The following is a 69964-nucleotide window of genomic DNA, read 5'->3' on the forward strand; positions in this document are numbered from 1 at the left end:
GTATTATTACAATAATAATTATAACTATAATTATGACTATAATTATTATTAAGTATATTTCAATGATATTAAAAAATAAATTAATTATTAATTTATAACATTAAAATAATAATATTAATATTGATTAATAATATAAAGAATGAGGAGAATGAGAGAATATATTATAATATCACTTTTGGTACTAGTTTTGTGTATGTCCAAATATCCTCTATGACACAAATGGGAAAATGTATTTATTTAGAGGGCATTTTAGGGTAAAAATTGCCTTAAGTACCAAAATTGTGATTTATATGTATAAAAAACGATATAAAATAAAGATCATGTATCGAGTATATTCGAAAATAAAAGATCCGGTATTATTTGTGTAGTTCACTATTTAAAATATTGCTTCAAAGTCATAATGATGTAAAAATGGCTAAGGCCATCCACAACGCTGTCTCTATACCGTCTCTTAACTACTATTTGAGCACTATTTGAGGGCCCCACTGTCCTTTTTTCCTCCATCTCTTAACTAAGAGACGGAACCTGCAACGCTCCGTCTCTTAACCGTCTCTATACCGTCTCTTAATTACTATTCATTCAATTTAATTTATAATTTTTTTTAAAACCCAATTCAATTTAAACAAACACACTTTATTAAAATTAAAACAATATTACAACTTAACATTAAAAAAACGAAGACATAATTAAAATTCTAAAAAAATAAAAATGACATAATTTAATCTTCTCCGCCAAAGTTTTCCCAAATGTGCTCAATTAGATCCTCTTAGAGTTGGGTGTGGGCGCTAGAGTCGCGTGTCCTTGCCCGAATAGCCAACCGTTCTTGTATAGATGGATGCGCTCCACTTCGCGGCGGACTACTTGCGGTTGAGCTTCCGGGGGATTCGGGGTCGAACCAATTTCCGGCATCGGGTCCTTCGTCTCGGACAATCATGTTGTGCAAGATTATGCACGTATACATGATGTCGACCATGCTCTCCATGAACCACGAACGAGCCGGGGCTTTGATGATGTTGAAGCGCGCTTGGAGAACCCCGAACGCCCTCTCCACATCCTTGCGCGCAGCCTCCTGCTTCTGCGCAAAAAGAGCCTGCTTTGGGTTCGCTGGCCTGCCGCACGTCTTCACGAAGGTCGGCCACTTCGGGTAGATGCCGTCGGCGAGATAGTACCCCATTTTATACCGCCGGTTGTTGGCGACGAAGTTGATGGCCGGCGCTTTACCATCCAAAACTTCGGTAAAGAGGTCGGACTGTTGGAGCACGTTTACGTCGTTGTTCGAGCCAGGGACCCCGAAGTACGCGTACCAGATCCAAAGTCGGTAGTCGGCAACGGCCTCGAGTACAACGGTTGGGTGGGTGCCTTTGTGGCCGCTCGTGTAGGAACCCCTCCAAGCCACCGGGCAATTCTTCCATTGCCAGTGCATGCAATCGACACTGCCAAGCATCCCGGGGAATCCGTGCACTTGTTCGTGCAGGTTGAGGAGGAACTGACAATCCTCCGTGGTTGGCCTCCGGAGAAATTCGTCACTAAAGGCTGCCCGGACGCCTCTGCAGAAGTTGAGCAAGCACAAGCGCCCAGTGCTGTCTCCGATGTGCAGGTATTCGTCGAATATGTCGGCCGTTTGTCCAGTCGCAAGCTGCCGGATGGCTGCAGTACATTTCTGCAGCGTCGTGTGGCTGGGACGACCGACCGCGTCGAACCCTTCTCGGAAGAACTCCTCCCTGGCCGCCAAAGTATTCGCTATGTGGAGAAATAGCGGTTTCCGCATGCGGAAACGGCGACGGAAATAGGTATCTCCCCAAATCGGGTTATCGCAGAAGTAGTCGCGTACTAACCGTGCGGCGGCTTCCTCCCGGTTCCGATTGATGTACTTCCGGGAGCGTCGTGGGGGTGGTGCGGCTTCCTCCGCCTCTCGTCGTCGATCTTCTTCGAGTGATTGTTCCATTAATTGGCGCATTTGCTCAAAAGGATCCATTTGTTTGAGTTGATTGAAGATGGAAATTGGAGTGATAGAGAGGATTTGAGAGGAATAGATGTGTGTTTGTGTTTGAAATGAGTATGGAATAGAATTATTTATAGAGTAAAAAAATTAAAAATTTAAAAAATGAAAATAAATATTTAACGGTAATATTACCGTTTGAAAAAAAAAAATTTTTTTTTATTAAAAATCGATTTTTTTTAAAAAAAAATGAATTATTGCGTCATCAGTGACGACGCCCACTCGCGGGCCAGCGAGTGGGCGTCACGCACGCATGGGGACGTGCCACGTGTCCCTGGCGCGTGGCGAGACAGCTCGTCTCCGAGACGAGCTACGCGACGAGACGGTCGCGAGCTGGAGACGAGATGGGCGCTGCAATGCGTCTCGCGGGGGTCTCGTCTCTCCGAGACGAGACGCGAGCCCGGCGCGAGACGCGTTGTGGATGGTCTAAGGGGGATCAGGATAAAAGTCGCACTACCAAATTAAAAGCGTTACTCACCGACCGACTATGCTAGTGGCATCACTTATTTGCATCTTATTGGCCAGCGCCACTCGAGCTTGCATCCTATTGGTCCGTGTCCCACACTCGAGACTCGTGCGCGTGTTAACAATCTCCACGCGATACAGGCAAAGTTTTGGCTCTTATATCCAAGGCGGAGAAGAAGAATCAAACAACGAAAGCAGAGAGAGAAAATTACCATCGTCTGTTTGTTCTTTGTTTCGCACCTATACACCCCACACAACCTGTATTTCTATACATACACACAAGCAGATATGCATTAGACATGTATAATTGAATTTCGGATTCAAAATTTAGGGTGTTGATCAATCCCTTTCGTTTTAATCGGACTGCTTATCTGGTTTTTAACATTCTCCCGGAATTTATATCCCTCCAATTTGGCCGGGGTAGATCGGGCTAGGGTTTATTGTTCTGCTTTTTGGTTGGTTAATTGCGAAGATATAAAGAATGGCGCAAGCAGTGGAAGAGTGGTACAAGCAGATGCCGATCATTACGCGTTCGTACCTCACAGCTGCCATCGTCACCACCATCGGTTGCTCTCTCGATGTAATACTTAATTCTTTCCCCTCTATTGAATTATTGTGTGGCGGATTAATTTGTATCGAGGGCGTGATTTATTGATGAGAGCGAGCATGAGGTTTATGCGGTGAAGTGTATAACTGTCATTGTTCTCTGATTTTCTGTACTGGGGTTGTCGGGATTACTGAATCAAATTTTTTCTTGCTAATTGCCAATTGTGCAAAGCCAATGCAAAATTTTTGGGTTATTTCGGTTTTAAACTCGAACCTGAGACCTTACCTCTCTACCACTTGACCAGTAGTTCTTCTTATTTGAGGTTGGGTTTCTGGTGATTTGCAGATAATATCACCATATGATCTTTATTTGAACCCGAAGCTTGTGGTGAAGCAATACCAAATCTGGCGCGTCATTACCAATTTCCTGTATTTCCGTAAGATGGGTAATTCTCTATCTGTCCTCTAAAAGTTAGGGCTTACTTTGACTGATTGGTGAATGGATTAAGAGTTGCTCTGTTGATGAATTGATACTGAAGGCACGGTTACAATTTATTGTCAAATTTCCACTGCAGAACCCCCCCCCCCCCGCCCCAATATATACACATAAGAGAAAAATATGAGTTTGCATGTTTCAGGGAACCTTTTCTTATAAGTGGCTACATGTTTTTGATGCAACCCTATGTTGCTTGATTGTGCACACACATGGAACTTGGAAGTATGTACATGATCCATGTGTTATTTGTTTGATGATATAACAGAGTTAATTGGTAAAGCATCGTCATTATAATTTAACTTATCAAGGAGTTCTCTGTGTACTGCTTATGTGACTGAAAATTCAGGTTTTGGACATGATATTTTGATTGGTAACTCTAGATGGAAAACTTTCAAGCCGGAGATGATGTTTTTTTTTTCTGTGCAGATCATTTCTCCTATATAACACAATCTAACCTCTTTCTATAATCTCTACAGATCTGGACTTCTTGTTTCACATGTTCTTTCTAGCTCGATACTGCAAGCTTCTTGAAGAGAACTCCTTTCGGGGGAGGACTGCTGATTTCTTCTACATGTTGTTGTTTGGTGCGACTGTTTTAACTGGGATAGTACTTCTTGGAGGAATGATCCCTTATGTCTCAGCATCATTTGCTAAGATAATATTCCTTAGCAATTCCTTAACCTTTATGATGGTTAGTTGCTTGTCTTTAGGACTTGGGCGTTTTAAGTTATAACTTAACAATTTGTCATGGCTTCCCTATGATATTGTATACCCTGTTATTATAGGTATACGTTTGGAGCAAGCAGAACCCATTCATTCATATGAGCTTTCTTGGCCTTTTTACTTTCACAGCTGCCTATCTGCCATGGGTAAGTGGCTTTACATTCATTGGCCATTGTTTGTGGTGCTACCCAATACAATACTCAAGTCCACATATCATGTTCCTGTAATGAAATGTCCATGTCTTATGCTCCACTTAATTAATAATGTGGGCAGAAATTCGACTGCTGTCTCGGTTTGTATATGTTGGTATTTTGAGTGGGTCAAGTTATGTGTTTACTGTTGTGATGCTTCAGTTCCTGTTCCTAGTTTTCTAATCACTATTGATTGTGTCGAGACTTTGGCTGTAATTTCATCTCATCTGCTATACACCTTAGATGAGCTGCATTATATGCAAAAGGACATACTCCAATATCTGACCATTGCATGCTTTAACATTGTCTGATTATTTATGTATTCTTTTACTTGTATACATTTTGTAGTGATGTGTGACTTCTGATGTTGACCTCAACAGGTGCTTCTTGGATTTTCTGTCCTTGTTGGTGCTAGTGCTTGGGTGGATCTTCTGGTACGTCTTACTATTGCGATTGAGTTTCCTTCACATGATTGCTTGGCATTTGGGGGAATGTTTTTTTATGGCAATATTAATATGGACCACATACCATCAACTGAGCGTTTATCAACTAGGTTCTGCATATTTCATCTGGGGCTAAAAGCGCATTTCTTCGGATTTATCTGATATTTCCTTTCACACTGTAGATAAGTGTCTCGAGTCTTGCCTAGGTTTTCAGGAAATAATTTATTTAGTGATGCATGTCAGAGAATGTGCTGGTTGCAAGGTATACTCGTGTCATTTACGGAGGTTTCTTTGCCTCAGGGAATGATAGCAGGCCATGCTTACTACTTTCTTGAAGATGTATACCCAAGAATGACAGGCCGACGACCCCTGAGAACTCCTGCAATTATACGTTCGTTATTTGCTGATGAACCTGTGGTAGCGGTCAGGCCTGCAGCTGTGAGATTTGCTGCTCCAGCAATGGAAGAAGCTCCACCTCGATGAAATTCTGGCGTTATGGGATGTCTAATGTTGATCAATGTATCAACCTTGCTCGAGGATCAATTTCGGATTCCTTGTCAATAGTGTTAAGGACAATTGGTTCTCTCACAGTTTGCGTGTTAATTACATTGGTGACCCTTCTCAGTTAGCAAACTAGCCCTGGCTGTATAAAGATGTTTGAGTTTTTAAGGATACTCTGTTATCAAAACAATCGAGTTTTCGGGAATTACTATAATTTATGAATTTACTTGCATTTTGTGCGTATATAATGGTATTGGAACATCTCCAATCATTTACGTTTAAGTATCAGTGTATCACATCAAATAATGATTTGATTTTATTAGTAGTGTTTATTTACGAAACATTAGTGGATAGTAGAGTCCATAAAATATTAAATTGTTAATTCTAATATTATGAGTACTATGTTGTAAATAAAATAATAAAATTTTCTAATTTATAATTGTCTAATTTGAAGGGACAGAGGGAGTATGTTTGAGAAACTGAAACTAACACATTTTTATGACATTTTAACTTAAGCATAGAATTCTAAATCTTGACAATTATTTATAACCATAAAAGCAACTACAAACTATGCTGACAGAATGGCCAAATTCTGCACAATACAAAGCAGACTGAGATGAATAAAATGGCTAACTTCTAAACACCAGAATTTAATAGATCGGCATCGTTGACATCGGACTCCCACAAAATACACGCAAAATGAAATCTCATGACCAGAGCCAACCCAGAGTGATAATAAATCTGGTTGGTTGCAGGTTCCAATTTCAGTCTTGCCAAGAATGCCAACAAATTTATGTATATATGGCCTTTTTCATGCATTCGCTACCGTATAGGGTGATACTGTGCTGATGGTACTCTTTTTGGAGGCAGCTTGCGCAAGATGTACAGAACAAGAGCTGAAGGAAGAATCTCAACCAGCTGTTTTTGCAAGACGGCAACGCATATCAGAAATATGAACTATTTTACATAAATTTAGCCCAACCCTTAAGAGAGGATGTCCATACCATATAGTAGATTACATTCAAAACTGGATGGTCCAATACATCAAGTGATGCATCTGAATCAAAGGCTGAGAGCATAACCTATATGGAAAGCAAATAATAGGGATCAACAAAGAAAGATAAGAAGCTCAAATAAAAAAGTAACAAAGCATCGCAACATTGAGGTAAGTTGAGCAACAGGTGAAGTAAAATCCATATCATTTAAGGCCCATTTGAACTTGGGTATTTAGGCAACATCAAATTTCCAAACCTGTACTAATGCTGGATTCTCACTCAGGACTGTTCACACAGACTCACTTTGGACAATTGAAATCTGGAATATTCAAGAACTTGGACTTCAAAGATATTTTATTTGGGTGGGTGGGGATAAGATGAATAATGTTTCACTAATTCATATTGCTAAATGCTTCTTCCCTTTGTGGATGATGAGGTTTTTCCATCTTGAAAGCAGAATCTCACAACTATAGATTTTTCTCATAGACTGAATTCAATTACTTTTGTGTTCAAGAATAAAGGGTACATAGCGGTTGCCTAAATGACAAGTACCGAAATCCAAGCAAAACTAATTATATAAATTTAATTTTGAAATAACAAGGAGAAGGACATTGAAAGTTTGAAACCTTACCACGAAGCACCTTATAAGGAAACAAGTGAAGCATATAGCAGTTACAGATCCAACCTGTAAAATGGATACTAATAGTAAGTACACATAACTCAACTAACAACAAAAGAAGATGATATCAAAAGCACAGATAGATGCTCAAAGTACATCCCATAGTAATCAAATCAATATTTCAAATTGTCACATCAAAAACCTTCAATTGCATGATTGTCGGGATTGGACAGAGACTTTCAACAGTTAAATAAATGATGCACAGAAGGATTTTGATTTAAGCAATAAATAACAAAAGGTGGTTATTAGAAGAAACTTTGATAGCTTCACTTAAAAACTCATTAACCAATTCAATTAGCCACTGTCATGAATATAAATTGATTTAAGGTTCACATTATCAATGAAACTTCATGGCTAGAAAATGGAGAGCAGCTTAGCTGGTGATACACTTCCCTTAAACCAATAGGTTGGGGGTTAGAATCACATTAAAGGTAAACAGGGAGCATTAATGATCCTTTTTAGAAGAAAAAAACTCGGTGTAAGTAGAGATGCTACTGTGAACCCTGAAATCTTTTTCTGATATAAAAATACAATTTCCAGTTAATTCCATCTAACAGTATTTCCAGTCAACAGATATATAGACACAAACCTCATAAAGTTTCTTTCTCCTCCCTTTAGATTCAATAGGGAAGCGTCTTAGCATGATGAACAACCTGCACAAGACAAACGACAAGTATGACACAGAAAAGTGTAAAGAAATAAAACTTAAGGTCTGAAGAAAGCAAAGGAGTAAAAAAAATTCCTTTTGAAAGAAAAACTGCCTCTTGACATTCACCTTCCTCCATACAGCAAAAATCCTAATGCAGCTGCAAATGACACCACTGCAGAGACCAAAATATTGAAGGAAGGTCAGACTGCTGGCATATGGATATCACAGGCGAACTAAGAAAGGCAAAGGCTTTAACTTTTGCATATATTGAAATGAGAAAAATAGGACTAGGAATGTATACCTGCAACAAATATCTTTCCAATAAATTCTGCAGTGCTGTTGTCATCTATCCAAAGGTACACCCAGATACAAGCCTGAAGAGAGAAGCCAGATTACAAGTATCACCAAACTGATTTGCAAAAAAGCTGATGTATAGTAAATGAGTTGAATAAAAAAAGGCCCATGGATATAGTGGAGAATAATAGGCCAATCATTATGTGGATTCAAGAGATACATATCTATAACTAATCTCTGCAAGATATAATATAGTATATTGTTCCACAAATAGGCAACAACGTGATTCAAGAAATAATAGCAGTAAACCAAGAGTGCTGCAATGCACCTGCACAAAATATACTCCACTGTTGATGGCGAAGTAACAGATTCTTAGTTTATCTGATGGCAGACATCTGGCCTGAAAAATGATAGGGATAGAAATGTTAGTGTCTCCTTATGTGACAACTGTATTTACATGTCATAAGCAATAAAATACCAGCAGGGGTCTAATCAGGGTCTAGGTGTTTGGGATATTGTTACACTAAGATTTCAATCTTTAATTATAAGAATTTGACCTGAAAAATAACTTATACCTGATGATATATCTCTGCCCAAAAAAGAACTAGAAGAGTATATGTGGAGAAGAAGAGCAAGCCAGGAGACTCCAGCAAAACCAAAGAGAGAGCCTGAAATGGGGAAATTAAGTTTACAATGGAGGTATAATAATGAAGCACAGATCATGTTAGCTAGAGTCACCAAAACACTTCATTGCTAAAGGGCTATGCTGTACGTCCATAAAATATGATTTCAATGGAGAATCCAGTAAAAAGGAGACCCTAAAACAAATTTCTGACATCTAGAAGCAGACATCTTTTAACTGAATCAAACACTCAGTAAGATAACGGTAAAAAACATGTTATGACAAGGAGTTCCTCCCAACCCCAACTACACTCATTGCTGTTTGTCGGCTCAATTTATCTAGTGATAGGCTGATGCATATCAAAACGGAGACTGTATAGTACAAATTCATCATGAACGTTATTAGCTATATCAATGGATTTTGTTGGTCTAGCCCAGTTCCTTTAGTGATCTAGATAGGCGTTGTAATGCTGTTCAAAATTCTTACTTCCACATAGCGCAGAATCTAATAGGGCAGTAACTCAAAGCATGGATGACACAGGGAAGATCACATCAAACAAAACAGTAAACAGTACTTTAGGATCTTACCTTAGGATGTAGAAGAAAAACATTCTTATGAAATCCAAATACGATAGCACGCACTGCAATGAATAATTAAATGATTAGACAAACAGGTAGAACTATGTCTGACATAAAACTATAATTTTATACCTCCATTTACTATGAAGTTCATGAGGTGGAACACTTTTTGCGTGGTCCAACCATATTCGGGCACCCTAAGTTCAATTCTTATCAATTGAATCTGCATAAAGTAAATCCATACCATTTTAGGAATAACATTTTCTTGCAATGAAGTCCTCACAAATCAGACATACAATCATGCTCGTATTACATAATCAACAATTCTATAAAGCTGAAAAAAATTTAACTGAGAAACCCACATGAAGAAACACTAAATAAACACAAGAAATATCATACAATATTAAATTACAAGAATCATATGACAAAACTTGAAGGAATGGAAAATGACTTCTTATAACTGTTGATAATAAAAAACACCATTTGGAAAAGGTGGAGAGAGTGGTTCCAAATCATAAACTACAAAAAAACGTGATCCGAATAATAAAAATATATATGTATCATTACGATCATAGCAAAAGTGGGTATATGATAGTATATTCTATTTACACTTGTTTGCAAATCAAACTGATAAAGGTGAAGATAACAAAATTAATTTATCTCAAAATCAACTATAAACTTATATTGCATTCGTCAATCGCGACAGCTATAATAACTTAGAGGTGGTCGTGTAGATAAGAAAAAGCTTGTCCCCATATACAGAGGACAGGTAACTGAGTAAGTTCTCTTTTCACTCTGAAATATTTAAACTATGACCATAAGATATGCCAATTGCCAAATCCCAACATGATCTCTACCAGAGAGTCAACAGTTCAACAGTTATATCTGAAGCAATAACCGTATGTAATTGAGATTAGAAACCTACGGGGTGTGATACGTTGCTAACTTTTCTTAAATTGCTAACTTGCTAACTCATCAACGTAGTGTATTAAAAATGTCAACACGATCATGTTAAAATGTCAACACATATTTGTGTTGATATTTTAATAAACTATGTTGACGTTTAAATATTAATGTCAACACAAAGTATTAAAATATCAACTTAAGTTTATGTTGACATTTCAGTATCATCGTATTGAAATTTTTAATACACTACGTTGATGAGTTAGCAAGTTAGCAATTTAAGAAAAGTTAGCATTATAACGCACACCAGAAACCTACAGTGTTTTTAGACACTAAACTCTGCAACTAGCAACTATCACAAACTTATAATGTCCCAATGGAATTAAGAACTTAGATTATCAAGAAAATTTAACTATCCAGTTAACCACATTAGTCTTAAGAACATTCAAAAATTTCCAGGACATGGATCTAATTCGACAAGATTCCAAAAGAGTTGACCAAGAGGAAACACTATACTAATTCCCCTTGGGGAAGAGATCCATCCAGGGGCGGAGGCTGAGAATTAGTGTGATTGGGGGCTAAACTAATTAAAAGTAGGTATGTTAATCGAAAAATCAAATTAGAATAAAGAAACACGTGAAAAGAGTTCCCTATAATATCAACAACTAAACCCTCTTGGACTCCCCTCTCAATAGTGACCTTACCATGGATCAGAAGAGAAGACATAGGGCAATAAATTTGTGAGAAAACAGTATGCCATGTATCAATTAAGTAGTGATTAAATACATCGAAATTAACGCAGCTAAATTAGCCCCAAAACCATCAGTTCATACGCCCCGATATTCGGAGAGGAATAAACGCGAATTCAACGGGATAAGAAAACTAGCTACGACAACAAAATTGCATCAAAAGCTATTTAGCTCAGATTAAGAAGCTCATATATTCCTAAGCTGGCGTAAGACAGGTTTGGCAAAGCAAAATCACTAACTAGAATCCCAACACAAGTAAATACTCCAACAAAATCTATATGGTAGATATGAAATAATATTGTAGACTAACAAGTGCAACGGAGGAAACAAGGGCATAGGCAGCGCAGAGAGAGTAAAATATTCCGTCTTGCCATACAACGGACTCGTTGATCTCATCCCACCAGTTGGCCACGGCGTCGATGGCCGGAGAGCTCATTAGCATTCTGGTCATTGTGCTCTCTTCTCTCTCCTCTCTCTACTTGAGAAGAGTAGGTCAAAATTGATTAGCTGTTGCTACTTGAATAATATTATTTCCAATAAGAGGAAGAAGAGATCAAATCATAATAAGAAGCTAAAACTCGAAAAAGATAGGAATCAAACGTGCAGTAGGATTTTTATAACAAAAAAACTAAAATAGTTGCTTCGGTGTTTTTAAAGATTCACTTAATACTTACTTATCATCACAAAATCATGGTTAAATTTGAACAAAATTTGTAGAATATATTAGATTGTTTTAATATATGAGTAAACTACATAAATTTTATATGATCTTTCACTTTTGTATATATATGATATATGGTAATTGATCTTTAATTTATATCATTTTTTTACCCCATAACAAAAATAACCCTATGTATCAAATATGTGATTTTTTTTTATTATGGAGGATATTTTTGGAAATTTCAATTAAATAGAATCAAATATGTGACTTTTTTTCTTCCTTTCTTATTTCTTTTTTTTCTTTAGTTTATTCTTCTTTCTTTTTTCTTCATTTTCTTCTTTCATTTTAGTATTTTATCTTCCTTTCGTCCTTCTTTTTTCTCCTTAGTTTATGTTTCCTCTTTTTTCTTTTTCTCTTCTTATTCTTCTTTCTTTTTTGTGTTTTATACATACATCTAATTGCATTCATAATATAAATCAATAACAAAACACCTAATTAAATTAATTATTTAAAGTAATTAAATCAATTGAATATTTTTAATTAAATTATTTATACTCATTTTAGGGTTGAAACACCTAACTAAAAATATTCAACTTTTTATCATTATGAATACAATGCACAATTTTAAAATTTGATTAAGACTATATTAATTAGTTAGTAATTTAATATAAAATAATAACTATTATTTATTAATTACTACTAGTTTTTACTATTATAAAAATAATAATATTATTACAATTAAATATAATTATAACTATAATTATGATTAAGTATATTTAAATGATATTAAAAAATAAATTAATTATTAATTTATAACATAAACATAATAATATTAATATTGATTAATAATAATAGTATAAAGAGTGAGGAGAATGAGAGAAGATATTATAATATCACTTCTGGTACTAGTTTTGTCAATGCCCAAAATACCTTTTATGACACAATTGGAAAAATGAATTTGTTTAGAGGGTATTTTTGGGTGAAAATTGCACCAGGTACCAAAAATGTGATTTATATGTACCAAAAATGATATAAAATAAAGATCATGTACCATTTATGTGCGAAAGTGAAAGATCAGGTACCATTTATGTGCGAAAGTGAAAGATCAGGTACTATTTATGTAGTTCACTCTTAATATATTGTGCAGTTTAGAAAATTATATATATTGGGCAGTCTGGTTTACAAAATTATATAATTTATTTATATTTGACTTAATATTATATGGATAATTAGTCATAATCATTTCAACTAAAATAGATTTTTAATTGGTCTTTATAATCGAACGTCACCATTAAATATTGATAATTGGTCTTTATAATCGAACGTCACCATTAAATATTGATTTTTGGACTAAGTCAATATAATTTTTTTCTTAATTATAACTTGTCTATATAATTAAGACTTAGTTGTTCTTTTGAAAAGAATACGATACAAAATAATAGTAGTACTAGTTAATGAGAAAATTATGAGAATTAAATATAGAGTATTTGCAGCATTTATACTTTAAGAATATGTATAATTTTGTAATTTTTGTGGATAGCAATTTATAGTAAATTAACTTGATTCGTAAGGCTATCCCCTTCAAATATTGTACTAGTAGTACATGATAGTATCATTTTTTTTCAAAATAACCTTATATTTACTTTTCTTATTTTTTGTTAATTTCCTTTCAGCGATGAAAATTAAGTAAAAGTGCAGGCAATGGTGTTTCGAGATTTTATTTTGAAAATGGAACATATGAAATTAATGAGAACTAGATTTAACAATACCGTGAAAATAAAAGAAGAGAAGAATACAATATTCTACTACTAGTATCTCTATTCTTAGAATACATTTTGGCATTCAATTTATCTTTGAAAATTGGCGTTAAGTAGATTAATTCGTCTTTCATCCCAATGTATTTATAAATAAGTTTAGATGGTACAATCAAAATTAGATTTCCCATCCCGAGTAGGATTATAGATCATATTACCTCCGTCCAAGATTAGTAGTTTCATTTATTCTAACCATGAATATGAGTCTTAATTCATTTTTAGTATAATTGATAATAGGGCCTAACATTCCACTAACTCATTTCATTCACATTTTATTTAAAACTAATACTATATATAAGTGAGACTTATATTTTACTAACTTTTTCACCTACTTTTTTTTAACAATGCTTAAAACTTGTGTCGAAAAGAAATGAAAAACATTGCTTAAATTTTGTGTCGAAAAAAAATGAAACTCCTAATAGTGGATCGAGGGGGAGGGAGTATCTTATAGTAATAGGGAATGGCTCTAGTGAGAATTTTTTTTTAAGAGTCAACTGCATCAAATGACCCTAACTTTTGCACTAGTTGCACCAGTGACCCCTAACAAAAAAAATAGCACCAGAGGGGCCCAACGTTAAATATAATCACGAATGAAGTTTTTCGGACCAAAACACCCTCAGGCCCTAAAAGGGCATTTTTGTCACTCCATTATATTGCTGACATGTGATTTATGCCACATTTTTGTCAGCAACTTCTTATGTAAGTTTTTGTAGTTAATACGTAATTAAAATGTTATCATTATTTACACTTTCTAATTTTTTTATAATAACATATTTATCATTATCTGCATTAATTAATATGAACATAATAAAATGAGGCCATTTCTTCCTTATAAAACTCATTTTCTGGTATTTTTCCGTGTTTTATTTCCCGTAATTTATTTTATTTACATTGATTTATGGATCAATTTTATTTATTATGAAAACATCCTAATTTTGCAGTATTAATTTATAAATTTACATTGTCTTATTTCAAATACTATTATTAATAAAAAAATCTTGAAGGATTAAATAGCTAATATCACGTACTTGAATTTTTTCAAAATATTACTCACGTTTCAATTTTATCATGAATGACAAGAAACTATGCAAATTTATATCTAAAGATTGAATGTTCATATGATGTTAAAAATTTCAGTTTGAGCTAAATTAAAATTACATCAATAAAATATCAATCATAAAAATCATCTTAAAGTTAGGCTTAGAGTAACAAATTATTTCGATGATATATAATGAAATAATATTTTAAATGTCAATGTTTTCAATAAAATAATGATTGTATCATTTAATTAAATGTGAAATATTTTTTATTCTGTGTATTATTGATTGGGATTTTATTGCATAAATAGCTTCACTTTTTCATATTTTTGTCTCTCAATGAATTTCCTACATGATATAACTAGAGGGACATAAGAATTTTTTTGTATAAATATTGACAAAACTTTAATCACGTATGAAGTATTAGAACTTATTAGGAAATCACTTAAGAAGCTGCTGACAGAAATGTGACATAATTCATATGTCAGCAAATTTAGAGATTACCAAAAATGCCCTTCAAGCTATTTGGGCATTTTCGTCCGAAAAGTGGCTAAAAAAACTCCATTCGTGATTATATTTAACGTTAGGCCCCTCTGGTGCTATTTTTTTTTGTTAGGGGTCACTGGTGTAACAAGTGCAAAAGTTATGGTCATTTGGTGCAGTTCACTCTTTTTTTAAAATGAGAACTGAAAATCATAGTAGTTTTCTGATACATTAATATGAGTTGGTATCACAAAACATATCAACAACTGATATTTAGTCACAAACATATTTAGAGTAACAAACTGATATTCATAAAATAACAAACTCATATGAAGTTAATAGTTGATAGTATGATCTATAATATTAACTGATATTAATAGATTTATGAATTGATATAGTATAATTCTGTGTGGGGTGTGATCATTTGCTAACTCTTCTTAAGTGTTAACTTGCTAATTTATCAACACAGTGAATTAAAAATGTCAATACGATGATACTGAAATATTTCAAAAATATTTTAGAATTCTTTAATTGTAAAATATTGAAGAATGAACTTTTCTTGCATGTCACAAAATTAAGTGATAATATTGAAGGTCAAATTATATTTAGAAAATTCGTCAAAAATATATAGTAAAGATATTTATAAAAAAATATGAGTATGTGATAAGTTTATTAAAAATATGTATCTTTCAAGGTATTGATGGTATTTTCGTCCAGAAAAACTTGAAAATAATAAAAAAAGAGTAATTCAATTGATAGTAACTCATAGTTGACGGAACTCAAATTTATTTTCAAAGTTTACGGACCTAAAATGATAGTTTGACAGAGTTCGTGGAATAAAAAAAGACGTTCCCTCTTCTTTAAAACATTTGGACTAATTCGACACAAGTTTAAAGAGAATTGCATTCCAGAGTCTCATTATATACACACATAAGACAAGTAATATTAGTTGAAATAGGATAAAATAAGATAAGAAATGCGTATTGATGTTTAATATAAGTAAATAAGTAAAAATTTGATGGTGAATTAACACCGAGGATCCGTGGCGCAATGGTAGCGCGTCTGACTCCAGATCAGAAGGTTGCGTGTTCGATTCACGTCGGGTTCAAATTCCCCGATCTTAAAAGGTTCCAAAATTTTGGTATTTTTAATTCGTGAAACCTAAATCAAAGATTGCAGCTATGAATCCAATGTAAGACCAGATTGAAGGCTAGTGTGAACACACTATATTTTTCGACATGGGTTTCTATCTTGTCTTTGAACTAAACATGATTTGAAACTTAAAAATATGACTGATAGTATATAATTGATGAACATATCCTTGCTACTTACTCTAGATATAAGCCAAACATTACACATCATATCTCTGAGAATCAACTTTAAGGTTCAGATAACCAAAACCAGGAATATCATTCAGACGGTCTCCGTGAACAACTTCAACGACGGAGCAGATCCCATTGCTCCTCCTCCTCCTCTTCTTCCTTTTCCAATTCGACATTGAAAATCTGAAGCCAACCCATCTAGAAGGCCTCTCTTGAGAGCTGGTCTCAGCAAGCTCCAATTCGACTTTTCTGAAGTAGTCGATCTCCCTCTTCACAAGTGATCCCATGGTGCCTCGCGTGCCCACCTCCAATGGCACTCTCCCACCGCTCATGATCAAAGATCAAGTGTGTACGATTGAGCTTGAGCCCTTGGTTTTTGGTCTTGTCGATCTCCTCGTCTTCCTGCCTTCAAATCTACTTAAATCGGAGAGCATGAGACTTCTGCTGGACACAGAAGCATCTACATCATCTGCCGTTTTACAGCAAGGATGGAATGATAATGCTGCTACTGCAAGGGGTTATATCAGCACAACACACCACCTCTCACCCCTCTTTAAGTTTAGAATCAGGCCATAATTACGCATGCATTGCCACTTACCTGGTCCACCTAAAAAAGATGCAAAATCGAAAGAGCATAAATTTACATGCCCTTATCTCACTTGAGAGGTAGTGCTCAAAATGATGATATCTCAAGAGTGCAATTGAAGGGAATGACTTTAGTTAAAGTAGTGGATAATTTAATAATCTGAAACCAGATAACTATGGCCTAGTTTAATTTGTAATCATTAAACAGCATCATATCTTCCCCTTGCAGTGCATAACATAATACTATTAGACATGGAGCGGTTAAAACTTTGCTCATTTTGCACACAGGTAACCTACAACATTAGCTAAACAAATTGTTTGTTTAAGAGAGAGTTCAATTCACTGAGCAGATTACAAGTTGAGTCTGGTGTGAGCTGAGGCAAATATTGCCTTCAAATCTTCGTTTACTCTCCCACTTGCGAAAATGAAGTCTACGGCTTTTTGCGCAAGCTGAAACATCTCCCTCTTTCCAAGACCTTGATACCAGAAAAACGAGAAGAAAACAGAAAAAATATTCATGATGCTAAATCAGGGCGTAGAATCAAATTCACATACCCAAAATACAAAATAGTAGACCTACCAAAGGCAGATGAGGCAAGGGCATACTCAGCAGATAGACTGGTGGAGAAGACCCCAGTATCATCAGTGCACAAAATCAGAGGATGGTTTGGTTTGTATAGATCAGCTGCAAGAAACATTAAGCTCTTACAAACTCCGTATTTAGCAATTTTTTCTTTTCTTTTCATCAATGTGGAAATTAGTATAGCACATTTGAGATTATCAACATTCAAAACATACTAGCATGGAATCTCTAAACCATATTAAGAGAGGGTTGTGGAATCTAACCAAAGTGGTGAACATCCGCAGAAGCAATAGTTTCAGTTTTAATGTTGGAGGTCAAACAAATCTCCACCTGTTAGTTGGAATGAACAGTTAATCAGGAGCATAAATATTAAATAAGCGAAAACATGACACATGATGCAACAGGCAATGGCGATCTATGTTTATATTCAAAGACTATTTTTGCAATATTGTTAAAACATGGTTGGGGTATTTTGTAATGAGCATAACCATGTAATCTATGTTCATTTTTTTTAAACAATTTAGGAATACATACAAAAAAATGAGTGGGGTGATTGTAACGAGCATAAATCGTGTACAGTAATAGTATTAAGCATGCCTTCCACAACAAAAAAATTGCTGCCACAAGTCACCAAATTAGAAGAAGATGATGGAGAAAGAAAAAAAAAGAGAAGCACAGAAGAAAAGAAAACTTTACTGGAATTTCAAGTCTTTTCAAAAGCTTCCAGTCTTCATCTTCAAGGCAACAGGCATGCCCGATTCTCTTGGGAAGAAAATCTAGCATTGCACGAATTTCAACCGGATTGGGTACCTATAAACACTAGGTTGTAGAAAAAATGCTTAGAATAACAACAATTTTGGCACCATGAGAAATGAAATTATAGAAGGGATAGATCAAATACACCTCTCCACAATGTAGGGTAATTGGAAGGCCTTGCTTTTTAGCAAATTCTAATGCTGGTAAAAACGTCAGCCTATACAAAGAAGAATCAGATATTCATCATCTCCACGCAAACAGAGTGTTGGTATATCATGTATGACAAGTAGTGTAAGCTACCATTGACCAACATTAGGGTTGCCACAAAGATCTATGCCCACTACCCCAAAATCTTTCAGTTCCACCGCAAGCTCCACCTTCAAAAATAGGTAACATACCATAAGGTCTCTAGATCCAAACAATTTAAAACCTGGAGCTTCTTCTGGTCATAGACTAACTTACAGTTTCCATAGCAGCTTCAGTTGTCTCACGACGGTCAATACTTAGAAGTAGCCTCACATATATCTTCTTGCTTCCAATGCCATTGCGTAAACCATCCACGGAATGAGAATGCGCAAAAGCATCTGTCTTTAGTTCACCAGAAAGATCTACCTCAACTGAATTGACAGATCTTATCCCCTCTAGAACTGCTTCCACATATGAGCGCTTGCTCATAGCTTTAGAATCATTCCTCTGCATTTCAAAAGTGTCAGAATTATAAATTTAAAATAATACACTGGCAAAAACAATTAGACTCTCCGGACGGTCGGGGGTCGGCCGCCCCCACATGCCCCCTAAATCGGCCACTGCATAATAACAAGACTATCTTACTCAGGAATGTATCAAGAAGTCTTCAAGCAATATAAGATATACCTTCGGAGTCGTTCTTAATTCCAGATAGACGACATTGTCTGCAGCAAAATCCTCAATAACCTGTCCACATGAAGTTGAAATAAGAGGGTGAAAAGCGTGGGATACAGAACAATAGCCACCTGAAAAGTTTGTGCACTCCCACCTCTTTTGTTATCCTAGCAACAGTTTTGTGGTCTGTTGTAATAATATGAATCAAATCAAACATCTTGAATACTTCATTCAGAGCTCGATCGCCTGGAAACACACAACGTTCAATTCACTTCTAGGTCAACATCAAAATTTTATGTTCATCTTGCCTTAATCCATCAATGCCAAACAAAAGGAGGTCTTAATCTAAACTTGCAACTATTGGGATTAAAACTAAACGAGAATTTACTTGATGATTTTAAAAAAAGTCGAGTAATATGAAACTGAACATGATTATAACAGAAGAGGATTGCCAGACTTTTCAGAATAACATGCTCGACATCTGAGAAAACGATAGAACCCTTCTCCCCTAGTTCCCTAGCAAGCTCCCTGCACATGATGATTTTCCGTTTAAAAAGAAAAAACAGGTCAAAGATTATTTAAATACCAGGAGAATGTAGATTCAGTAGTATTAGCAGAAAATGAGTGAAATGAAACAGCGAGATTTGAGAGTTCGGCGTACAGCAATGTGGAGTCTCTTATTGAGCCATTGAGATGCGCGTGAAGTTCAATTTTAGGCATTGACACACACCACTCCATGTCTCTCCACTTGCAACACAACCTATAACACAATATTAATGACATTGTACATGAAATTCGATCTCAATTCCACAACTTGAACTGAGAGCTAAGTCAAGCAAACAAAATCAACTTATGATCTTAATCACACCGCACTAATTATGTCAAAGCAGAAGAACAACTTGTAAGGCAGTAGCTACCTAAACTAGGAATATTTAAATCGCAAAGACTCTCATGCTGCATGCATGCGTACAATGAATCTCTGTACACAGACCCAAGTCACCCAACCAGCTCACAAATTGATGAAACCAATAGCTAACAAAAAGTTTCAGCTTCTACTTTGTGTGCATAATTTCATTTTTTAAGTTTCATTTGAAATCTCATATATCCAATTAATATTAATCCTGCTTTGTAAGTGTAATTTCATTTATTTTTTTAACGTCTCATTCATTCTCAAGAAAATCTCATTTATATTAAGGTGGCAGAGGGGCTGAAGTCAGGTTTGGCACCGAAGTTCCATCCACACTCATTGCAGATGTATGCACCATAGAACCCTTTTAACTTAATTGGAGTTAAAAGAATTAATTTACTTAAACATCTAGCGTCATTCTTGATTCATCAAACACTTCCTATCATAAGGTAAACTTCTAAGAATGTAACAGAATTTTTGAAAACATAAAGAAATTCTTATTCATTTTCTTCATTCTGGTCCAGGTGATCTTTTTATTCTTTTATTTACTAAGACGCAACAGCGAAACGCTTTTCAAATTAAATCAACTCCAAAATTTGGGCCGAACTGTAATCAACACTTCCAGCTCAATATTGCTCACCAAGAAAGTCCCAACTCTCCCAACTCTGCAGATTGTGTCTCCCTCCCCATTAACAAAACTGAAAATTCTTCCTCTCAAACTTCTTCTTCTCTGATAGATTGCCCAGGAAATTTTCTGTTCAACCACCACCTCCGCCGAACACCATTACAACGGAAAAAGCACATCTACTTCCTTGAAAATTCCAGTGAAACAACATACAACCGCTGCCCTCTTCTCGGACACAACCAGCCACAGCGCCACCCCTCTCGCCTCTAACTTGGACAACAGCCTATAATTCCCCCCCAAAGCCAGCTCTCCTGGCGCCATTCCTCCCCAAATCCCCAGGGTCCAAATTCAGTCAACAACAAAGAGGATAAAAAAATCCCTACCTTTTTTCTCTCTCTCAAATCTAATTCTTTTCAATCTATATATCATATGTTATTATTGTTTAAAATTTTCTTTTCTATACATAAAACTAGTGTAGGCAGATCATGGAAATATAAGTGAAATGGTTTTGGTGAATGTGATTATGCCAAAACAACTAGATGGAATTTTATCTGAGTGAAATTGCACATCAAAATTGATTGAGAATATAGGTTGCTGTGGTTATTGATTTACTGCAAGATAATATGATTTTTGAGTGATGAGGTTCTTGTTCATGACAAAATTAAAGGAGATGAATAGCAGAATTTCCAGAGTGTAAATAGGCTTAAAACTTGAGTTGAGAAATTACCGACTGAAACTTGTAGGAAAACTTCCAGCAGAAACTTGCTATGATAAACTTGGCGTAGTTGTTTGAGTTGAAAATTTGGGGAAGCTACAGAGTGTGGTTTCTGGTGAAGTAGTACGAGTACTATGTAAACCGCAAAATAACAGAATTTCTGGATTTGGGCTTCATAAGATACAGCTAATATCCAGCAAAAAAAACCATCTTTAAATTAAATTTATAAAACTAAAGCCCAGCAGTTTAACTTGGTCCAGAGACTAATTCAAGTTTTCTGAATACTGAGAATTTGCACATGATATGTATTAATGACATCAATATATTTTTTAATGTAGTCAACTATTTCTTAATCACTAAGAGAATGGAGCCTCTTAGATAAGAGTATGGATGTAATTCCAGACTCACATTTATTCATTTTTTACTCTCTCCTCTTTTACAAGAGCACAACACCAACATTTATATTCTTCCACAAGAGAATATTCAAGGATCTCATCATTCTATTATTTAATTTAAACAAAAACATTTCCACAATATAAAAATGCATTAAAAATACCCGAACTACTATTACAAATTACAAAAAAAATAAAAATTACATAATTAAAATCCTAAAAATTAAAAATCACACGCTTAAAATCCTAAAAATTAAAAATTACATAATTAAAATCCTACAAATTAAAAATTATATAATTAAATCCTAAAAAATACATTCGTGGAAATTTAAAGAAGATTAGTCCGATGGCGGTATCCCCAACTGTTTTCGGAGAGCTCGTATCATTGCATGATGCGCATCAAATTGCTCGGGAGTCATCCGAGACGCATCGGCTTTAGTGGCTTGATACAAAATGACCTGCAAACTGTTATTGGGGGTGGAGGCGGCACAAAGGGAGTGGGAGCCTGCGGTTCGGCTGGGTCGCGGCTCGACGGCGGCTGGCCATCGGTTGTTTCCTTCCTCGCGGCCGGCGTCGGCTTGCCACCTCGTCCTCGCCGGCGTGGGATAGGGATAACGTCCTCGACCGTTTGCTGGATGAGCTGGAGGAGGATCAGACGTCTCCCTTATACTTCGGATGAAGACGCACCTCCTGCCAAGTGTTGAGATGCTTGAATGGTTTGTAATGCATTGATTGGTAGGTCGACATGGCGGCCGTGATGATGTCGACCTCGCTCGTGCCGCTCCCTGCAGGACCATTCGTGGTTCCATCCGCGAGAGTTGGAGGGGTGATCGCCGGAGCCGGACATTTTTGCAAGCGAGAAAGAGTGAGAATTTAGAGAGAAGTATATTGATGAGAGAATTGTTTGGTGTACTGTGGTGTAATTTTATGTGTTAAAATAGGGGTATTTATAGATGAAAATGTGAATTTTGGGGTAAAAATACTGAAAAATAAATTAAAAATGAAAAAACGGATATATTTTATTGAAAGTTGGAATATATATATATATATATATATATATATATATATATATATATATAATTTAAATCTGATTTTTATATATTTTTCAAAAAAAATGAAAAAAGAAAATATCCAACGGTATTGCCGTTGGCGAATTAGAGCCCGCCACGTCAACCTGCTCTTCGGTACGGTGGTGCTCGATGCTAAGAGCAGGGCCGTGCCGTCGGCAAGAGCACAACGGCAAGCAGGGTACTCGTCGCACCGTCGGTACGGGCCTGCTCTTAGCATCGAGCACCAATGTGGATGCTTTAAATATATTAGGTTGTCCACGAGCCCAAGACCCGTAATATTTTATACTTTCAATTATACTTGAAGGAACAATTATTTCATGAATCATAATTTTATTCAAGAAAGAAAAATTAAGACCAAACATATTATGCGGTGTATATTAGTGTGTATAAATATGGTTAGATCGGTGATATTTACGGTTTGGACCGGATAGAAAAAGCTAATTAACCACACAATCCACACACTTTAAGAGTGGATCTGGTTGATTTAATCAAAACTGATTCAACATTATTAGTAGGAATTGATAATACATCAAATGATCCAAATAAGAAAAATAATATCAATAATTAGGCCTAGCAAAACGGATAGCGAGAATGGGGTATTTCCCGACCCAATAGCCGATAGTTGACAGGTATCGGGTACTCGCTAGTTGACAAAATCGGAAACGGGGCGGGTATGGGGTAGTGCCTTTTGGTGATGGTCAGATATCGTTTGTACTCGAAAGACACAATTAATTACAAAATGAGTTGACAAATAAATAGATTAAGGTTTTGTAATTTCAATTTCACCTCACTTTTTAATTTTACACAAATGAGTTGGCAAACCCTATTGTTTCATCCGCATTCACTCATCACCACCGGACGACAACCTCTCTTTGCTCAACGCCAAGCATTGAAGGTCGACCTCTCCCATTGCGCTCACTCGTAGACGGCTCGCTGTCACCGCCTCCCGCTCGACGCCACACCCCTCACCAACCGCAGCCTATTTGACGACTGACACACAATCAGATTCCAACTACATGTTTTTTTTGACAGATTGAAGATGTTTTTTAATCAATTTTATTGAACTACAATTGGGTGAGGATACCACAAGCATTGGGTGCTGGGATTAATATCCAACATAGGCATCAGGCATACCCGATTTGTTCATGGGAAAAGTATCAAGTGAGATAATGAGGCCATGAGGGCGAGGTTGGGTGTGGGTATCCGCTTGTACCCGTTTTGCCCGGGCTGGCTATAATCAATATTACTCCATCCGTACATCTGTAATAAAGAAGTTTCTTTTTTTGCATGAGATTTTAAAAATTGTGTTAAAAAGTGAGTTAAGTAAAGAGAGAATAAAGTAGAAAAAGAAAAATGTAGAGAGATGGAGAGAAATCAAAGTAATAGCAGAGAAATATATTCTTTTGGCCAAAGTAAAAATGGCTCAGCCACAGTGAGACAATCTAAAAAGAATTACTCCATCCGCCTCCGAATAAGAGTCGCTAATTTCCATTTTGGGTTGTCCCCCATTAGGAGTCACTCTTCATTTTTACCATAAATGGTAGTAGGTCTCACATTCCACTAACTCACTCCACTCATATTTTATTATAAAACCAATATAAAAATGTGGGTCTCACATTCCACTAACTTTTTCAACCAACTTTTCTCTACATTTTTTAAAACTCGTGCCCGGTCAAAGAGCGACTCCTATTAGGGGACGGAGGGAGTACAATGTAGCTATAGAGGAACAGAGGGAGTACCTTTGTAGATAATGCATTGATTGTAATTTCAACATCTTGCCCATGCTGACTATTAGCATTCACAATAAGGGACGTCAGCACGGACTAGCCATAGGCTAGCGGGAAGGGTGTGGCGGACATTCGCTATTGCGTTTGACTAACACGACAGACGTCTGGAAGACGGGCGAGCGGTCATCCACAGACAATAGGCGTTAGTCGATTGCTAGCCCATCGCTGGCCGCGTAGGCTATCCGATTTTTAATTTTTTTAAAATTTTTTTATTTATATTTTATATTTACAACTCATTGCACTTCATTTTTTTTGATATTTGATAAACACCAACAATTAAAATGAATTAATCATATTTGTCAATTTATTTGCTAGACAATGGCGTTGATTAGCCTATTGCTGGGTTGTTGTTTGGTTTGCATATGACTAATGTGGGAAGTCCATAGTGATATTATAGGAAGAGTTTTTGGCTAGCCTTTTACTTGCGCATGGCTAGTCCGTGGCCCACTGTTGACTAGCGTTTCTCGAGTCTCGACTGACAATTTTGAATCACGATTTTTCGACCGGCAATTTTTGAATAGCTATTTTAGTACAACAGCGAAAAACGAAGTAGAAGCAAAAGAAGGAAGACGACTATGAATAATTTAATCTGAAATACTAATGATTAAAACCCACACGCAATCTCAGACTGGCATACAACCTGCCCTCCCATCTGCGCCACTCTTCCCATAATTCAAACCGCGTTTCTTTCCCTGTAAGTTCTTTTATCTCTCTCTAGATTTTAATTTGTTGGATTTCGTTCTTTGTTATGGCTCTTCCGGTGTAACCTACGTTCTGAGATGAATTTGATCTGTTTATATTTTAATTAGTCTTGTGGAAGAGTATTATGTCGCTTCTGGGCGATGATTTGTTTTTTCCTCGATCCTAGATGAATCCGGGGCTATGAAGCTCCATCCTTGCAATGAATATAGGGTTTCGGAATTTACTGACCTCTTTAATACTATAGGTTTTGAGTGCACAGTATTTTTTTCATTGATCTGATATAAATTGTAACGAATTTTAAATTTGTAGAAACCTGCCCCTGTTTTATTCGTTTATTTTTAAGTTGCCACCTGCAAATTGGGGATTTCTTCCTACTGTTTCGAGCGTGTAATTCTATTCTTCTGGGAATAATTGGCATTGTATTGAGGATTAAGAATCTGATGTTTGGTTTTTGAGCTTGCAGTGGTAAAAGTGTGCTTCTTTTTGCGCGTGTCCCGTTCTCTTCTCCAGTCCGATATTGACATACATATCTATACTATATGGAGGTTAAGCTATGGAACGACAAGCGCGAAAGGGAGATGTATGACAATTTCGCTGAGCTCTTTGCGATTATAAAGGCAACCGAGAAGCTTGAGAAAGCTTATGTGCGGGACGTGATATCTCCAGCGGAGTATGAGGTTGAATGCCAAAAGTTGATCGCCCATTTCAAAACGCTGTCTTCCACGTTGAAAGACATTGTGCCTAGCATTGAGAGGTTTCACGATACTTACAAGATGGATTGTCCTGCAGCCATAAACCGCCTCGTGACATCTGGTGTTCCTGCAACCGTTGAGCACAGGGCGGCTGCTGCCACAACCCATTCTACATCGGCTGCCATTGTGGCCGAATGCGTGCAGAATTTTATCACTGCTATGGACTCCTTGAAACTAAACATGGTTGCTGTTGATCAGGTCCACCCGCTGTTGTCTGATCTCTCTGCTTCTCTCAATAAGCTTTCTATATTGCCACATAATTTTGAGGGGAAGACAAAGATGCAGGATTGGATTGCCAGGTTATCGAAAATGGGTGCAGCAGATGAGCTTACTGAGCAGCAGGCTCGGCAGCTGCACTTCGACCTGGAATCATCTTACAACTCATTCATGGCGGCACTGCCAACTGCAGGGACATAGTTGTTTTGCTGGACAAGGTTGTACAGAATGGATACACTTGTAGGCAGGGTAATGTAAGCTATTCAGATTTCACCATTTTTTGTGTTAGTTTCATGGAAACGATGTAAGTGCTGTAATTTCTTGAGTGGTCCTAAACCATTTAATGATGTTTGTTTCTTGTGTGACTAGGTATGAAGGTTGTACCTGCTGAAATTGCTTGAATGGTCCTAAACCTTTTGAATTGATGTTGTGTTGTTTGTTTCTGGTAAAGTTGTATTCTATCTTGAAGAAATCTTAGAGCAACCACTACGCGTCCCGCGACTGTCCCGCGTTTCGTTCTGGAGGGACGGAACCGCCACGGGACGCGTTGCAGCGAGGCGTTCCGTCCCCAGCCCGTCTCCATGCCGTCCCGTAGCCCGCGACCACGCGACGCGGGACGCGACGTCTCGCCACGCGCCGAGGCGAGCTCCCAGGGCATGCGTGACGCCCACTCGCCGGCCCGCGAGTGGGCGTCGTCATGCTGACACAAAAAAATGAATTTTTTTAAAAAATATTTTTTATTTATAAAAATTGTTTTTTATATTTAAAAACAATTTTTACAAATAAATGAATACAATAAATTCGTATTAACCCATATATATTTGATGTGCTTGCGAATTTATGAAACTCATTCTTGGTTGTCTCTCTTTTATAGAGACATTCTTGAATGTTTTATGTTCCACTTTCAATGTGGGACAAACTCATTCTTGGGCGTCTCTCTCTTTTATAGAGACATCATTGAATATTTTATGTTCCACTTTTAATGTGGGACAACTCATTCTTGGTTGTCTCTCTTTTATAGAGACATCCTTGAATGTTTTATGTTCCACTTTCGATGTGGGACAAAATCATTCTTAGTTGTTTCTCTTTTATAGAGACATCCTTGAATGTTTTATGTTCCATTTTCGATGTGGAACAAATTCATTCTTGGTTGTCTCTGTTTTATTGAGACATCCTTGAATGTTTTATGTTCCACTTTCGATGTGGGACAAACTCATTCTTAGTTGTTTCTCTTTTATAGAGACATCCTTGAATGTTTTATGTTCCATTTTCGATGTGGAACAAATTCATTCTTGGTTGTCTCTGTTTTATTGAGACATCCTTGAATGTTTTATTTTCCACTTTCGATGTGGGACAAACTCATTCTTGGGTCTCTCTTTTATAGAGACATCCTTGAATGTTTTATGTTCCACTCTCGATGTGAGACAAACTCATTCTTGGTTGTCTCTATAAAATTGTATTTTAAATTATGTCATTTTTATTTTTTTTAGGATTTTAATTATGTCTTTTTCTATTTTTTTGAATTTCAAGTTGTAATGTTATTTTATTTTTAATGAAGTGTGGTTTTTATGAATTAAATTTGTTGGAGAAAAAAAATAAAAAAATGAAATTGAATGAATAGTAATTTAAGGGACGGTTAAGGGATGAAGCATTGCAGGTTCCATCCCTTAGTTAAGGGATGAAGTAAAAAAGTACAGTGGGGGCCCTCAAATAGTAGTTTAAGGGACGGTTAAGGAACGGTATAGAGACATCGTAGTGGATGGCCTTAGTATGTGACATCGCATGTTCAAAATTTGTACGAACTTTAATCTGTTAGGTGGCAGTTATTTGAAGTGATTTTGGACATGCAATTATGTAGCATGAGTTTGAAACATAGAGGAGGCATTTCTGCATTTGTTTGTTTGCACATTTCTTTAGAGAATACAAGAAATATTTTGTGTGAAATTGATTTTATTTACGTATGCGTCTTTAAGGTACCCAAGCTATCTGACTTTTGGGGCCGTTTGATAGCTATGTCATGTTTCGACTAGTCATGATACAATTCATGATAGTTGTCATAGTTTCAATTAGTTAATTTATACATTTTGGGTGTTTGGCAGATTAAGATAATTGTGAGTCATCTTATTTAAGTGTTTAGTGCAATAAGACACAGACAAGAATTAAAATTATGATTTTCAAAATTATCCTTACTTAAGTTCAATTAATTACTAAACTATCCTTATTTTGCCCTAATAATTTCAATCTAGAATTACTACTCTGTCGATTCTATGTGAAAAGTGTTCACTCGTGGATTGTGCTTTTGGACGATAAGTAGTTGTAGGTTGACAATGTTGCAGCATATTATTTACATGTTTTTGTTCATTATCCCAAATATTAATTCTGCACTAAAATTTTTAAAAAGTTTGCCTTATAAATTATAAAAAACTCTTTACCAAATGCACGCTCTTTAATAAAGAAAAAAACATACGTATAATAAGTACTCCATATGAAATTCTATGTATAAGCATTGATTAGTTTGGACTATTTTTTGTATGTGCATATTTTATCAAAGCGCCAAATTTTGTATGTGCTAATTTTTTGAAGTTTAAATCGTTTGAGGATTGAATAAATTGTAAATTTTTTAATAAAAAAGGACGGTCTTCCAAAAGCAATTTTTTTCAAGTATTATGTAATTATAAGTAGAAGATAATTATGAAATTATATGTATAATATAATATAATGTAAAGAAAGTGAGAACAACAAATTCACCTTAACAAAAACCATAAAATGATGGAGGCGTTTAAGTTTGTTCTAGGTTAGAAAATTTGACGGGTAAAATTGTTCTTGCAAAAATTAACTAGGTATCCCATATATGTAACTAGGGGTGTCAAAATGGATATCGGGAATTGGATACCCAATATCCGAACCAGAAATATCGGGTAATTGGATATCCGATTTTTTGAGTTTCGGGATCAGGTTCGGGTATAGGATTTTTGGATTATCGGGTATCGGATAACCCGATACCCGATCGGGTATATCCAAATTACCCGAATTATCCAATTTTTTATATTTTATTTTTAAATTTAATAAATAATGTATTTATTCTAATATTTAAAAATTAAATAATTAAATGTACTCCCAAAATCCTTCACTCTTAAGTCATATTTTGGGTTAATGTATGAATTGTGATGTTTATTATGGATGAATAAGGGGTGTTATAACTTATGAAGTTTTTATTTCTAAAAATTTGTAGTAGTTTTTTTCTCTAAAATTCGAATTACTTTAAGTTTGTATCAAATTCGAACTACAAGTTTGTATTTTTAAAAGTTTGTAGCTAATTTTCTTAAAGAAATAATTAAATTAAATTAAATAAAAATCCAAAATCGGGATTGGATACCCTATTTTTTGGGATTGGATACCCGAGTCGGGTATCAGAGTACCCAAAATCATTTTCGGATCGGGTATTAGATTTTGGAAAATTTGGGATCGGGTACCCGAAATTTTTGGATCGGGTATCCATGGGTACCTGATTTGACAGGCCTATATGTAACATAGCAAAATGGGCGGTTACATATATTATTGAAACATAGGTTTTTCAGTGGGTATCGTGCGGGCCGAATACAAAACACGGGCTATTAAGATTGGTAACATAGCTACCAAACGCACAAATAAGCCCAGATAAATTCTCTTATCTAGCCTAACATAGCTACAGGCCCCAAGTATTTACAAACGGTACATATCCTATAAGAAAGTGGTAAGCTCCCCACCAGATTTTTGCTGTTGATGCTTAAAGACAGTCTCTATATCCTTATCGCCACGGCCGCTGCAGTTAACTACTACCTTGGTGCCACTCGGCAAGGTGGAGCACAGTTTTCCAAGATGTGCGAGTGCGTGCGATGCCTCCAGCGCTGGACATATACCTTCTAATCGGCACAATAATGCATACGCTGCAATACACACAGTTACACAGATGTATCGTCAAACTCTACTTAAAGTTAAAATATATACTGCAAAAATAGGCAATCACCATCAAGAGCTTCTTCATCTGTAGCGGTGTGAATCTCTGCACGTCCGATGTCTCTCAGAAAGCTTAGCTCCGGGCTGACTCCGGGATATTCTAACCTGCACTTACAAAAATCCAATTACTATAAGATTATGCATTCATAAAACCATTCATTTTGATATTCAAATGAATGATTACTTACCCAACACCAACGGAATGTGGGCCAACAATCTGGCCTTCATCATCTTGCAACAAATAGGTCATGGCCCCATGATACACTCCTATCTCTCCTTTAGCAAGAGTAGCAGAGTGTGTCCCTCCATCTATGTTAGTCCCGGCCGCCTCCACTCCGATCAACCGGACATCCTCGTCCCTCACAAACTCGTGAAACAATCCGAGAGCATTCGAACCACTCCCCACACAAGCCACCAATACATCAGGCTTCCCACCCCACTTCTCCATAGCCTGTTTCCTCGTCTCTTTTCCAATAACCGACTGGAACTCCCGTACCATGGCCGGGCACGGGTGTGGCCCCACCGCCGTCCCGGCTAAGTAGTACTTCCTCTCCAAATCTCCTACCCACTCACGTATCGCCTCCGACGTCGCGTCCTTGAACGAGCCTTTAATAGATTTCACCTGTAATCATATGTATTTACCATAAATATTTGTATATATATATATATACATACAAGTGAAGTGCATTATTATAGTACTATTAGATTAGCACCTGCGCTCCAAGAAGCTTCATCAAGCGAACGTTGTGGGACTGCCTCGCCACATCAACGTCTCCCATAATTATGGTACACTCCATATCGAGCTTGGCGCAGGCGGCGGCCGTGGCGACGCCGTGCTGGCCAGCGCCTGTGGCAGCAACGATGCTGCGCCGGCCCATGCGCTTGGCGAGCATGGCCTGAGCAATGGCGTTGTTGATTTTGTGAGCTCCGCCGTGGTTGAGGTCTTCTCTCTTGAGGTAAATCTCAGGGCCTTCTCCGCGGCTGTTCTTGTAATGATCGGTGAGCCTTTGAGCGAAGTATAGTGGCGTTTCGCGGCCAACGTAATCTCTCAGTGCAGTCGCAAGCTCGCCCTATATAATCAACATAGTTTTTTACTAACCAAAAATATGTATAACATGTATCGAACTAGAAAAAAGGTGAGCATATATATGAACCTGAAAGTGGGGATCATTCAGGCAAAAACTGAACTCAGACAGCAGCATGTTGAGACAGGTGATTAGTGTTTCAGGCACAAAGACGCCTCCAAACCTGCCAAATTTGCCTGTCTTAAACAAGGACTCTTCTGTTTCATCTATTAGACGGAGAACATCTGTTTTCCATGTTTGAGTCCACGTATGCTGCGGGCTCATCACTGAGGTTACCTTGAAACCTCTGTGTGATGGCAATCTAAAACCGAGTGTAGTTGAATTATTTGGGTTTAGAGAGGGAAGAGAGATGGCGTGGTGAAGAGAGAGAGCTTGAAGATTCATGGTTTTACTAGTATGAAATGTGTTCAGCTGTAAATTGTTATGGTTCCATGGAAATATGGCTGTTTAATTTATAGAGGATGATTAGCTACAGCTAAAGTGACATATATCTGCATGTGTTGAACTTATCGTTTAAGGCATGTGGTGTAGACGAGTTAGTAACAGCATGAAAAATTAAAACGTGGGAATAGTGAAAAAGGATAACATATCACAGGGTTCGCATAGCCACATACTGCAATCACGATTACTCCCTCCGTCCCACATAATTTGAGACACTTTGACCAGACACGGGTTTTAAGAAATATAATGAAAAGTTAGTTGAAAAAGTTAGTGGAATGTGAGTCCCACTTTTATATATTAGTTTTATAATTAAATGTGAGTAGGAATGAGTTATTGGAATGTGAGGTCCACTAACAAAAATGGTAAAAGTGAAATGAGTCAAATTATGTGGGACGACCCAAAATAGAAAACTGGGTCAAATTATGTGGGACGGAGGGAGTATTTTTTAAGAAAGGTTTAATAATTGCATGAAAGGGGCCCCACACCACACACCACACATATTGAACATACCAGAAAAATTATTATCATACTGAATTAATTAAATTAGTCTGATTAATTAGACTGATAGTTAAATCATTAATTTGACTAATTAACATTTCACCGTTAAAATAAAAGGTTAATTTTGGATCAAAACATATTATTTGGGACCAAAAGATTACAAACGACACAAAATTTAGACTTTGGTCAATTAAATTAGGTAGAATTTCTCAATCTTTAAAGCATGTCATAAAACATTCTTAACGTTGTCAACACACGTCCCGTCAGACATAAAGCATGTCACTTTTATCAACTTGTAGCTTAACTATAATTAATTTAATTTATAGTCTATCGCTCATGTTGGAAACGTGTATAAGAGCATCCCATCGCTGCTCGATGGGGCGGACGGCGTCCGTGCCGACGGCGCGACACACTCGTGTTCGCCTATGTGCTCGCGCCGACGGCACGGCGCTGCTCAATAAAAAGAGCACGTCCGTGCCGTTGAGCAGGTCGACTTGGTAGCCTCCTATTGGCCAACGGCAATGTCGTTGGCTTTTCTATATTTTGTAAAATTTTAATTTAAAAAATCATTTTTAAATAAAAAAATAGTTGCCCACTTCCCAATAAATTATATCCGTTTTCTCTCCACTTTACTTTTTTTTCATTTTTTTTTTCTCCCAAAATTCACATTTTTCATCTATAAATACCCCAATTTCCACACAAAAAATTTCACACCACACTATACAATTATCATCTAAATTCTCTCATCAATTCCAATCTTTCACTCTTGCAAAAAAATGTCCTGCTCGGCGATCACTCCTCCGACTGCAGCAGATAGAACCACGAATGGTTCAACTTAACACCATTCTCTCATCCAGATACGAAATTCTCGGCCCCTCCTCAAACTCAAGGTTCTCAAATTCCGGGTGGTTATCGGCCTTATCCGGTGGACGAGCAAGATGCCACCGATGGGCAATACAGGTGGATCAGGGGCTCCCAAACTCCGGAGGACAACCCCAGCACTCCTCCTCCTCGTACTCGTAGTGTTCCTACTCATAGTCGTGGCGGTGACGTTCACGTCCGCACCGCGTACACTCCGCCTGAGATGGAGAAGATGTTCACAGCCTATTTCGAAATATCCGAAGATCCGGAAACTGGCACGAACCAAACCGGGGAGAGGTTTTGGTGGCGCGTCTGTCGCCGGTACAATGCCAACCGACTGGAGGGAACCATCGAGCGCAACGAAAGTATGGTGCGCAATGCCATCTTCAGAGCCAACAAAGAAATCCAAAAGCTCCATGGGTATTACCTCCAGGAACAGCGGTCGGCGCGGAGCGGCATGAGCGAGGCCGACATCATCACGGCCACCATGTCGACCTACCATTCCAAGCATTACAAACCATTCAAGCACCTCGGTGCTTGGCAGCAGGTGCTTAGAAATCCGAAGTATATGGGGCTTATCATCCTCCTCCAGCTCCTCTAGCAAACAGTCGAGTTCGTTATCCCTATCCGACGACGGCTCCGATGAGGTGGCTAGCCAGCTTGCCGGAGCTAACTTGGGTAGCCTCGACGCCGGCACGAGCAGTTCCCAACGCCGGCCGCAAGGAAGGAAGAAGGCGACGGCCAACCGCCGTCGCGCCGAGACTCCATCCGTCCCCGCTCACGCTCCCGCTCCCTTTGTGCCACCTCAACCCCCCACCAACTCGTTGTGGACCCTTTTGGCTCAACTCAATTTGGCCGATAGGTCTCGGATGACTCCCGAGCAACTTGATTCACATTTGACAATGATACGGGGTCTCCGAAAAATATTGGGAATAAGGCCAGAGGACTAGTCTTCCACGGGGGTATTTTTAATTATGTAATTTTTAATTTATAGGATTTTAATTATGTAATTTTTATTTTTTAGAATTTTAATTATGTAATTTTTAATTTTTAGGACTTAATTATGTATTTTTTAATTTTTAGGATTTTAATTATGTACTTTTTTTTATTTTTTTGTAATTTGCAATAGTATTCCGGGTATTTTTAATGCATTTTAATATTGTGGAAATGTTTTTATTTAAATTGAATAATAGAATGGTGGGACCCTTGAGCATGTCCTTGCGGAAGAGCATGGATGTGGGTGTTGTGCTCTTGGGGAAGAGCAGAGAATAAAAAATGAATAAAAGTGGGTCTGGCCTACTTCCATGCTCTCGCCTAAGAGCATGGATGGGGATGCTCTAAGGTGGCTTTATTTGAAGTGAAAAGTCCATTCTTCCCGGAAATGGACGTAGTTTAATTAATAATTTGAGCATCACATGAATAGCATCGGACTAGCAATAGTCTAGCAAAAAACTATTCCTGCCACATCATTATGTCCTTTCCATAGCCTAGCCACTGCCCTAGCAATAGCCTAGCCAATGCCCTAGTCCAATAAATAAATAAACAAATACGATTTACTTCATTTTAATTGTTGGTGTTTATCAAATATTAAAAAATACAGTGCAATGAGTTGTAAATATAGAGTATAAATAAACAAAATAAAAAAATAAAAATAAAATTCGGCTAGCAGATCGCTCGTCGCACAATAGGCGGCCAGGGATCGGCTAGCCGGTTAGTCCACGTCCGACCTCTCGTCCGCTCCGCACTCATCCTTAACGTTAGCCGATTGCAATAGTGGACAAACCGCCCGTCCTAACCGCTAGGGCGAGCGCTAGTCCATATTGTGGGTGCTCTTAGTAATTAGTATAATTAGTACTCCCTCCGTTCACTCATAGTTAGGGCGAAACTTTTCAGCACGGAGTTTTAGAAATGAATGTTGAGTGTGTTAAATAAATAGATAAAAAAAAGTAAGAAAGAAAAAAATATAGAGAGAATAAAGTAAAAAGTGAATAAAGTAAAGAGAATAGAGTAAGAGAAAGTAAAATAAGAAAGAAAAAAGTTAATATATATGGAAATGACTCAACTACAAGGAAACTTTCCGAAATGGAAAAATGACTCAACTACAAGGAAACGGAAGGAGTATTGGATTCCTATGATAATTATATTGGGCTGCCACAACTAAATTATAGATAAATATTTTTCCATAATTGTACTCCGTATTATATAGCTCAGCGGCTAGGGTGGGCGCTAGTCCACTATCATGAATGCTCTTAATAATTTAGTAGTACTATAATTATTATCAGATTCCAATGATAATTATAGATAAATATTTTTCCATGATTGTACTCCGTATTATATAGCTCAGCCCATCACACCAATTTTAGTGAAAAGGGTCGTACTTGACACTATGAATCTAAGAATACAAAATCGTAGGAGTGTTTATTTATTTGTTCAGTCGTGGTCTCGTGGAAATGAGAAAATGAGGATTGAACTATTTAAGGCCATTTTTAAAATAACAAAGTGAAGAAAATAATAGAATGTTGGAGTATATAATATGATCACTAATTTCAATTTATTCATTAGTTTGATATACTAGTACTATCTTTTAAGAGTTATCATTCCAATTGAAATCATTATTCATATTTCTGAGGAAATAATACTCATTTTACCTACAATGATATTAGTCATTTCATTTCATTTCATTCATAATTCGTCTTATTCTAGGTATCATTAATCACATAAGGAGTATAACCTTTCTTTATCATTTCGGATTGTCCACTAAAATTAGACTAACTTGGACAGAGTCCCGCCGTGTTCAAAGAAATGGGCGATATGTCCATGCGTATCACAACTTTTAGGAATGGAGGTGCCGACTCTGGGCCGAGAATATTGAACTCAGCCACCGAAACAATTCGGAAATTTGTGATTTGGCCAAAATATGTCGCAGATGTGCCTGGATGTGTTTACCTGAGTTGATCCATCCAACAACAACTGCAACTGCAACTGCAACTGCAGCGTCGACTTCGTCAGTTCAATTCCACGTCCTAGAGCAAGGAGCTCTGCTTCTAGAGCCGAAGAACTGATGTAACGCTCCACTTTTCGAACCCTAAAGTACATGTATTTAATGCTTTTGATATTGCGAGGTCCGCGAATTAATTATCGAGTAAAATTGTTGAATATGTGACGTGACTGCTCGAATAACTGGATACGGGGATAAATTAAAGGTTTTCGAAGAATTGATTATTTGTTATGAGAGCTAGAAATTATGAAATAAATTTCAATGCGAATTTAAATAATTTCCTTTCCGTGAGGAATATTTATTGGACTCAATTCCATGTTGGATCCGATAAATTAAATAAATAATATGAAAGTCCAGTCCGTGATAAATAAATTGTGTACTGCACAATTTAAAATAAATTACAATGGGCTATGAATTAAACTAAACTAATTAAAATAAACATCTTTGATTCCAATTTTTAATTAAAGAATCTGCGCAGATTTTCCTCCTCCGTGAAAAGATATTCCTCTTCCGTAATCTACAAATAAAATACCAAAAACCAATATAATTTCAGCTAAATCACGTTTAACCAAAAAAAAGGAAGAATTTGAAATTATATTCCCTAATCCCACGTTGAAACCGCTCCCACCTATCCCACAAATCTCTCCAATTTCTCAACCAAATCTTCTTCCTCTAAATTTCTGCTCCTCTATAATAATTGCTGCATCAATTCGTTCCTCCCATCCCTGCAGCAAACAGAGGAAAGTCTTCAAATTCCTACTCAAGGTATTGTTTAAACTCCATCACTGTCACACGTTTTTGGCTTTCTAAACCAACTCGTCAAACTCATTCGATCTTTTCCGGCAGAGACCGAGAACCAAACTCGACGGAGGGGGAAACTACCGTTCATTCGCTCACAATTTGCTCAAAATCCGTTCAAGGTATATGATCCCTTGTTCCTTCAATTTCAGTCACATTCTTTGCATATCGTGTAACCAATGCAACATACAACAACGATAACTAAATCGAACTGATAACTCGAACCAAACCGAGTCAGAGAAACGAACTTTAATTTCACGAAATCAACGTAAGAACTTAACTTGCGGGGTGGTTCGGGTTGGTTTCGGGGCTGCGCGGTGTCGCTTCGGAGGCTGCCGAAGAGTGAGTGACGGTGGACGAATTGGCCGCACCGTGAACCTCCTCCAGGCCAACGGACAGCAGCGACGGCAGCGGCTGGCGAAGGCTGACCGGCGAGACAGCAGGACCGTCGTGACAGCAGCGGCGACGTCGAGCGACGTCGGCGGCGAACCGGCTGACTGACGAGCAGCAGCGGCGTCGCGATTTCCGACCCAGCAGCAGCCGCATCATAATTTCGACGGTGAGTCGGAGGAGGCGTCGAGCATCTGCAATTTTGGGCGAGAGAGAAAGAAGAAGAGGGAGAGAGAAGAGAGAGAACCGAGAGTGAGAATGTGAGGATTTGATTTTGGGCCTTTGTGTTTTCAAAAGGGATTTGGGCCTTATAATTAATTTGGAGGATTTAAATAAGTTTGGGCTCCACTTATTTGGGTTTGGGGCTTTAAAATTTAATTTAAGAGATAAGGTGGAGAATTTGGGTTTTGTAAATAAATCTTTGGGTTTAATTAAGTTAATTTTGGGGATTAGATAATAAATTCACGGAGTAAATAGACGTACGAATAATTTGCCCCAAGTATAGAAATAAATAGTTTTGGCGAAGGAAAATTTTCGGTTGATTAATTCATGTGCTTGGGTAATCTTGAGATTTTAATTAGATATCAAGAGGGAAATTACGAGGAGCTAACGGAGTTATTAAGGGTGTAAGCGGCTGCCGAATAATCGAAAATCGAGATAAATAACTTCGCTTAGGACGCATGCATTTTATTGATCTAATCGGAAAGTATGTTGATATATGTATTATTTAAATTCTAAAGGTGAGACTTCGCAAGGGAATCGAGATTCCAAAGGGAAGGAAGTGTAGAGAATTAATCAATTGAGGTGGACTTTCTTTTAAATAAGGACAACGTCCTAAATATTTTATCGATGGAAATGAAACTGTATTTATCATGCTATGATTTGATTTTTACGTGCCTATCTGATGTGACATTATGCCACTATTATATAAATCGAATTCGGGTCCTTGTAGGGCCGCAAACCCTACTTGGGCTAGTGTACACCTATGGTAGATCGTGTGCTAGCGTACGGGGCTAGCCGGTCTAGTGGTTTGGTTTGTGGCCACATTCCAAGTCATGTATTGGCAGATATGGTAAACGACTATGGGAAATGACTGATCAGTCGATGTTTGAAATGAAAATGATTTTGAGTGCCTCGGGCATTTCTAAAGCTAAACCCCGAGGGTTACTTGTGAATGGCATGATAAATTACTCTTTATTGAAAATGTTTTCGGCATGAGCCACTGGGTATTCTTATAGTACTCAGCCCTGCATGTGTTTTCCCTATGTGCAAGTTTGTTGAGTTGTGTTTTGATCTGGTGTCTGCCTTTTGTGTGTAACTTTGCATTTTGCCTTACTTTGCATGTGTGATACTTGTATTGTGTGTCTCTTGTACCATGACTTGTGTCTTCTGGTGTGTGTTGTTGCGATTTACTGTGGTGTGCCTGCATTGATGTGTAATTGTTCAATGTGATAAAAGTGTGTTGACATGTACTGCTTGCCCTGCTGATCGTTTGGTTGTCTGGTAGCCAAGTGTTGTGTTGTTGTTTGTGTTCATTAGTTGGCATAGTGCCTAGTGTGCTATTACTTGTCTGTTTTGGTGTGTTTGTAGTTATCTTTGTTATGTGTGTTTGTATGTGCACATTTAACTGTGGCACTTCAATGTGTGCTGATACGTTAAAATGTGCAGAGTTATTATAAGATGCTGTGCTATTGTTGTATGCCAAAAATTGTGTGTTAACTTGAGACAGTAACTACCGTATATATCAGTGTACATAGTTGTGCAGCTATGCGTGATGTGTGGGTGTAAAGCAACACGTTTCTGCACAAACTAAATTGTTGTTAACCTAAATATTTTGAGTATACTGTGTGTATTTATGCATCATTCTACATGTGTTGGCTAGTGACAATGATGGTTAGCCTTTCAATTGTACATGCTAGTGTGGCTGTATGCTGTGCTTAAGAATATAATACCAAATGATTGGCCTTAGAATGTGTGCACTGCTTACATCAGTTTTAGTTCTTGTTGTGTGTGTATGATGTGCATAATACATTTAGTTTGTGTCAACTTAATATTAATTGTGTGTTTGTACATTTTTGAGTTTTTGTATATCATGTATTTTGTGATTGTTGTTGGTATTTTTTGAATGTGCATGTGTGTGCGATGTGCATGTTTAACTAGTGTCTATGTACATGTTGTAACACCCCGACTTTTTCTACTCTTTTTATTGTGTTCTTGAAAGGACCGTCGTTTGTACACTTGAAAATTTTTTCGACCTTGTTTCTTTTGTCGAGAGAATAATTTTACAATTTGGCTTTGGGCTATTAATTTTAAGAGTGTTGGGTCATCCAAATTTTCTTATTCTTTAACCAACTTAGCCAAACTCTACAATTTACATGTTGGGCCCAATTTCATCAAAGAACTTTAAGTTTCCAAGCCCAATTCATTTTATTTGGAAACCACACTTTGAAGCCCAATTAGAGATTAATGATTTCTATACATGCATCCTTTCCTCAACCCCACGACACCTTCCACTCTTCATCTTCCACCTTCCAACTCCCTCAATTAATCCTACAACCAAAAGACACCCCATTTAAACCTCCACCCTTTCACTTCTCTTCTCACTTTATACTTTACAACAAGAACAAAGAGAGAGAGGAGAAGAAACCGAGAGATGAGGGGAGAAGAAGAGTGAGGCAGCGGCGATGAGGAAGAGAAATGGCGACGTTAGAAGCGTGAGGGCTCCGGTTCAATCGAACGCAGCAACGTCAGTTCAGCGGCAACGATCCAGCAGTGGCGACGAACAGTGGCCCCCTTGCTGCGTTTTGAAACTGAAACGAAAGAACATATTTTTGAAGGAGAACTTATCTTTCGGGGTGGTTCGGAGTTGGTTCGGGGCTGTTCGGAGATGTTTCAGGGGCTGCCGTGTCGTTTCGAGGTTGAATCGGTGAGGAACGATGGCTGTCCGAACAGCAAACAGACAATGCAGTGGCTAATTGCGAATGACGGCGACGCTGCGAGACCTTCGACTGCACAGCAGCGACGACGCAGCAGCGCCGAGCGTCTGTGGTGGACACGGGTGACGAATCGGAGTCAGCAGCGGCGACGTCGGCGGCGTACAGGCTGACCAACGGGCAGTAGCCGACGACGACCGATCTGGACCGTGAGTTGCAGAGTTTACAGTGATGGAACAAAACGAATTGATAGAGAGATGAGTGATGGTGGTCGAAAGAGGAAAGGGAGCGACGGCGGAGCAGCAACGTTCGTACAGCAGCGTCTCCCGGCTCTGTGCAGCAGCCAACAACAGCAACAACGTGCAGCAACGGGCCGAACAGCGATGGCACCGCTCGTCTGCTCGACGAATTCCGAACAGTAAGTTTCGACACGTTTTTGACCGACCAAATGAACTCCGATTTGACCAATTCTTTTTTCTGAGTAAACTTCATGATGTCTTCTATGTTGTGTGTAAATTTCAACCCTTTTGGATTAAAGATGAATTTTTGATGAATTTTTGAAGTTAACTGCGCAACTCTGCCGAAAATATTTTCTCGACCAGTAGGTTACGTGGTTGTTTTGACTGACCTAAAAGGGGTATTTGGACATGAAATTTTAACTGGAAGTCCTTTGATGAGTCTTCTGTATTGTGGTAAAGTTTTAGCCCCAACGGAAGTCGGATGATTTTTAAATGATTTTTATAAAATCGTTGCGCAGTGCTGCCAGTTTTCAAATGAAATTATATATGTGATGAAGTGATAGGATATGCAAAGATGTATGTTATGATGTGATTTATGTGATTGGAAAATATGTTGATATATGTGCTATGTAAATTTTTAAAGGTGAAACATCGCAAGTGAATCGTGATCGCAAGGGAAAGAAAGTGTTTTCGGATTAAGCACTTGAGGTGGGCTTTTCTACCCTACTATTTTGTGGGTTATCTTTAATACGGACGCTGTTCCGGAAATGTTTATGGAGATGAACTGTTTGTCTTGCCAATGTTTTGTTTTGAAACCTATCTGAAGTGGTTTACCACATATGTTTAATCGAATTCGGGTCTGTTGGGCTGCGAACCCTCAGGCTAGTGTACACGAGATCGGGAGCCATCTGAGAGCAAGTTGGCCGGTCTAGTTGACCTGGGGTGTGGCCACGCCCCTTGTCACCCGTTGGATCAGATAGTGTATGATGGTGGGAATAAGGGTGGCAATATCTGAAAATGACTGCGCAGTCGAATTTATGAAATATGTTTTAGTGTACTTGGGTTATTTTCTTACACTTAAAACCCCAAGGTTACACTGATATGGCATGACAAACTATGTTTTTGGCGTGTGTCCACTGAGTGCAATAAGTACTCAGCCCTGCATATTGTTTTTCTTAATGTGCAGATTGAGCGGTGACGAGCGCGGTGGGTGTTGAGCATAAAAGTGAAGAATGTCTATCAAATGTCTAGAATGTCTAGAATATGTTGTGTCTTCATACATAGCATTATTCTACTCTCGAAATGCTTCCGCTGAATGTTGTTTCTTTTGAGTTTATGTATTGTTGGGATATTTTCATTTGGAGTTGTTAATTGTTGAAATGATACTCTGATTTTTTTTTGAGATATTCCCATTTGTTTCGAGCTATGGTCGATTTGTGTTGTTTCCCCTTTCTTTCCCGCTTCTTTAATCCTCCCCTAGTCGCGATCAACCGTGTTTTCTATCCTTAGAAAATGCGGGCGTGACAGAGTGGTATCAGAGCAATTTTTCTTTCCGCTCTGGACCCGAGAGTCTTTTTCAGTCTTAGTCTAGACTTGTTTCGCTAGACTAAAATAATAATGGTAATAATAATGATGATAATAATAATTATGCATTGAAGGCTCAACATCCCGACTCGTCACACTCAACCGAGAAAAAGGTAACATGCTTTATTTGAATGTTTTTATGAAAAAGTTTTGGAGAAAGGAAGACGAGAAAATTTTTGAGAAAGAAAGAGGAGAAAATTTTTATAAGAAGGAAGAAGTAGAGTCTTTCCGTGAGTGATTGGTTTCAAATTGAGAATAGTATTTTCTAATGTTTGAGAAAAGAGCAAGTTTTGAAGAGAAATTATGAGTTTGATTTCGAGTTTGAGTTTTAAAGTGTTTTTACTTTGGGATGTTAAAATGTTGTGTGTTATACTTGGTTATCTTTAAGTATGAATGATGATGAAGTATGTTGCGAACATAGAGTGCTTATGTTGTAGGCTAGTTATACGCGCGAACCGTAGTTTCGAGTTGAAATAACCTATCACTTTCCCGAGTGACGAAAATGAACGAGAATCTGGAAGTTTGGGGTGAACCCCTAAATTGTCAAGTCACGACGAGGCAAGGAGAGTGAGAGTGCGAATGGAGGCCGGTGAACCATGAAACTTTTCTTGGAATGGCGTGAAACGTTGGAGCAAGCTTGATGTGTGAACTATTCCCTACGTTTTCCCGGAACGACAAGAACAAAAAGAATACGAGAGGATTTCAAGAAGGGATGATGCGAAGTGCGGGATCTAATTTAATATAGTCTAATCTCGCGTAATTTATTAAAAGTGGCAGCGATGTGACTTTCAACTACAATATTAATTAAACGACATGAGGAAGCTGCTTGGAAATTTGAAAACCAGATGGTGGAGAAATTCTATACTCGAAGGACGTAAGTAAATTTCGGGACGAAATTTTTGTTAAGATGGGTAGATTGTAACACCCCGACTTTTTCTACTCTTTTTATTGTGTTCTTGAAAGGACCGTCGTTTGTACACTTGAAAATTTTTTCGACCTTGTTTCTTTTGTCGAGAGAATAATTTTTTACAATTTGGCTTTGGGCTATTAATTTTAAGAGTGTTGGGTCATCCAAATTTTCTTATTCTTTAACCAACTTAGCCAAACTCTACAATTTACATGTTGGGCCCAATTTCATCAAAGAACTTTAAGTTTCCAAGCCCAATTCATTTTATTTGGAAACCACACTTTGAAGCCCAATTAGAGATTAATGATTTCTATACATGCATCCTTTCCTCAACCCCACGACACCTTCCACTCTTCATCTTCCACCTTCCAACTCCCTCAATTAATCCTACAACCAAAAGACACCCCATTTAAACCTCCACCCTTTCACTTTTCTTCTCACTTTATACTTTACAACAAGAACAAAGAGAGAGAGGAGAAGAAGAACCGAGAGATGAGGGGAGAAGAAGAGTGAGGCAGCGGCGATGAGGAAGAGAAATGGCGACGTTAGAAGCGTGAGGGCTCCGGTTCAATCGAACGCAGCAACGTCAGTTCAGCGGCAACGATCCAGCAGTGGCGACGAACAGTGGCCCCCTTGCTGCGTTTTGAAAACTGAAACGAAAGAACATATTTTTGAAGGAGAACTTATCTTTCGGGGCGGTTCGGAGTTGGTTCGGGGCTGTTCGGAGATGTTTCAGGGGCTGCCGTGTCGTTTCGAGGTTGAATCGGTGAGGAACGATGGCTGTCCGAACAGCAAACAGACAATGCAGTGGCTAATTGCGAATGACGGCGACGCTGCGAGACCTTCGACTGCACAGCAGCGACGACGCAGCAGCGCCGAGCGTCTGTGGTGGACACGGGTGACGAATCGGAGTCAGCAGCGGCGACGTCGGCGGCGTACAGGCTGACCAACGGGCAGTAGCCGACGACGACCGATCTGGACCGTGAGTTGCAGAGTTTACAGTGATGGAACAAAACGAATTGATAGAGAGATGAGTGATGGTGGTCGAAAGAGGAAAGGGAGCGACGGCGGAGCAGCAACGTTCGTACAGCAGCGTCTCCCGGCTCTGTGCAGCAGCCAACAACAGCAACAACGTGCAGCAACGGGCCGAACAGCGATGGCACCGCTCGTCTGCTCGACGAATTCCGAACAGTAAGTTTCGACACGTTTTTGACCGACCAAATGAACTCCGATTTGACCAATTCTTTTTTCTGAGTAAACTTCATGATGTCTTCTATGTTGTGTGTAAATTTCAACCCTTTTGGATTAAAGATGAATTTTTGATGAATTTTTGAAGTTAACTGCGCAACTCTGCCGAAAATATTTTCTCGACCAGTAGGTTACGTGGTTGTTTTGACTGACCTAAAAGGGGTATTTGGACATGAAATTTTAACTGGAAGTCCTTTGATGAGTCTTCTGTATTGTGGTAAAGTTTTAGCCCCAACGGAAGTCGGATGATTTTTAAATGATTTTTATAAAATCGTTGCGCAGTGCTGCCAGTTTTCAAATGAAATTATATATGTGATGAAGTGATAGGATATGCAAAGATGTATGTTATGATGTGATTTATGTGATTGGAAAATATGTTGATATATGTGCTATGTAAATTTTTAAAGGTGAAACATCGCAAGTGAATCGTGATCGCAAGGGAAAGAAAGTGTTTTCGGATTAAGCACTTGAGGTGGGCTTTTCTACCCTACTATTTTGTGGGTTATCTTTAATACGGACGCTGTTCCGGAAATGTTTATGGAGATGAACTGTTTGTCTTGCCAACTGTTTTGTTTTGAAACCTATCTGAAGTGGTTTACCACATATGTTTAATCGAATTCGGGTCTGTTGGGCTGCGAACCCTCAGGCTAGTGTACACGAGATCGGGAGCCATCTGAGAGCAAGTTGGCCGGTCTAGTTGACCTGGGGTGTGGCCACGCCCCTTGTCACCCGTTGGATCAGATAGTGTATGATGGTGGGAATAAGGGTGGCAATATCTGAAAATGACTGCGCAGTCGAATTTATGAAATATGTTTTAGTGTACTTGGGTTATTTTCTTACACTTAAAACCCCAAGGTTACACTGATATGGCATGACAAACTATGTTTTTGGCGTGTGTCCACTGAGTGCAATAAGTACTCAGCCCTGCATATTGTTTTTCTTAATGTGCAGATTGAGCGGTGACGAGCGCGGTGGGTGTTGAGCATAAAAGTGAAGAATGTCTATCAAATGTCTAGAATGTCTAGAATATGTTGTGTCTTCATACATAGCATTATTCTACTCTCGAAATGCTTCCGCTGAATGTTGTTTCTTTTGAGTTTATGTATTGTTGGGATATTTTCATTTGGAGTTGTCAATTGTTGAAATGATACTCTGATTTTTTTTTTGAGATATTCCCATTTGTTTCGAGCTATGGTCGATTTGTGTTGTTTCCCCTTTCTTTCCCGCTTCTTTAATCCTCCCCTAGTCGCGATCAACCGTGTTTTCTATCCTTAGAAAATGCCACTCTGTCACGCCCGCATTTCCTAAGGATAGGAAGTACGGTGGACCGCGACTAGGGGAGGAACAAAGAAGCGGGGAAGAAAGGGGAGAACAAGATTATTTGACCCAAAAACATTTATTAAAAAAAAGTTCACTTCAAAACATTGTACTAAGGTTAAAGTAAACAGAGTTTAAATAAAAACATTGTATCGGATTACAAAGCAGCGGAAAAGACCAAGAGACAGATGATGCCGGGTATGGCGACACGACACCATCCAAAAGACAAAGTAAAACACTGATTTGGCTTTCACTGCTCAACACCCACCGCACTCGTCACCGCTCAACCTGCACATAGGGAAAACACATGCAGGGCTGAGTACTTGATGTACTCAGTGAACAAATGCCAAAATAATTTAATAAAAACAGTTATATCATGCCATCATTGAGTGACCTCGGGGATTTAACTTGAAAAGGCCCGAGACACTAAAAATATCTCAAACACAAACTTTCAACTCATCCTCAAATCCTTTTTTCCTCATCATTTCAAAACACAACCATTTCTCCTTGATTTATTTAAGAAACTGCCATATCTGTTCTTTAGGGTACCGTGTAAGGGGCCACTTTCCACTAGCACGAAAACCGGCCAACCCGTTCGATGACTCACAGTCCTCATCGTGTACACTAGCCCGAGCAGGGACGCACCCTTGCTAGGACCCGAATTCGATTAAACTCATAGTAGGGACTCACTCCCCACTACATAATCATCAACATCAACATCAATCTCATCAACATCAATCTCATCAACATCAACCTCGTCAACATCAACAACATACTGTGAAACGAGATTTGTGGCCGCAAACTCGATCACTAGACCGGCCGACCCAAAAGACAGCTCACGATCCCCATTGGTGTACACTAGCCTGAGTAGGGACTCACTCCCTAGTCAGACCCGAATTCGATTTCAATAGGTCTAGTAGGGACAATTCCCTTGCTAAACAAACAGATATGCATTTCTCAAAACAAAAACATGGCATGATATTCCCTTTGCAAACTTTATTTTCCTAAAAAACGTATTTGAAACATAAATCATTTTTCTGCATAGGTCGAGCATCATCTTACATCATATCAACAAGTCAAGCAATTCACAACCACTCAAAAAGCTATACAGCGCAACACATGACAATCACTTTCACTTTAAGCACATAAATCACATAATCATGTAATAATCGCAATCAAAGACATTTCGTCACATATAATGATGCTCGAATCAATATATTAAAACTAAAGCTCTTGAAAGTATTTAGTTCGAAAGCCCACCTCGTTCGTTTAAAGCTTTAACTTGTGTTCCATTCCGTCCTCGAAAAGCGTGTATGAAGTCACCTGTTGATTTAATATTCTGCGGCCCAAATCTTCCATTTAATTAGTTGGCCCGGACTCAAGTTAACTCCAATCCAATCTCCTTTCTTTTCAATCCCATTGAATTGCCTCAACACCAAATACTTATGTTGCAGCCCACAATTTATATTACTCCAGGCCCAAATAAAATTAGTATAGTAGCCCAAACAAAGGAATGGTACAACAGCCCAAAAGCAAAATGAGTAAACTCATTTTGTATAGTGAGAAGCAACGAGCCCCTTCATTATCCTCTTCCCCAAATTCATCTCTCCCCCCCAAATCTGGCATCTCCATCAATCTATCACAAATTGAGTGCAACACCTTTCTCTCTATCTCGATCCCTCCGTTCTCGGCCTCCCTCTCACTAATTCTCTCTCTCTTCGTCCAAATTGAAGGAACTCACTCCCGTCGATCCCGGCGTCTGCCGCCTCTCCATCTCCGACTTCAATTCTCCGCCGGGTGTCCGCCGGAAGAGGACGCTGCTGTCGCGCCTCTGCTCCGTCGCCGCCGGGAAGAGCTTCTGCTGGCTGCGTCATCTACACAGCCGTCCAGCCGAGCCGCCGCTGCTGTCGGAATCGCGTCGCCGCTGCTCCGTCGTCATTCAATCAGTTTCCATAATTTTTCACCATTTCATTCATTCAATACCAAAGAAACAGAGAAGTCGAGAGTGCAAAGAAGAGTTTACCAAAGAATTGAGGAATCAGGAAAAGAAAACAAAATTGAGGGAGAAATAGGGGACCACGCCGTTCAGCGTTGAACTCAGTGGCAGCCTCAGTGGCTGCAGCGGGGCGGCAACGATCCAGCAGCGGTGGCGGTGATGTTTCGGGGCGGAGCAGTGGCTACAGCGGCTCCTCCCGGCGGCGGCATCTCATAGTTTGTTTGTTGTTGGTATTTTTTGAATGTGCATGTGTGTGCGATGTGCATGTTTAACTAGTGTCTATGTACATGTATAGTTTGTTTGATTTGTGTGTGTGTGTGTGTTATATATGTATAGTGTTTACTTTTGCAGGTGTACCAAACTGTCACGACAGCCCTTTAGGGTTAATAAATACGGGCGATCGTGATTAAAAGAATTTAATAAACAGACGAAAAAGATTAGGATTTCAACACAAGTTGGACCAGCTATTAATATCTAATTAAATAACCAAAAGGTTAGCATTATCCAACAAGAAATTCGGAAAATCCATTATCCTAACAATTAAAGTTGTCGGCCCAAATAAAACATGAATAAACGAAAAGTCACAGCGGAAACGACCAAGAGAAGGAGTGACGTCATGTGTGAAGACATAACGACACTCATGGTTCAAAGACAACATTAAAATCTTAAATTCACTTGCTCAACACCACCACGTCCTCGTCGCCGTTCAACCTGCACATAGGGAAAACACATGCAGGGTTGAGTACTATAAGAATACCCAGTGGCTCATGCCGAAAACATTTTCAATAAAGAGTAATTTATCATGCCATTCACAAGTAACCCTTGGGGTTTAGCTTTAGAAATGCCCGAGGCACTCAAAATCATTTCCATTTCAAACATCGACTGATCAGTCATTTTCCCATAGACGTTTACCATATCTGCCAATACATGACTTGGAATGTGGCCACAAACCAAGCCACTAGACCGGCCAGCCCGTACGCTAGCACACGATCTACCATAGGTGTACACTAGCCCAAGTAGGGTTTGCGGCCCTACAAGGACCCGAATTCGATTTATATAATAGTGGCATAATGCCACATCAGATAGGCACGTAAAAATCAAATCATAGCATGATAAATACAGTTTCATTTCCATCGATAAAATATTTAGGACGTTGTCCTTATTTAAAAGAAAGCCCACCTCAATTGATTAATTCTCTACACTTCATTCCCTTTGGTATCTCGATTTCCTTGCGAAGTCTCACCTTTAGAATTTAAATAATACATATATCAACATACTTTCCAATTAGATCAATAAAATGCATGCGTCCTAAGCGAAGTTATTTATCTCGGTTTTTCGATTATTCGGCGGCCGCTTACACCCTTAATTCCTCCGTTAGCTCCTCGTAATTTCCCTCTTGATATCTAATTAAAATCTCAAGATTACCCAAGCACATGAATTAATCAACGGAAAATTTTCCTTCGCCAAAACTATTTATTTCTATACTTGGGGTAAATTATTCGTACATCTATTTACTCCGTGAATTTATTATCTAATCCCCAAAATTAACTTAATTAAACCCAAAGATTTATTTACAAAACCCAAATTCTCCACCTTATCTCTTAAATTAAATTTTAAAGCCCCAAACCCAAATAAGTGGTGCCCAAACTTATTTAAATCCTCCAAATTAATTATAAGGCCCAAATCCCTTTTGAAAACACAAAGGCCCAAAATCAAATCCTCACATTCTCACTCTCGGTTCTCTCTCTTCTCTCTCCCTCTTCTTTCTCTCTCGCCCAAAATTGCAGATGCTCGACGCCTCCTCCGACTCACCGTCGAAATTATGATGCGGCTGCTGCTGGGTCGGAAATCGCGACGCCGCTGCTGCTCGTCAGTCAGCCGGTTCGCCGCCGACGTCGCTCGACGTCGCCGCTGCTGTCACGACGGTCCTGCTGTCTCGCCGGTCAGCCTTCGCCAGCTTCGCCAGCCGCTGCCGTCGCTGCTGTCCGTTGGCCTGGAGGAGGTTCACGGTGCGGCCAATTCGTCCACCGTCACTCACTCTTCGGCAGCCTCCGAAGCGACACCGCGCAGCCCCGAAACCAACCCGAACCACCCCGCAAGTTAAGTTCTTACGTTGATTTCGTGAAATTAAAGTTCGTTTCTCTGACTCGGTTTGGTTCGAGTTATCAGTTCGATTTAGTTATCGTTGTTGTATGTTGCATTGGTTACACGATATGCAAAGAATGTGACTGAAATTGAAGGAACAAGGGATCATATACCTTGAACGGATTTTGAGCAAATTGTGAGCGAATGAACGGTAGTTTCCCCCTGCGTCGAGTTGGGTTCTCGGTCTCTGTCGGAAAAGATCGAATGAGTTTGACGAGTTGGTTTAGAAAGCCAAAAACGTGTAACAGTGATGGAGTTTAAACAATACCTTGAGTAGGAATTTGAAGACTTTCCTCTGTTTGCTGCAGGGATGGTTGATGCAGCAGGGATGGTTGATGCAGCAATTATTATAGAGGAGCATAAATTTAGAGGAAGAAGATTTGGTTGAGAAGTTGGAGAGATTTGTGGGATAGGTGGGAGCGGTTTCAACGTGGGATTAGGGAATATAATTTCAAATTCTTCCTTTTTTTTTGGTTAAACGTGATTTAGCTGAAATTATATTGGTTTTTGGTATTTTATTTGCAGATTACGGAAGAGGAATATCTTTTCACGGAGGAGGAAAATCTGTGCAGATTCTTACGGACTGGACTTTCATTTTATTTATTTAATTTATTTAAATAAATCTGTACACAATTTATTTATCACGGACTGGACTTTCATATTATTTATTTAATTTATCGGATCCAACATGGAATTGAGTCCAATAAATATTCCTCACGGAAAGGAAATTATTTAAATTCGCATTGAAATTTATTTCATAATTTCTAGCTCTCATAACAATAATCAATTCTTCGAAAACCTTTAATTTATCCCCGTATCCAGTTATTCGAGCAGCCACGTCACATATTCAACAATTTTACTCGATAATTAATTCGCAGACCTCGCAATATCAAAAGCATTAAATACATGTACTTTAGGGTTCGAAAAGTGGGGCGTTACCACTGAAGCCGCTATCGGGGTACAGAAAGCGTTGATCAAATTGACTATAAATGAGACTATTTTACGGATGGAGTTTATCACAATTAAAACAAATAATTTTAGCCCTTAATGGGCTTAGCGATAGATTTAGGTACACAGACCATGGACACGCGTGATCCCTTGTAGGGCATTGCTCAAATAATTAATCCCATAAAAAGGCAAAGAGAAATTTCTAGTCCTATTAGCTTGTAACTTGAGTATAGCTAATTAACCAGAATCTGATGGAGCTGACCCGGCTAACAATCATATTTATTCAACGACAATATAAGTGAGTACAATTACTACTAGTTGGACCCCACCGTGGTTCAGCCACAAAGTAGTCCAAGTACAGCCGTTCGGCAGCTAAGTCATGCTCTTGGAAGACCTGCACCCAATGACTGATTGGCTTAGGGACCTGCTGTTGTAAGTTTGTAATTGTTGCTGCCTTTGTTGTCGCTCCATGAGCATACCGCACTCCAACACGGCTCGCTCTAAGGCACCCACAATCTCGTCGTCATCATAAGGATCCATTTCGAGTGGAGAGTGAAAAAGAGAGAGATGTGTAAAAATTGGAGTATAGGCATGAATGAAATGAGATGACAAGTGGTATTTATAGTGTGAATTTAAGAAATAATTTAAAAAAAAAAACTGCGATCGTCACTTTTATCGGCTGTAAGGCCTGCAATAGGCGCCGGTAGCGTTCGGCGCAGAGTATAGAGCGGCAGTTTGGGGGCACTGTTGATCGCAGATATCATGCAAAACCGTCGATCGATCGACAATTTGTATCGTCCCCTATTGTGAATGGCCTAAACACTTCCGTTGCCTTTTCGAAACAGTACTGAACACATAAAGAGGCGCACATGTTGATAAAGCAAAATGCAACTAATAAATTAGTACTACTACTACTACTACATATAGCTAGTTAAAAAGAAGCAAGAATTTAGGGGTAATTAAAACCTTGTAAGGAAATAAAAGGAATTAGTTGGTGAAGAACAGAGATAATACATAGCAGCAGCAGTTTTTGCATACACATCAAATAAAAGCAGGTCTTTGATCTCAAGAGTCAATACCCGAACCCAAACCCCTTGCTCTGCAAGGATCACGCGAGGTGCGTTCTTGACTTCTCCCCTTCGCTCCAATGTTACACCACAGTGTCGCAGATGACAGCGCCCTTAATCCTCTCAACGGTGCATTTGATGAGGCTATTAACGGTTGTTACCGATGCCAACGAAAGCTTCGCCGTCGGAACCGAGTCCACTAGTATCTGGAAGGCCACCGTTAGCAGCGACCCGCCTGATCCCACCACCTCAGGAACTCCCCCGGCTTCGTTGCTGGGCCCGTCGGGGAGTATGGCGAAACCCGAGGGGAGGAGGGCCAAGTAGTCCGGGTCGCCGCCACTTAGGACCACGTTCATAGCGCGGATATCTACCGGAGCGTACATCACGTACGATCCCGTTGCGTCCGTGCTGCTCTCCTGAAGTATGAGCATGTTGCTTTGGCTCGAATTCGCGCTCTGAAAATATGAACACCTTCATGTTTTAGTTCCCCACTATAAACAGAGCGATTTAGAAGTATGGATTGTTATTGTTAATCTTACGTTGACGCGCAGAAGTGAGACCGAATTTCCTGGATCACGTCCATTTGCAATGTGTGCCATTTCTTGAACGAGGCCGCCGTTTGAGAGAATGTCCCACTTTGATCCAAGTAGGTTGATTAGAATCACTTGCAGATTGTAATGAATGAGAACAGAATTGCATAAGCAGATGAAATACCTGGCTTCTGGAATTCTCGTCGCGCAGGAAATCGAAAACTCTTTTGGGGGAGACGGGGAGCCAGAAGGAAGTAGCAGCGCTGAGCACAAAGCCAGGCGGCCTGCCTGGATCGTCCATGCTCTTTCTGGTCATCACCCTAACATCATCCGCGCCACTCCCTGAGAGTGTCGTCCATGTGTGAGCGGTCGAAGCTCCCACGCCGCTGCAGAAACTCATCACCATCCTCTCCGCTAGCTTCAGCATGCTCTTTCTACCTTCTGGAGATGAAATCACTGCAACACATGCATAATTAGGATTACTTCAATGAATAATTGTTGAAAGTAAGTTAAAAAAAAGGTGGAATTGTACCTCCAGCATCGCCTGCGGAGATGTTATTCGCCATCACGCTGGCTAGGCGCTCGCATTGTCTGTCAAGAGTTGCAACCCAGCGCTTAGCCCCGAATGCTAGTCCCGAATTAACCAGTGGCTTGTAAATGCTGTGGACGGCTCTGTCGTCTATCTCTACATGTTCAACCCATGTCACCTACCAAATTAAACATATATGTACATTAAACCATGTGATTCTGCTGATTAGATCATATGCCTACCTACATTGATCAATTAGTCATACCTTAGAGTAACCATTAGGCAATTCCTGAATCAAACAACCAGACGGCCGTCGCCTGCATCTTGAAATGGAAGTAGGCATCAAGTTGTCTAAAGAAACATCAACCACGGCCCATGTCCCATCGGTGTGTTGCTTGCAGTATCTCACGAAGTAATTCTCCCGCGTTGGGACCAAAGGAGAGGGCACTTGGAATTCAGCAGTCATCTAATTAAAGAACCAACCACATCACTCAGCCAAATCTATATAAACATATAACTAATGAACAAAGTAATCATGGTAGCAGACATACCACTTGTAAAGCTCCGTTGTGGTTGCCTGCAACACCAGTAGACAACACCTCCACAGTCACTGCTCTCGAAACAATGCTGGCAAACACACTCGACCATTGGTTCTGAAATCACAATTCAAACCAAGCATTAGAGACTAGGCATTTAATTTATCTATGTACTAATTGAAAAATGAAACGGTGGCTCATCCTACCACATCCATCAAGATCTCGACCAGGTTTATATGGTTCATGATGACTACAGCCGACTCCCTTGATGCCTCGGATATCAATCCTAAAGGCTTGGGACCAATTCCGCGGGGGAAGGTTGTTCCATATTCCTCCTCACTCAATATCTCTGCACCATTGCTGATGCTTGGAATCCACAAGGGTTCTCCAGCTTGAGCCATTCTGATGAGTTCCTCCATTGCTGCAACGGCCAGCTCGATTATCACTGGCTTATCAGCCTCAGTAGGCCCTGATACTGACCTGAGAAGATCTGCAGCTCCAAAAACTTCCCTACCTATACCCACCTGACCCCCGAAACTCCCCACTCCAAGATCAAGCGACCGCGATGCTCCTCCTCCCGGGGATAAATGAGGATATGACAGCATTGGTTTCCCAGCATATTTCGAAGCAATACCAGATATCCTATCAATCTGCATATTAACAAACATCATATACATAGACCTAATTATTTAGATAGTGAACCAAAAAAATGAATCATATACTATATATTACTCGCCTCTTCCCTTAAGCGGGCATTTTCGATTCTGAGATGCTGCTCATCGAACGACATCTCGCCAATCGCAGCTGGGCCTCCACAGCTAGGACAAGTAGCATTGGTGAGAGCCTCTTTGTACCGTATGTTATCTTCTCGAAGCTTGTCGTTTTCGTTTCTTAGTTGAGTGTTCTCGTGACGCTCATGTTGGGCCTTCATTTGGGTACGTTTATTCTGAAACCAAAACTTAACTTGCAAAGGCTCCAATCCAAGTCGTCGGCCGAGCTCTTTCCTCTGTTTGTCGTCTGGGTGGGGGCATTCATTGAAGAACCTGTCAAAAATACTCATTTAGGCATAGAAAAGGGAGATAACAAGAGATGGAAAGTAGTAGTAGTAGTAGTGAGCTTACGATTCCATTTCCTGGATCTGATGCTGTGTGTGGCGATGATATCTCTTCTTCTTCGGGCGTTGATTGGGATCTTGATCATCGCCAGATGGTGCCTCCATAATATCAGTCCCGGACTTGCTCTCGTATTCGTCGTCTCCAATCAAGTCCATCTCATTTTCCAGTGTTTTATGCGCCATATCCAGCAGGTGATGGTGGCTATCGAACATGTTTGGCTGAAACATCTTACAACCTGCTGCTTTTCTGCTATTAACGTCACCGTTGTTTCGAATCAAGATCTGCCAAACAAATAATGATGTTAGGATTTATGAATTAGAGCTAGGAATTGAAAAGTTGCAATACCAAATGGAATGAATTTTGCTTTAAAACTGCGTGTTGTAGTTGTACAGTTTCCCGTTGTTTACACGCTTATGTATACACGCAATTCTTTCGAAGAAGGGAGGCATTAATTTGGAGGCAAATTAATACGCGAGACTGAAAAATGTAACTAAGCAAATGGAATTGAATCTCATTTACTAGCGAGAAAACGGGGGTCAGCTGCATTCATTTAAGCGTGTAGAATATTCGATTAAAAATAGAAACATAAAACCAATTTAGAATAGGATGTGGTTATAGTGTTAATGGTGCCGTCAAGTCTTCAGATCTATCTTTACTCTCCCCGGTGAAGAAGATAGAATGGCAAAGACCGGTCTACATATATTACGATGCAATTAAACTTAGCTCAAGTCCTAATCAGATCTACATTAAGAAATAAAGATTGTACAACGAAATCACCGGTAAGAGTGTATTGCGTCACAAAATATTTCTAAATAAGATGGTAAAAAAAGAAAAGATTCTTGTAATCCTGAACCAATTTGAAAGAAAACTCTTAAAACTCACCCACTATTGTTTTGGTCCGAGCATTTGAAGGACCATATAAACCCTAGAAACTTTTCTCTCTAATTCCGGCGAAATGGGGGTTTATATATAAAGTTTTATTGGGTTTCTAAAAGTTAGTAGATTATATGGCAGAGGGATGGACTTTTGTTTTGTTGTTTCTTTTAAGGTTTTGTGGACTTTTTGTTTCTTGGTTTTTGGATTAAAAACAAGACTTTTCATCTCCACTGTCGTGACGTGCCAAAGTACTAAAACGAGTAAAAGAAATTGCAGAGAAGGGGTTTACATTGTGAACTGGTCTCTTGACGTTCTAGCTGTATCTTAGTTTCTTAAAACGGTTTTTCATATAACGCCCATGAGATCTTCGGCGGTGTCCAAATTCAAATCTTTTCGCTCTGTCCAAGAAATAAAATTAAAATAAAAACATAATTAGGAATACAAGAATGTGAGAAGAAAAGCGAGAATTACGGTTTTTTTCCTTTCTTTTGAAAGAGAGAGAATTGAGGTTTTAGAGAGCGCACAAGCATAGAACTTGCTATAAGAATATATGCAAAATATGAGAGTAGACTTACTTTTGTTGAAACTTTGTAGAACAAAGGAGAAGAAAACCCTAATCCTGAATTAGGGTTTGGCGAAATATTGAAGGTAGAGATCTACTGATTTGGGAGATTAAAGGGATTGGAGAAAAGCAGTTTTGGGCAGGCAGTGAAGTGTTTTCTAGTTTGATTGCAGATGGTGGCTTTCTTGTGAATGGAATTTAAGAAGAATTGTTGATGAAAGGGAGAGAAAGGAAAAGGAGATAGAAAAAGGCATGAAGGCGATGATGAAGAAGAAGGAGAGATGATGGAGAAGAAGATGTGGCAGGAATGGAGTAATTGCAGAGCGTATAGAGATGGTGCGATAGCATTTATGGCGGGGGCGGGCGGGGGTGGTTTTATGGCAAGGCCCTTTGGGTTGGTATATGATGTTTAAATTTCCTCTGCCGCAATGGTGAAATCCACTTAATTACCTTTTTTTTTATTTTCCTTTTATTTCTCACGCCTCTCACTCTCCATACAACTCAATTCTTACGCCTCTCACTCTCCATACAACTCAATTCTTAAAGTGTCCACAGTGGGGGAGCCGCGGCCCGTGGCTCGGGTGCGCGGCCCCCACTGCAGAGAGCAATGGCGGATCCAGGATTTAATAATCGTGGGTCGAATTAAATAAGATAATAAATATAATATTAGATATATTTATGTAAAAATACATAAAATATAAATATCACAATCTTTTGTTATGCGGTATAGTTTACTTTTACGAATATCATATTTGAAATCGATTCAAATTTTTTCATTGGGAATAGTTGCAAACGCCCTCCTTCTCATTCTATACCATTAAATGGCATTCAACCAGTCATCTTTTATCTTATTTTGTAGCTCTGACTTCACAAATTTTATTATTGAAAACACTCTTTCAACATATATTGAGTTGTTTTTTCGTTACTGGTATAAAGTAAGATCATTTAATCCTTCGACAAACCAATGGGGATTACTAAAAGTAAGATAACACGATCAATCCTCTAAAAAAATATAATTTATATTCTCTCTTTAATACTCCCTTCGTTCCATAGTAGATGTCACACTTGGGAGATAGCACGAGATTTTAGGATATGCTATTTTGTATGTTAAGTGGTGAGAGAATATATAATTTTATAATTGATGTGAGAAGGAACTTTTTCCAAAATAGAAAATGTGACATCTTTTGTGAGACAAATTAAAAAGGAAAGTGTAACATCTACTATGAGACGGATGAAGTACTAATTAATCACATTCTATAACATTTTGAATTTAATCTCATTAAGGATAAGGCAAATAAAACAATTAAATCAATAATTTAAAATTTAAATGCTTTATGAATACTTATTAGGCGTTAAACAATGGGTGATAGGCCCATTTTGTGCCAACTTAATTAGTACTACTCCTACTATATAAAATATATTGGAACTTGTGCCACCTTAATTAGTATGTGAGGTAGGCCCATTTTATGAAGCCCAATTACTTGGTAAGAATCAATTGTTTCTATCTTCTTCTCCGCAGCAGATTTAGCTCACAGGAGCGAGCCAGTCAGCCAGAGACTTGGGGCAGGGGAGTTGGCGCCGCGGGGTCGGTAGTTGAGGGAGGGTAATATCCGGCGATTCTACGATGATGGTGGTGGGGTCGGCCGACCCCATCTGGATCCGCCGCTGGCAGAGAGCCACGACGGGCGGCTGGGAGCCGAGAGGGAGCCGCGGCCCACCACTGCAGCGGGCCGAGAGCTGCGGCCAAACCACCGAAAAATATGTATATTTTTTTTGCTTCTTTTTTTTTATAAATACACACCATTTTCCTCAATTTTTCTACCCCAATTCAAACACCACTCTTTCCAATCTTTCCAATCTATTTCAATTCAACTTCTGAAATATGGATTATGACGATGAACGGTACCAAGAAGCGGTAGATCTGGAGTTCCAAAACCTGGTTGCAGCGGTGCAACGTGAAGCTGACGAGGCCGAGGCGGCGGCAGTCCCTCGGGCGTTCTATCATCGGCGGTATATCGACCGTGACCATGCCGGGGCTGACCGCCGGTTGATGGAAGACTACTTCAGCGAGAACGCCAGTTATCCGCCAAAGATTTTCCGTCGGCGATTCAGAATGTCGCAACAGCTCTTCGTCCATATAGCGACGTGTTTGGCGCAGCGGTTCAAGTGCTTCAACTTGCGATATGATGCCACCGGTCGACCCGGCTTGTCGACATATCAGAAGTGTACGATGGCAATTAGGCAGCTTGCCTATGCCGAGCCCGCTGACATGTTCGACGAATACCTTCAGATGGGCGAAACGACTACCATATAGACGTTGAGGCAGTTTTGTAGGGCCATTAAGGATATCTTAAAGGGGAGTATCTACGGAAGCCAACGACCGATGATTGCCAGAGACTGATTGATATGCACGGGACTGCACATCATTTTCCAGGGATGTTGGAGAGCATCGATTGCATGCACTGGAGTGGAGGAACTGCCCGGTGGCTTGGAAGGGGCAGTTCACTTCTGGTTTCAAAGGCCGACATCTCACGATGGTCATGGAAGCCGATGCTGACTACCTCTTGCGAATCTGGCATGCGTATTTTGGTGTCGCTGGGTCGAACAACGACATCAATGTTCTACGATCGTCCCACCCGTTCAATGACGAGTGCCGGGGTGAGGGTCCGCAAGTTAGATTCATGGCCAACGGCACGTAGTACAACATGGGATACTATTTGGCAGATGAGATATACCCTAGCTGGCCGTGTTTGTGAAGTCGATCCGACAACCCGTTGGGCAGAGGCAAACCTACTTCGTGAAAAAACAAGAGGGTGCTAGGAAGGATGTTGAGAGAACTTTTGGTGTCCTCCAAGCGCGATGGGCCATTATATGGTGTCCGGTTCGACAATGGCACGAAAATGATGTCTCAGACATCATGACTACATGTATCATATTGCACAATATGATAATAGCTGACGAAGGATTTGCTGCAGAGCGATGGGCACCGGAAGATGGTGCTAGTTCGAGCTCGGGTTTTGTCATGGAGCCCCTGCAGATGGGTGTACCACGTACTAATGAATACTTGATCCAGCGGTACACCGATATGTGGAGCCAAATATCGCATACAACACTACAGGCTGATTTGGTTGAAGAGGTCTGGAACCGTAGAGGGAGCGCCGCAGAGTGATATGAGTTTTCGGGTTGTTGTTTTTAAACTAGAAAATTTTTGTTGTATAAATATCATAAATTATAGTCTAATAAAATTTATTGTAGTTAAATTAAAAAATATCATTAAAAAAAGTAAACAACTTAATTTTTATTTTGGAGCGGGCCCACATTTCGTGGCCCTTGTTATTTACCATTGTGGCGAGCCCAGGAGAGCCACATTTGGTGGCCGTGCCAACTTTGGTGGCCCTTGAGGGCCACCATTGTGGACATTCTTACTGGATCCGTTTATTTTTAATTTTCTTTTGGGTTTTGTGATTTGTAATTACGCACACTTCTCCAGATAATTATATGCACGATTAAACGGATGCTCAAGTCTAATATAATTGTCCCCATGCGAATTAATTCAAATCTCGTGTTTCATTTTATTAGTATCCGCGTAATTAAGAATTTACTATACATACGGAATTACTTACGATAAAATAAAAAATGCAGTATTTCCAGTATGGTAAGAAATACTATAGAATTCGGGATTGTGTGTGGGAAATGAATGAATGAATGTGTGTAAAACAAAATATAATCATGTTGGACGGTCTCCAGAGCATTCTGTTTCATTAGTAAAATGTGCAATGTGGATGTAAGAAATAATGAAAGATAGCATGGAACCAAAAATTGAGTCGGATCAGAGGTGTATGAAATTAATACTAGTAGATGATTGCAATGCAAAATCTAATCATGTTGCTCCGCGCTTTCATTAATCTCGCATTCTAATAATTCATTTATAAATACAATGTTGGATAGTATGCATGAAATTGGTGTGCATGTAACACACCCAACATATATACGGTGTTAATTAGTGTTTTACTCAACTATATGTATAACATGCACGTGGGATGTACCACTGTTAATTAGCATAAAATGTAGTATTAATTAGTATGTACTACTTATCAATCAATGTTTATGAGACGGGCAGTAATGATTCATGCTAAACAGCATAACATGTCTAATTAAGGGGATGTTTGACAGTTTATTTTAATGAGCTTGTAACATGTTTCAAGAGCTTATAAGGCGCAAATAAAAGTGTGTGAATATAAGTTCGAGAAAGAATCATAAACTAGATAGTAAACAGTCAATGGCTTGTAAAGTTTATAAGTAATAAAAGTGTGTGAATATAAGTATGAGAAAGAAACATAAATTAGATAAAGAAAACAAAAGGCAAGAGAGATGAAATTCAAAGTGCGTATGCATTTAAAAGTTAATAGAGTATTTTGAATAGAGATGTATAAGGATGTATTTAAAGACTAAAGTCCCAAAATGATCCCTAACATTTGGCCATTTTATCTTTTTGGTCCAAAACTTTATCTTTTGGATGTTTTGGTCCTGCACATATGAAAATTTGATCATTTTGGTCCTAAACTAACAGATCCTTCAAATATTTAACGGTCAACATGTTTAAGTCTGATTTTGACCCATTTACCATCTTTAAGTATGATTATTAACTCTCAAATTATATCTTTAATTATTATATTAGACATTATCATTTTAAAATAGAGAGAAGCAAAAATTGGGTCTTTTCGAGGAGCTGCGATGGAGGCGGATGGAGAGGTGGAAGAGGAGAGGCTGACGCACTGCGGCCTTGGCGTCGCTGTTCTAGTTAAAGCAATGGAGGGCATTTTATGGGAAGGAGGTGGGAAATTGCGAGCATAGCGAAGGGGGTCTCTTGGCCGATGGATTTAGCCATGCCCATGGCGATGGCGGTTTTGCCGGTCCCGGGCTGGCCGGCGAGGAGGACTGCGCGGCCGGCGATTTTTCCTTCCTGGACCATTTTGACGATGACGCCGGCGGATTTCCGGGCTGAAGTCTGGCCGACCATGCCCTCGGAGGAGGAGCGGGCCTCGAGGGCGGAGTCGAGGCCGAGGCCCCGGATGTGGGAGTGGGCGCCGATTCGTTCAATTCGGGTTAGGTCTCGCGTCTCTAAGAGCTTTATCTCCGCCATGGCTGAACTACGGAGACAAGCGATAGAATTTGGGTGGAGATTTAGGGATTAGAGGGAGAAAGTAGGAACTTGAAAGAGGAATTTGTTAGCTTGGTGAAGAGCTTTGGTGGAGATTTAGGGTTTAGGGATTTTGATTAAGGACAAAATTTGTGTTTAAAATAAGAAAAATATTAATTATTCTAATTTAAATCTCTAATTTAGTCAAAATTGTTTAAACTGCCGTTGACCGTCATCTTTAAACGGATCTGTTAGTTTAGGACCAAAATGATCAAATTTTCATATGTGCAGGACCAAAACATCCAAAAGATAAAGTTTTGGACCAAAAAGATAAAATGACCAAATGTTAGGGACCATTTTGGGACTTTAGTCGTATTTAAATTCATAAGTTAAATAGGGTTCAAAATTAAAATACTTGTAGTACATTGGATCTTGTGATCTAATGGTTAGATTAATGTCACGTGTATTAAATGTAGATTATTAGTATAATAATGTAACTTAGCTAATAATGTACCATTTTAGTAAAATAATGTAGCAATTTAGTCTAATAATGTAGCTCAGCTAATAATGTAGCATCTTAGGCTAATAATGTAGCTTATCACAACCATCCAATCCAAGGATCCAATGACTGAGATTTGCTTCCAATCCAAGGATCCAATGACTGAGATTTGCTTTGATTTTTGACAGGATTTCACTTATTAACCATAGTGTGCCTCGAGATGTATAAACATTAAAACTTACCAACATTAAAACAAATAAATCGGGTTTGAGAAAGTTGTGTTTGGTAAGCATATTTTTATTATTTGTAGTAATATATTTTTCAAAAGTTATTTTACTGAACAATTTGCAAAAGCTTATAAGCTTCAAAACAATTTATAAATAGTGTTAACAAGCTTATAAGCCGGTCAAACACCCCTGAAATTGAAGCAAAACAAAGTCTTCACATGTGTAGTGTTAGAAAGAAAAAAAAATAATCAAATACTCACTAATAAACTTGGAGTTAAAGAATACTTGGAGGTCAAGAATACTTGAAGCCCAAGTTTTACCATATGTACATATTTTGCAATGCTCAGTTTAAAGGGTGGCATATTATTGAATAAGAGCAATTCAAGTCTGCAAAAATGTAGTAGTCCTTGGGATATTCTCGTTCTTTGATTTTGGTATTTGCATTTCCGTATTTCAATTCTATTTTCCAACAAAAAGATTTGTCTCACATTAATATTTGACAGATGAAACTTGATGTGAATCAAAGCAGTGAAGATACAACTTCAGAGTCGGGCGAGCTCCAAATGGCCGAGGGGCTCGTTACACGTCGACAAGCCCAGCTATTTCGAGAAGTTGCACAAGGGCTCGTGATACGGGGACAATCACACCCCCGATCGTCGAGTCGCCAGGGGAGGAGCCACAGCTTCAGGATACAGAGACGGCGGCAGGGTTCGAGACAGCAGGGGAAGAGCCATTACCGTCACAGGCGCCTAATGTCAACACCCGACCTCGGAGGCAACCAAAGCCGGTCGTCCGATATGGAGATTTCGTCTCAAGTTGAAGCTACGAAGAACCTGCTTTAGTTATGCTAGTTTCTGTTTTATTTATTTTTGATTATTTCTTTTGACGTTAGTTGAGCCCCTTTGTTTTGGGCTTTATTTTGCTTTAGGGAGTAATTTGATTATTTATCGAGTCGAGCCCAATAAGCTCCTTTCCGGGTTTTCTTGTCGATTCTTTCCCGGATCGCAAAAGAGAGTCGAATCGTCTAGGGTCTTTAGATATAAAAAGGGATGGATGTTATGATTTACACAGAGGAGAACATAATATTTTGCCCTATTTCGTTTCTTTCTTTTTACGCAAGTTACAAAACGGAGCTGATCTCATGGAGAGCCTGAGACGTCCACGGTTCGAAGGTTCCTCGTCGACATCTCGTCGTCGATTGTGCTGTTGAGGGAAAAACCCTTAACAATTGGTGCTTCCATTGTTGTTCTCATGTCGGATAATAGTTCTTTTGTGGGTGGTGTGGGTCGCACGGATCCGATGTGTTCCCTACCGGTGGTGACAGACCCGGTGATCTCGCCAGTGGTGGAATCGACTTCCCTTGACCCGATTAAAGTGATGTTCGAGCATATGCTGGCGGGGTTGGCGAGATTGGAGAATCGCATGGATGATTATGATCGCGGGCCGTCCTCGCATGCCACGCAGCGCCCCGATCCGGAGCCGCCTCACTGCCGACCGCAGCCCCGTTCGATGGACGCCCCCATGCCATGCATCCCACTCTTCTCGACGGTATCCATGGCTGCGCCTCATGTGCCTGCAGGCGTGTCTACGTTGGGACGTCACGAGGGGTTTGGTGGAAACCCTAATTTCGCGATGACTGGGCCTCGGGGGGCCTTTGCACATCAGCCCTCATCGTGGGACTCGCTGCGTCCTTCGCGGTCCTCACCCTCTTCATGGGATCTGCTAGTAACGTCACGGTCTCAGCAGGCGTCGCGTTGGGGGCCCCCGCCGTCTTCGCAAACCCCAGCACCGTGGGACCCGTGGGGTAATCGTTTCCCCGGTCATGGGGGTCAGAATGGCCAGCCGCCGTGGGAAAACCCAGGCCAGACACACCACGCCTCTTCCCCGGTGTCGGAGAAGCCAGTCGGGCTTACTATGAAGCCGCCACGGTTCGACGGGTCGAACGTGGTCAGTTGGATCTCGAGGGTCCAATTTTACTTTGATCACTTCTCATTACCCGAGGATCACCGCCTACACTATGCGGTCATGCTCTTTGATCCCCCGGTGGCGGAGTGGGTATTTAATTACAGGGAAGGAAACCCGACGGTACGGTGGACCGATTTTTTGGATGATGTGCGCCGTCGCTTTGACCCCAAATGCTTCGTGGATTATTTTGGGGTGATTGCGAAGTTATGTCAGACGGGTACGCTTGCGGATTACAACTCAGAGTTTGACGGCATGCTCAACAGAGTTCGGGGTGTTCCTGACAGCAAGCTGGTGACGTTGTATGTGGAAGGCTTGTTGCAACCGGTTCGTAATCAGGTCAAGTTTCAATACCCTCCCTCGGTGGCAGCCGCGATGGCATTAGCAGTGGAATTCGACGCAGCCCTCGAGCGACCGCCGGCCCTACAGTCGTCTCAGCGCCGCTCTTGGCAGCCTCGGGACGCGCGCATGCAGTCGGGTCCGTCGAGTGCCCCACCCCCCTCGCCGGTCGTACCCCAACTGAACCGGCCAGGCCCACAGAAGGGCAGTGACTATGCGGGCATCCCTGTGATTCGTTTGTCGCCAGCGGAAAGGGCGGAACGTACTAGGAAGGGTCTGTGTTGGTATTGCCCGGATAAATGGATACCGGGACACGTGTGCAATAAGACATTTTTAGCATACATGGGCGTTGATGAGGAGGAGTCGGGCCAGCCGGAAGACGATCAGTCGTCCAGGGAGCTGGTCACGGCTGACTTATCTCATATTTTTGCGATGGGCGGCAGGCCCCGTGCGGGTTCTTTGCTACTATAGGGGCATATTGGACACGAGCCGGTCCAGGTGTTGGTGGATACGGGTAGCTCGCACGATTTTCTCCACCCTCGAGTGGCCGAGAAGTTGAAGCTGTCCCTCACACCAGTGCACCCGTTCAAGGTATACGTAGGGAACGGAGCGTCGCTAGTATGTTCATTCGCCAGTATAGCCACCAAACTGCGGATTCAACAAGAGGTGTTCGATATCACGCTCCATATTTTACCTATGCATGGCCCGGACGTGGTGCTCGGTTTGGATTGGTTGCATTCACTTAGGAGGGTGACGAACGATTTCGTGGCTGGTACGATCGAATTTCTCCGAGATGGGGAACCGGTTTGCTTGAACGTGGCATCAGTGGAATCGCGCAAGGTGTCGCTACGTTCAGCGTCGCTATTGATGTTGCGTGCGGCCGATGCCCAGCTGTTTGAATTGTTGGAGCTGCCGACGGCGTCGGAGGTTGCGGGGGAGGAGATCACATTTCCAGGGGATTTACCGGCATCGATTGTAGGGGTATTAGAGGTCAACCGCACGGTCTTCCAGGTCCCTAAAGGCATGCCACCGGCCCGCCCATTTGACCACAGGATCCACCTCCTGCCCAACTCGAAGCCCGTCAACGTCCGACCATATCGTTACCCCTATTTCCAGAAGACGGAGATTGAGCGACAGGTCAGGGAAATGCTCGAAGCAGGGATCATACGGCGGAGTCATAGCCCATTTTCCTCGCCAGTGCTCCTAATAAGAAAAAAGGATGGCTCGTTCCGGTTTTGCATCGATTATAGGGCCCTTAACTCGGCCACAGTCCCAGATCACTTCCCTATCCCCACAACTGATGAGTTATTCGATGAATTGGGGGCAGCCCGGGTTTTCACGAAGTTGGATCTCAGAGCAGGATACCATCAGATTAGGATGCACTCAGCGGATGTGTTCAAGACGGCGTTCCGCACACACGATGGGCATTTTGAGTTTCTGGTGATGCCATTAGGCCTGACGAATGCTCCATCGACGTTTCAGGCAGCGATGAACGAGATTTTTCGGCCACTACTGCGTCAGTTTGTCATTGTTTTCTTCGATGACATCTACAGCCCGACTATGGACGCCCGCTCGGCTCACTTGCAGCAGGTGCTATCTATTCTAGCTACGCACAGTTTCTTTGTCAAGTTGTCGAAATGTACTTTTTGCTGCGGCTCGGTGGATTATTTGGGTCATTTGATTGAAGGTGGCCAATTACGGGCGGACCCGTCCAAAATAGATGCTATGGTGGCTTGGCCGATTCCAACTACCATCAAGCAGCTTCGGGGATTTTTGGGACTCACTGGGTATTATAGGCGCTTTATTGCGGGATACGCCTCCATTGCCGCCTCGTTGACGGAGTTACTAAAAAGGGACGCGTTTGAATGGTCCCCCAGAGCTGAGGAAAGTTTTGAGGCACTTAAGGCGGCAATGACATCGGCTCCAGTTTTACGCCTGCCGGATTTCTCCCGGACTTTTTATTTGGAGACAGACGCCTCGGATTTCGGTGTGGGGGCAGTATTACTTCAGGACGGCCACCCGTTAGCTTTCTTCAGCAAGAAGCTTGGTCCAAGGCGGCGGGTAACATCCACATATCACAAGGAGTTGTACGCGATAGTCGAGGCGGTGCAGAAATGGCGCCAGTATCTTTTGGGCCGTGAATTTGTTATACGAAGTGACCAGAAGAGCCTTAAGGAGTTATTACAGCAAGTGATTCAAACGCCGGATCAGCAGCTTTATGCCCGGAAATTGATGGGGTATAAGTTTCGCATTGAGTACAAGACCGGGGCCTCAAATAAAGCAGCGGACGCTCTGTCGCGACGAGATATGGAGCTCGGCGACGCTGTTGCCGACGGTCAGTTGCTGACCGCAGTTAGTCATCCGATTCCGGAGATTTTGGAGATTTTGCGTGAGGAGAATCATACTTTGGGCGAGTTATTAGCATTGCATCTTTCAGTGAAGGCGGGTACGGCCGACCCCAAGTTCACCGTGACTGACGGGTTACTTTATTGTGGTCGTCGTTTGGTGGTGGCGCAAGCCTCGACGGCAAAAGAAGCCTTACTTTATGAGCATCATAGTACACCGCTCGCGGGGCACCCGGGGGTTGAACGGACGTTCCGCAGGTTGGCGGCGTCCTTTTTCTGGGGACATATGCGTAGGGACGTGAAGCGATTCGTTGAAGCTTGTTTTGAATGCCAGACGTCGAAGTATTCGACACAGAAACCCGCGGGCCTGTTACAGCCTTTACCTATACCGTTGTAAGTTTGGGAAGACGTTTCTATGGATTTTATCACATGCCTGCCTCAGTCGAGGGGTTTTACTACGATCCTGGTGGCGGTGGATCGGCTTTCGAAATACGCGCACTTCGCACCTTTACCGGTGCGGTTTGACGCGTGGAGGGTGGCTAATCTCTTTATCGACACGGTAGTTAAGCACCACGGATTCCCGAAGACTTTGGTGTCGGATAGAGATCCTCTGTTTTTGAGTGAGGTGTGGACTCACATGTTGAAGTTGAGTGGTACTAAGCAGCATTTCACGACGGCATATCATCCTCAATCGGACGGGCAGACGGAGGTTCGTAACCGAGGGGTTGAGCAGTATTTACGCACTTTTGTGGCAGATCGCCCGTCTAAGTGGGCGAACTTTTTACCATGGGCGGAGTTGGCTTTGAACTGTTTTTATCACGAGGGCCTCGGCACGTCCCCTTTTCAGGCATTGTATGAGCGCGAGCCGCCTGCTCTCATAGCGGCCCCACCATCGGCAGCAGTGCCACCGGACGTGGCGCGTGACATCCGCGAGCGAGGGGAATTAATTGTGCAGCTACGGAAGAATTTGGAGAAGGCGCAGGAGCGTATGCGCGCCGTGGCGAACCGTCATAGGCGGAATCTGGAGTTCAGTGTGGGGGATCGGGTGCTCCTAAAACTGCAGCAGTATAGGCAGCATTCCGTCGCTCGACCGATGTCTGCGAAACTCAGCCGACGCTTTTATGGGCCCTTTGAGGTGCTGGAGCGCATTGGAGAGGTTGCGTACAAGTTGAAGTTGCCTGAGGGGAGTAGAATCCACAACGTTTTTCATGTAAGTTTGCTACGACCGTTTGTTGAAAGTATCCGGGGGGAGTTGCCGGATTTCCCGGCGTTGTTTGCACGGGGACTCCCTATTGCCCGCCCGACCAAACTACTGGCCCGGAGGACTGTGATAGCTGACGGAGAACCGCTGGAGGAGGGTCAGCTAGCGTGGAGTGATGATGGGGGGTCTACACCTACATGGGAGCCTATTTCTGTGATCCAAAGACACTTTCCGAACCTCCTTGAGGACAAGGAGCTGCTTAACGCGGGGGGAGTTGATACGGGGACAATCACACCCCCGATCGTCGAGTCGCCAGGGGAGGAGCCACAGCTTCAGGATACAGAGACGGCGGCAGGGTTCGAGACAGCAGGGGAAGAGCCATTACCGTCACAGGCGCCTAATGTCAACACCCGACCTCGGAGGCAACCAAAGCCGGTCGTCCGATATGGAGATTTCGTCTCAAGTTGAAGCTACGAAGAACCTGCTTTAGTTATGCTAGTTTCTGTTTTATTTATTTTTGATTATTTCTTTTGACGTTAGTTGAGCCCCTTTGTTTTGGGCTTTATTTTGCTTTAGGGAGTAATTTGATTATTTATCGAGTCGAGCCCAATAAGCTCCTTTCCGGGTTTTCTTGTCGATTCTTTCCCGGATCGCAAAAGAGATTCGAATCGTCTAGGGTCCTTAGATATAAAAAGGGATGGATGTTATGATTTACACAGAGGAGAACATAATATTTTGCCCTATTTCGTTTCTTTCTTTTTACGCAAGTTACAAAACGGAGCTGATCTCAGGGAGAGCCTGAGACGTCCACGGTTCGAAGGTTCCTCGTCGACATCTCGTCGTCGATTGTGCTGTTGAGGGAAAAACCCTTAACAGCTCGTATATAGGATGTGTAACACACGTGGATATGAGCAAAACTTGCAGCCCGTTTGTTGTTTGATTAACCGAGATTTTGGGAACAAGAATTGAAGGAGTAATATTCCTCGCCAGCTGCAGAAGGGATAGACTCAAATTTGTGTTAATATATTATTTTATTTCTTTCTTTTGGATTAGTATTATTATATTAGTTCCTTGGGATTAAAGATAGGTTTAGATTTTGATTAGCTAGATTTTCTCCGTTGTAGTTATTTTATCGCCTATATAAGGCTGCATCAAAGTGATAGAACACACGGTTTTTTTAGTATTGAAGATTCTGTTTCTTGAGTTTAACTCTTGATTTTCCTATTCGAATTCTTGTAGCAAAGTGTTTGTTTTCGAATAGTTATCGACTTATCAATCGAAGCGTTCATATTCGATTGTGACGTCACCATTGTCCACAAATGACGACCTCCCAATTCCACCAACAAAGTCTTAAAATTGAATTATACAGAATTCATGACAGGAGCTGCCTCTTAACGATGGTAATCGAGAGATTTGGAAGGGCTATGCATATTGCAAGGATTTGAAGAAGTGTTTGAAGAAGATGGCTGCGTTTTTTTTATTTCAGTATATGTAATGTAACAGTTCTTCTCCTTTTTATAGTTAGGAGTACAATGTATTTTAGGAAGAAGATAAATCTATTCTAGGACAATGAATGCCATATCAATTATGTATCTCTTCCCTCTAATGTCTCCTTGGATTTTGGTAATGTAATCTTTGATGATTCCTCTGATTTCTCCTTTGAGTTTTGGTCCGTTTGACACTCCCCCTCAAGTTGAGCAATGGTATCCCCGATGCTTAACTTGCCCAATATCTCTTTGAAGATCTTTGGGTGAACCGCCTTGGTCAATATGTCCGCAAGTTGTTCTTCAGAAGGGACAAACGGAAATTCAATGATGCCTCCTTCCAGTTTTTCTTTGATGAAGTGTCGGTCTACTTCCACATGTTTTGTTCTGTCGTGTTGCACCGGGTTTTCTGAGATGCTAATGGCAGCCTTGTTATCACAAAACAACTGACTCTTCCGAGTAGGTGGGAAACCAATCTCGGTGAGCAATCTTCTCAGCCACAAGATTTTCATGAGTCCACTTTTCATTCCTTGGAACTCGGCTTCAGCGCTAGACAGAGCTACAACCTTTTGTTTCTTGCTCCTCCAAGTGACCAAGTTTCCCCCGATGAATGTAAAGTAATCTCCTGTAGATTTCCTATCCACTGGATTGCTTGCCCAGTCAGCATCTGTGTAGCCATCAATCTCTAGATCTTCTCTCTTAGCTAGAAATATTCCATAGCCTATCGTACCTTTCAAGTACCGTACGATCCTCAAAGCTGCGTCCATGTGATTAGCTTGAGGTTGGTGCATGAACTGACTCACAATGCCCACTGCATATGCAATGTCTGGTCTAGTGTGCGAGAGATAGATGAGCTTTCCAACAAGTCGTTGATATCTTTCCCTGTCTGCTAGTTCCGCTCCTTTCTCTATCTTCAGACCATGGTTTGGGACCATTGGGGTGTCTGCAGGCTTACTTTCAAGTAGACCTGTTTCCGCCAATAGATCTAAGACATATTTTTTTTGCCTTAGGAATATTCCGTGTCGAGATCTCAACACTTCTATTCACAAGAAGTATTTCAGCGCTCC

General features: G+C 40.0%; 6 protein-coding genes and 1 non-coding gene across 12 annotated transcripts; 3 read left to right on the forward strand and 4 right to left on the reverse strand.

The window, feature by feature from the left end:
- The first annotated feature begins 2632 nt into the window (after positions 1–2632).
- LOC121742093 (derlin-2.2) lies at positions 2633–5607 on the forward strand. Its single transcript, XM_042135127.1, has 6 exons — positions 2633–3044; positions 3357–3456; positions 3983–4197; positions 4292–4375; positions 4801–4854; positions 5164–5607. The coding sequence occupies exons 1-6, from the start codon at positions 2946–2948 to the stop codon at positions 5344–5346; spliced, it is 735 nt and encodes a 244-aa protein (XP_041991061.1). The 5' UTR covers positions 2633–2945; the 3' UTR covers positions 5347–5607.
- Positions 5608–5834: 227 nt separating this feature from the next.
- LOC121811574 (tobamovirus multiplication protein 1-like) lies at positions 5835–11410 on the reverse strand. Its single transcript, XM_042212440.1, has 11 exons — positions 11144–11410; positions 9314–9404; positions 9191–9243; positions 8557–8649; positions 8310–8381; positions 7989–8061; positions 7814–7859; positions 7628–7691; positions 6991–7044; positions 6369–6446; positions 5835–6282 (listed from the first exon to the last, which is right to left on the reverse strand). The coding sequence occupies exons 1-11, from the start codon at positions 11282–11284 to the stop codon at positions 6187–6189; spliced, it is 861 nt and encodes a 286-aa protein (XP_042068374.1). The 5' UTR covers positions 11285–11410; the 3' UTR covers positions 5835–6186.
- Positions 11411–15864: 4454 nt separating this feature from the next.
- TRNAW-CCA lies at positions 15865–15936 on the forward strand. The gene has a single exon. It is a non-coding gene; the product is annotated as a tRNA-Trp (tRNA).
- A 143-nt stretch (positions 15937–16079) lies between these two features.
- Positions 16080–21317, reverse strand: LOC121811687 (N6-mAMP deaminase-like). Of its 3 annotated transcripts, none has more exons than XM_042212586.1 (13): positions 21195–21317; positions 19597–19695; positions 19393–19463; positions 19090–19181; positions 18948–19007; positions 18537–18767; positions 18375–18451; positions 18222–18291; positions 18015–18128; positions 17582–17648; positions 17316–17420; positions 17091–17211; positions 16080–16757 (listed from the first exon to the last, which is right to left on the reverse strand). In XM_042212586.1, exons 2-13 carry the CDS (start codon positions 19671–19673, stop codon positions 16745–16747), a joined length of 1098 nt encoding a protein of 365 aa, XP_042068520.1. In that variant the 5' UTR covers positions 19674–19695; positions 21195–21317; the 3' UTR covers positions 16080–16744. The 3 variants fall into 3 exon arrangements, with proteins under 3 accessions (XP_042068520.1, XP_042068519.1, XP_042068522.1); XM_042212585.1 differs by having other exon boundaries at positions 19324–19463; XM_042212588.1 differs by lacking the exon at positions 19393–19463 and having other exon boundaries at positions 21195–21249.
- A 3650-nt stretch (positions 21318–24967) lies between these two features.
- LOC121810987 (vacuolar protein sorting-associated protein 28 homolog 2-like) lies at positions 24968–26524 on the forward strand. Of its 3 annotated transcripts, none has more exons than XR_006052491.1 (3): positions 24968–25125; positions 25597–26355; positions 26471–26524. XR_006052491.1 is itself a non-coding variant. In XM_042211737.1 (3 exons), exon 2 carries the CDS (start codon positions 25673–25675, stop codon positions 26300–26302), a length of 630 nt encoding a protein of 209 aa, XP_042067671.1. In that variant the 5' UTR covers positions 24968–25125; positions 25597–25672; the 3' UTR covers positions 26303–26350; positions 26471–26524. The 3 variants fall into 3 exon arrangements, 2 of the variants coding, with proteins under 2 accessions (XP_042067671.1, XP_042067670.1); XM_042211737.1 differs by having other exon boundaries at positions 25597–26350; XM_042211736.1 differs by having other exon boundaries at positions 25597–26524.
- Positions 26525–29632: 3108 nt separating this feature from the next.
- Positions 29633–31588, reverse strand: LOC121811410 (tryptophan synthase beta chain 1-like). The gene is made up of 5 exons (XM_042212265.1): positions 31252–31588; positions 30811–31167; positions 30286–30719; positions 30108–30202; positions 29633–30027 (listed from the first exon to the last, which is right to left on the reverse strand). Exons 1-5 carry the CDS (start codon positions 31564–31566, stop codon positions 29822–29824), a joined length of 1407 nt encoding a protein of 468 aa, XP_042068199.1. The 5' UTR covers positions 31567–31588; the 3' UTR covers positions 29633–29821.
- A 19845-nt stretch (positions 31589–51433) lies between these two features.
- LOC121811613 (homeobox-leucine zipper protein MERISTEM L1-like) lies at positions 51434–56050 on the reverse strand. 2 transcript variants are annotated; one of them, XM_042212486.1, is made up of 11 exons: positions 55714–56050; positions 55428–55536; positions 54269–54543; positions 53884–54190; positions 53354–53797; positions 53163–53264; positions 52877–53077; positions 52615–52789; positions 52267–52538; positions 52092–52187; positions 51434–52007 (listed from the first exon to the last, which is right to left on the reverse strand). In XM_042212486.1, the coding sequence occupies exons 3-11, from the start codon at positions 54487–54489 to the stop codon at positions 51636–51638; spliced, it is 2190 nt and encodes a 729-aa protein (XP_042068420.1). In that variant the 5' UTR covers positions 54490–54543; positions 55428–55536; positions 55714–56050; the 3' UTR covers positions 51434–51635. The 2 variants fall into 2 exon arrangements, with proteins under 2 accessions (XP_042068420.1, XP_042068421.1); XM_042212487.1 differs by lacking the exon at positions 55428–55536.
- Positions 56051–69964: the final 13914 nt, after the last annotated feature.

The sequence above is a fragment of the Salvia splendens genome, chromosome 7 (assembly GCF_004379255.2).
Source record: "Salvia splendens isolate huo1 chromosome 7, SspV2, whole genome shotgun sequence".
Taxonomy (NCBI): Eukaryota; Viridiplantae; Streptophyta; class Magnoliopsida; order Lamiales; family Lamiaceae; genus Salvia; species Salvia splendens.

Excerpts from the sequence above, each read along its gene's own strand:
- LOC121742093 (XM_042135127.1), top strand. The coding sequence starts at position 2,946 with ATGGCGCAAGCAGTGGAAGAGTGGTACAAGCAGATGCCGATCATTACG. Across the intron at positions 3,045-3,356 it reads CCATCGGTTGCTCTCTCGAT|ATAATATCACCATATGATCT; the intron begins GTAATACTTAAT and ends GGTGATTTGCAG. Across the intron at positions 4,376-4,800 it reads CAGCTGCCTATCTGCCATGG|GTGCTTCTTGGATTTTCTGT; the intron begins GTAAGTGGCTTT and ends TGACCTCAACAG.
- LOC121811574 (XM_042212440.1), bottom strand. The coding sequence starts at position 11,284 with ATGACCAGAATGCTAATGAGCTCTCCGGCCATCGACGCCGTGGCCAAC. Across the intron at positions 8,382-8,556 it reads GGGCAGAGATATATCATCAG|GCCAGATGTCTGCCATCAGA; the intron begins GTATAAGTTATT and ends ATCATTTTTCAG. Across the intron at positions 8,062-8,309 it reads GTGGAGTATATTTTGTGCAG|GCTTGTATCTGGGTGTACCT; the intron begins GTGCATTGCAGC and ends TTCTCTCTTCAG.
- LOC121811687 (XM_042212585.1), bottom strand. The coding sequence starts at position 19,673 with ATGGAGTGGTGTGTGTCAATGCCTAAAATTGAACTTCACGCGCATCTC. Across the intron at positions 19,182-19,323 it reads ACTTTTTTTAAAATCATCAA|GCGATCGAGCTCTGAATGAA; the intron begins GTAAATTCTCGT and ends GTGTGTTTCCAG. Across the intron at positions 19,008-19,089 it reads TTGCTAGGATAACAAAAGAG|GTTATTGAGGATTTTGCTGC; the intron begins GTGGGAGTGCAC and ends TCATGTGGACAG.
- LOC121810987 (XM_042211736.1), top strand. The coding sequence starts at position 25,673 with ATGGAGGTTAAGCTATGGAACGACAAGCGCGAAAGGGAGATGTATGAC.
- LOC121811410 (XM_042212265.1), bottom strand. The coding sequence starts at position 31,566 with ATGAATCTTCAAGCTCTCTCTCTTCACCACGCCATCTCTCTTCCCTCT. Across the intron at positions 31,168-31,251 it reads TGAATGATCCCCACTTTCAG|GGCGAGCTTGCGACTGCACT; the intron begins GTTCATATATAT and ends TTGATTATATAG. Across the intron at positions 30,203-30,285 it reads CCACATTCCGTTGGTGTTGG|GTTAGAATATCCCGGAGTCA; the intron begins GTAAGTAATCAT and ends TTGTAAGTGCAG.
- LOC121811613 (XM_042212487.1), bottom strand. The coding sequence starts at position 54,489 with ATGTTTCAGCCAAACATGTTCGATAGCCACCATCACCTGCTGGATATG. Across the intron at positions 53,078-53,162 it reads ACAACGGAGCTTTACAAGTG|ATGACTGCTGAATTCCAAGT; the intron begins GTATGTCTGCTA and ends TTCTTTAATTAG. Across the intron at positions 52,008-52,091 it reads TCTCACTTCTGCGCGTCAAC|AGCGCGAATTCGAGCCAAAG; the intron begins GTAAGATTAACA and ends TCATATTTTCAG.